At 42.8% G+C, this 66,888-nt stretch overlaps 2 protein-coding genes and 1 pseudogene across 2 annotated transcripts; 1 reads left to right on the forward strand and 2 right to left on the reverse strand.

Annotated features, from left to right (window-relative positions):
• The first annotated feature begins 21,964 nt into the window (after positions 1-21,964).
• On the forward strand, positions 21,965-23,180 carry LOC119272666. Its single transcript, XM_037554106.1, has 3 exons — positions 21,965-22,250; positions 22,749-22,958; positions 23,101-23,180. The coding sequence occupies exons 1-3, from the start codon at positions 21,965-21,967 to the stop codon at positions 23,178-23,180; spliced, it is 576 nt and encodes a 191-aa protein (XP_037410003.1).
• Positions 23,181-24,559: 1,379 nt separating this feature from the next.
• LOC119272810 lies at positions 24,560-27,829 on the reverse strand (annotated as a pseudogene).
• Positions 27,830-53,753: 25,924 nt separating this feature from the next.
• On the reverse strand, positions 53,754-55,461 carry LOC119270078. The gene is made up of 3 exons (XM_037552044.1): positions 55,028-55,461; positions 54,410-54,942; positions 53,754-54,325 (listed from the first exon to the last, which is right to left on the reverse strand). Exons 2-3 carry the CDS (start codon positions 54,761-54,763, stop codon positions 53,912-53,914), a joined length of 768 nt encoding a protein of 255 aa, XP_037407941.1. The 5' UTR covers positions 54,764-54,942; positions 55,028-55,461; the 3' UTR covers positions 53,754-53,911.
• Between the last annotated feature and the right edge of the window lie 11,427 nt (positions 55,462-66,888).

Consider the following 66,888-nt stretch of genomic DNA (forward strand, 5'->3'; position numbering starts at 1 on the left):
CCCCCTACCTCGTGGCCTCCACTTTTCTTTCTTGATGTAGGGTCCAAGTCTCCCGGGTCTTGTTCGTTGAGAAAATCACGTTCCCGAAGGTTTCATTCCGTTTGGACTCCGTTTGATATTCCTTTTCTTCGAAACCCTAAAATAGGCAAAAAAAACAGCAATTCTGGGCTGGGCCTTTGGTTAATAGGTTAGTCCCAAAAAATAATATAAAAGTGGATAATAAAGCCCAGCAATGTCCAAAATAGTAGATAATATAGCATGGAGCAATCAAAAATTATAGATACGTTGGAGACGTATCACTCACAAGTAGCAAATGGTTCCAATCAAGGATCCAAGTAATGCTTTTGCTATTGTGATAATCTTCAACTATGGTGAACCTTGTCATGATAAGAAGTTTACAAGAAGCCCATGGTTTGTTTCATCTGTAAGATGACAAACCTTCTCGTGGAAGCATGCCCCATGTGTTGGGAACGTAGTAATTTCAAAAAAATTCCTACGCACACACAGGATCATGGTGATGCATAGCAACGAGAGGGGAGAGTGTCATCCACGTACCCTCGTAGACCATTAAGCGGAAGCGTTATGACAACGCGGTTGATGTAGTCGTACGTCTTCACGATCGACCGATCCTCAGTACTGAACGTACGGCACCTCCGCGTTCAGCACACGTTCAGCTCGCTGACGTCCCGCGAACTCACGATCCAGTAGAGCTTGGGGAAGAGTTTCGTTAGCACGACGGTGTGGTGACGATGTTGATGAAGCTACCGTGGCAGGGCTTCGCCTAAGCACCCTACAGTATGACCGAGGTGGATTATGGTGGAGGGGGGCACCGCACACGGCTGGGAGAGATCTTTGTGATCAACTTGTGTGTCTAGAGGTGCCCCTCTGCCCTTGTATATAAAGGAGCAAGGGGGAGGCCGGCCGACCCTTGTTGGTGCGCCAGGAGGAGGAATCCTCCTCCTAGTAGGAGTAGGATTCCCCTCTTTCCTACTCCTACTAGGAGGGGGAAAGGAAGGGAGAGAAAGAGAAGGAAAGGGGGGCGCCGCCCCCTCTCCTAGTCCAATTCGGACCAGAGGGGAGGGGGCGCACTGCCTGCCCTAGGCCGGCCCCTCTCTCTTTCCCTTATGGCCCAACAAGGCCCATTAGCCTCCGGGGGGGTTCCGGTAACCCCTCCGGTACTCCGGTAAAATCCCGATTTTACCCGGAACTCTTTCGATGTCCAAATGTAGGCTTCCAATATGTCAATCTTCATGTCTCGACCATTTCAAGACTCCTCGTCATGTTGGTGATCATATCCAGGACTCTTTAGTTGTATTGCTTGCAAGGCTTATAGTGATGTGCATTACCGAGAGGGCCCAGAGATACCTCTCCGACAATCAGACTGACAAATCCTAATCTTGTTCTATGCCAACTCAACAAGTACCATTAGAGACACCAATAGAGAACCTTTATAATCACCCAGTTACGTTGTGACGTTTGGTAGCACACAAAGTGTTCCTCCGGTATTCGGGAGTTGCATAATCTCATAGTCATAAGAACATGTATAAGTCATGAAGAAAGCAATAGCAGTAAACAAAAACGATCAAGTGCTAAGCTAACAGAATGGGTCAAGTCAATCACATCATTCTCCTAATGATGTGATCCCATTGATCAAATAACAACTCATGTCTATGGTTTGGAAACTTAACCATCTTTGATCAATGAGCTAGTCAAGTAGAGGCATACTAGTGATACTATGTTTGTCTATGTATTCACACAAGTATTATGTTTCTGGTTAATACAATTCTAGCATGAATAATAAACATTTATCATGAAATAAGGAAATAAATAATAACTTTATTATTGCCTCTAGGGCATATTTCCTTCAGTCTCCCACTTGCACTAGAGTCAATAATCTAGATTACATAGTAATGATTTTAACACCCATGGAGCCTTGGTGCTGATCATGTTTTGCTCGTGGAAGAGGCTTAGTCAACGGGTCTGCAACATTCAGATCCGTATGTATCTTGCAAATCTCTATGTCTCCCACCTGGACTTGATCCCGGATGGAGTTGAAGTGTCTCTTGATGTGCTTGGTTCTCTTGTGAAATCTGGATTCCTTTGCCAAGCCAATTGCATGAGTATTGTCACAAAAGATTTCCATTGGACCCGATGCACTAGGTATGACACCTAGATCGGATATGAACTCCTTCATCCATACTCATTCATTCGCTGCTTCCGAAGTAGCAATGTACTCCGCTTCACATGTAGATCCCACCACGATGCTCTGTTTAGAACTGCTCCAACTGACAGCTCCACCGTTCAATATAAACACGTATCCGGTTTGCGATTTAGAATCATCCGGATCAGTGTCAAAGCTTGCATCAACGTAACCATTTACGATGAGCTCTTTGTCACCTCCATAAACGAGAAACATATCCTTGGTCCTTTTCAGGTACTTCAGGATGTTCTTGACCGCTATCCAGTGATCCACTCCTGGATTACTTTGGTACCTCCCTGGTAGACTAATAGCAAGGCACACATCAGGTCTGGTACACAACATTGCATACATGATAGAGCCTATGGCTGAAGCATAGGGAACACTTTTCATTTTCTCTCTATCTTCTACAGTGGTCGGGCATTGAGTCTTACTGAACTTCACACCTTGTAACACAGGCAAGAACCCTTTCTTAGCTTGATCCATTTTGAACTTCTTCAAAACTTTATCAAGGTATGTGCTTTGTGAAAGTCCAATTAAGCGTCTTGATCTATCTCTATAGATATTGATGCCCAATATGTAAGCAGCTTCACCAAGGTCTTTCATTGAAAAACTCCTATTCAAGTATCCTTTTATGCTATCCAGAAAGTCTATATCATTTCCAATCAACAATATTGCATCCACATATAATATTAGAAATGCTACAGAGCTCCCACTCACTTTCTTGTAAATACAGTCTTCTCCAAAAGTCTATATAAAACCATATGCTTTGATCACACTATCAAAACGTTTATTCCAACTCCGAGAGGCTTGCACCAGTCCATAAATGGATCGCTGGAGGTTGCACACTTTGTTAGCACCTTTTGGATCGATAAAACCTTCAAGTTGTATCATATACAATTCTTCTTCCAGAAATCCATTTAGGAATGCAGTCTTTACATCCATTTGCCAAATTTCATAATCATAAAATGCGGCAATAGCTAACATGATTCGGACGGACTTAAGCATCGCTACTGGTGAGAAGGTCTCATCATAGTCAACTCCTTGAACTTGTCGAAAACCTTTCACAACAAGTCGAGCTTTGTAGACAGTAACATTACCATCAGCGTCTATCTTCTTCTTGAAGATCCATTTATTTTCGATGGCCTGCTGATCATCGCGAAAGTCAACCAAAGTCCACACTTTGTTCTCATACATGGATCCCATCTAAGATTTCATGGCCTCAAGCCATTTTGCGGAATCTGTTGGAAATATGCCCTAGAGGCAATAATAAAAGCATTATTATTATATTTCTTTGTTCATGATAATTGTCTTCATTCATGCTATAATTGTGTTATCTGGAAATTGCAATACATGTGTGAATAATAGACACCAACATGTCCCTAGTAAGCCTCTAGTTGACTAGCTCGTTGATCAACAGATAGTCATGGTTTCCTGACTATGGACATTGGATGTCATAGATAACGAGATCACATCATTAGGAGAATGATGTGATGGACAAGACCCAATCCTAAACATAGCACAAGATCGTGTAGTTCGTTTGCTAGAGTTTTTCCAATGTCAAGTATCCTTTCCTTAGACCATGAGATCGTGTAACTCCCAGATACCGTAGGAGTGCTTTGGGTGTACCAAACGTCACAACGTAACTGGGTGACTATAAAGGTAGACTACGGGTATCTCCGAAAGTGTCTGTTGGGTTGACACGGATCAAGACTGGGATTTGTCACTCCGTATGACGGAGAGGTATCACTGGGCCCACTCGGTAATGCATCATCATTATGAGCTCAAAGTGACCAAGTGTCTGGTCACGGGATCATGCATTATGGTACGAGTAAAGTGACTTGCCGGTAACGAGATTGAACGAGGTATTGGGATACCGACGATCGAAGCTCGGGCAAGTAACATATCGATTGACAAAGGGAATTGTATACGGGGTTGCTTGAATCCTCGACATCGTGGTTCATCCGATGAAATCATCATGGAGTATGTGGGAGCCAACATGGGTATCCAGATCCCGCTGTTGGTTATTGACCGGAGAGTCGTCTCGGTCATGTCTACATGTCTCCAGAAGCCGTAGGGTCTACACACTTAAGGTTCGGTGACGCTAGGGTTGTAGGGATATGTATATGCAGTAACCCGAATGTTGTTCGGAGTCCCGGATGAGATCCCGGACGTCACGAGGAGTTCCGGAATGGTCCGGAGGTAAAGAATTATATATAGGAAGTGCTGTTTCGGCCATCGGGACAAGTTTTGGGGTCACTGGTATTGTGCCGGGACCATCGGAAGGGTCCCGGGGGTCCACCGGGTGGGTCCACCTGCCCCGGGGGGCCACATGGGCTGTAGGGGGTGCTCCTTGGCCTACATGGGCCAAGGGCACCAGCCCCAAGGGGCCCATGCACCTAGGGTTTCCAAAGGGGAAGAGTCCCACAAGTGGAAGGCACCCCTAGGTGCCTTGGGGGGGAGGGAAACCTCCCTTGGCCGCCGCCCCCCTAGGAGATTGGATCTCCTAGGGCCAGCGCCCCCTGGCACCCCTATATATAGTGGGGGAAGGAGGGCTTTTTCATCCACGCCTTTGGTTGCCTCCTTCTCCCTCTCCAACACCTCCTCCTCCTCCATAGCGCTTGGCGAAGCCCTGACGGAGTACTGCAGCTCCATCACCACCACGCCGTCGTGCTACTGCTGGAGCCATCTTCCTCAACCTCTCCTTCCCTCTTGCTGGATCAAGAAGAAGGAGACGTTACGCTGACCGTACGTGTGTTGAACACGGAGGTGCCGTCCGTTCGGTGCTAGGATCTCCTGTGATTTGGATCACGTCGTGTTCGACTACCTCATCCCCGTTCTTTGAACGCTTCCGCTCGCGATCTACAAAGGTATGTAGATGCATCCGATCACTCGTTGCTAGATGAACTCATAGATGGATCTTGGTGAAACCGTAGGAAATTTTTTTGTTTTCTGCAACGTTCCCCAACAGTGGCATCATGAGCTAGGTCTATGCGTAGTTCTTCTTGCGCGAGTAGAACACAATTTGTTGTGGGCGTAGATGTTGTCAACTATCTTGCCGCTACTAGTCTTATCTTGCTTCAACGGTATTGTGGGATGAAGCGGCCCGGACCAACCTTACACGTATGCTTACGTGAGACCGGTTCCACCGACTAACATGCACAAGTTGCATAAGGTGGCTGGCGGGTGTCTGTCTCTCCTACTTTAGTTGGAGCGGATTCGATGAAAAGGGTCCTTATGAAGGGTAAATAGAAGTTGACAAATCACGTTGTGGCTTTCACGTAGGTAAGAAAACGTTCTTGCTAGAACCCTACTTCAGCCACGTAAAACTTGCAACAACAATTAGAGGACGTCTAACTTGTTTTTGCAGCAAGTGCTTTGTGATATGATATGGCCAAAGTTGTGATGAATGATGAATGATCTATATGTGATGTATGAGATGTTCATGCTATTGTAATAGGAATTCTTGCATGTCGATGAGTATGACAACCGGCAGGAGCCATAGGAGTTGTCTATATTTTTTGTATGACCTGCGTGTCATTGAGAAACGCCATGTAAATTACTTTACTTTATTGCTAAACGCGTTAGCCATAGTAGTAGAAGTAATAGTTGGCGAGCAACTTCATGGAGACACAATGATGGAGATCATGGTGTCATGCCGGTGACAAGATGATCATGGAGCCCCAAGATGGAGACCAAAGGAGCTATGTGATATTGGCCATATCATGTCACTATTATTATTTGATTGCATGTGATGTTTATCATGTTTTTCATCTTGTTTACTTAGAATGACGGTAGTAAATAAGATGATCCCTCATAATAATTTCAAGAAAGTGTTCCCCCTAACTGTGCACCGTTGCGACAGTTCGTTCGTTTCTAAGCACCACGTGATGATCGGGTGTGATAGATTCCAACGTTCACATACAACGGGTGTAAGACAGATTTACACATGCAAACACTTAGGTTGACTTGACGAGCCTAGCATGTACAGACATGGCCTCGGAACACAGAAGACCGAAAGGTCGAGCATGAGTCGTATAGAAGATACGATCAACATGAAGATGTTCACCGAGGTTGACTAGTCTGTCTCACGTGATGATCGGACACGGCCTAGTTGACTCGGATCGTGCCATACTTAGATGACTAGAAGAGGGATGTCTATCTAAGTGGGAGTTCATTGAATAATTTGATTAGATGAACTTAATTATCATGAACTTAGTCTAAAATCTTTACAATATGTCCTGTAGATCAAATGGCCAATGTAGTCCTCAACTTCAACGCGTTCCTAGAGAAAACCAAGCTGAAAGACGATGGCAGCAACTATACGGACTGGGTCCGGAACCTGAGGATCATCCTCATAGCTGCCAAGAAAGATTATGTCCTACAAGCACCGCTAGGTGATCCACCCGTCCCACAGAACCAAGACGTTATGAACGCTTGGCAGACACGTGCTGATGACTACTCCCTCGTTCAGTGCGTCATGCTTTACAGCTTAGAGCCGGGGCTCCAAAAGCGTTAGACATGGAGCATATGAGATGTTCGAAGAGCTGAAAATGGTTTTTCAAGCTCATGCCCGGATCGAGAGATATGAAGTCTCCGACAAATTCTTTAGCTGTAAGATGGAGGAAAATAGTTCTGTCAGTGAGCACATACTCACTATGTCTGGGTTACATAACCGCTTGACTCAGCTGGGAGTTAATCTCCCGGATGATGCGGTCATTGACAGAATCCCCCAGTCGCTTCCACCAAGCTACAAGAGCTTTGTGATGAACTTCAATATGCAGGGGATGGAAAAGACCATTCCTGAGGTATTTGCAATGCTGAAATCAGCAGAGGTAGAAGTTAAGAAGGAACATCAAGTGTTGATGGTCAATAAAACCACTAAGTTCAAAAAGGGCAAGGGTAAAAAGAACTTCAAGAAGGACGGCAAGGGAGTTGCTGCGCCCGGTAAGCAAGCTGCCGGGAAGAAGCCAAAGAATGGACCCAAGCCCGAGACTGAGTGCTTTTATTGCAAGGGAAGTGGTCACTGGAAGCGGAACTGCCCCAAATACTTAGCGGACAAGAAGGCCGGCAAAACGAAAGGTATATGTGATATACATGTAATTGATGTGTACCTTACCAGTACTCGTAGTAGCTCTTGGGTATTTGATACCGGTGCAGTTGCTCACATTTGTAACTCAAAGCAGGAGCTGCGGAATAAGCGGAGACTGGCAAAGGACGAGGTGACGATGCGCGTCGGGAATGGTTCCAAGGTCAATGTGATCGCCGTCGGCACGCTACCTCTACATTTACCTTCGGGATTAGTTTTAAACCTTAATAATTGTTATTTAGTGCCAGATTTGAGCATGAATATTGTATCGGGATCTCGTTTAATTCGAGATGGCTACTCATTTAAATCCGAGAATAATGGTTGTTCTATTTATATGAGAGATATGTTTTATGGTCATACTCCGATGGTGAATGGTTTATTCTTTCTCGAGCGTAATGCTACACATGTTCATAGTGTGAAAACCAAAAGATGTAAGGTTGATAACGATAGTCCCACATACTTGTGGCACTGCCGCCTTGGTCACATAGGTGTCAAACGCATGAAGAAGCTCCATGCAGATGGACTTTTAGAGTCTCTTGATTATGAATCATTTGACACGTGCGAACCATGCCTCATGGGTAAAATGACCAAGACTCCGTTCTCAGGAACAATGGAGCGAGCAACCAACTTATTGGAAATCATACATACTTATGTGTGCGGTCCAATGAGTGTTGAGGTTCACGGTGGCTATCGTTATGTTCTCACCCTCACTGATGACTTGAGTAGATATGGGTATATCTACTTAATGAAACACAAGTCTGAAACCTTTGAAAAGTTCAAAGAATTTCAGAGTGAGGTTGAGAATCAACGTGATAGGAAAATCAAGTTTCTACGATCAGATCGTGGAGGAGAATACTTGAGTCACGAATTTGGCACACACTTAAGGAAATGTGGAATAGTTTCACAACTCACGCCGCCTGGAACACCTCAGCGTAATGGTGTGTCCAAATAGGGCTCCGTCGAAATCCGTTGAGACGACATTGTATGAATTATGGTTTGGGAAGAAACCTAAGCTGTCGTTTCTAAAAGTTTGGGGATGCGATGCTTATGTCAAGAAACTTCAACCTGAAAAGCTCGAACCCAAGTCGAAAAAATGCGTCTTCATAGGATACCCTAAAGAAACTATTGGGTATACTTTCTACCTCAGATCCGAAGGCAAGATCTTTGTTGCCAAGAATGGATCCTTTCTAGGGAAAGAGTTTCTCTCGAAAGAAGTAAGTGGGAGGAAAGTAGAACTTGATGAAGTATTACCTCTTGAACCGGAAAATGGCGCAACTCAAGAAAATGTTCCTAAGGTGCCTGCACCGACTAGAGAGGAAGTTAATGATGATGATCAAGATACTTCTGATCAAGCTCCTACTGAAATTCGAAGGTCCACAAGGACACGTTCCGCACCAGAGTGGTACGGCAACCCTGTCTTGGAAATCATGTTGTTAGACAACGGTGAACCTTCGAACTATGAAGAAGCGATGGCGGGCCCGGATTCCAACAAATGGCTGGAAGCCATGAAATCCGAGATAGGATCCATGTATGAAAACGAAGTATGGACTTTGACTGACTTGCCCGATGATCGGCGAGCCATAGAAAATAAATGGATCTTTAAGAAGAAGACAGACGCGGATGGTAATGTGACCATCCATAAAGCTCGGCTTGTCGCTAAGGGTTATCGACAAGTTCAAGGGGTTGACTACGATGAGACTTTCTCACCGGTAGCGAAGCTGAAGTCCGTCCGAATTATGTTAGCGATTGCCGCATACTATGATTATGAGATATGGCAAATGGACGTCAAAACGGCATTCCTTAATGGTTTCCTTAAGGAAGAATTGTATATGATGCAGCCAGAAGGTTTTGTCGATCCTAAGAATGCTAACAAGGTGTGCAAGCTCCAACGCTCGATTTATGGGCTGGTGCAAGCATCTCGGAGTTGGAACATTCGCTTTGATGAGATGATCAAATCGTTTGGGTTTACGCAGACTTATGGAGAAGCCTGCGTTTACAAGAAAGTGAGTGGGAGCTCTGTAGCATTTCTCATATTATATGTAGATGACATACTTTTGATGGGAAATGATATAGAACTCTTGGACAACATCAAGGCCTACTTGAATAAGAGTTTTTCAATGAAGGACCTTGGTGAAGCTGCTTATATATTAGGCATCAAGATCTATAGAGATAGATTGAGACGCCTCATAGGTCTTTCGCAAAGCACATACCTTGATAAGATATTGAAGAAGTTCAATATGGATCAGTCTAAGAAGGGGTTCTTGCTTGTGTTGCAATGTGTGAAATTGAGCTCAGCTCAATGTCCGACCACGACAGAAGATATAGAAGAGATGAGTGTCATCCCCTATGCCTCAGCCATAGGTTCTATTATGTATGCCATGTTGTGTACCAGACCTGATGTAAACCTTGCCGTAAGTTTGGTAGGAAGGTACCAAAGTAATCCCGACAAGGAACACTGGACAGCGGTCAAGAATATCCTGAAGTACCTGAAAAGGACTAAGGAAATGTTTCTCGTTTATGGAGGTGACGAAGAGCTCGTCGTAAAGGGTTACGTCGATGCTAGCTTCGACACAGATCTGGATGACTCTAAGTCACAAACCGGATACGTGTATATTTTGAATGGTGGGGCAGTAAGCTGGTGCAGTTGCAAGCAAAGCATCGTGGCGGGATCTACATGTGAAGCGGAGTACATGGCAGCCTCGGAGGCAGCGCATGAAGCAATTTGGGTGAAGGAGTTCATCACCGACCTAGGAGTCATACCCAATGCGTCGGGGCCAATCAAACTCTTTTGTGACAACACTAGAGCTATTGCACTTGCCAAGGAGCCCAGGTTTCACAAGAAGACAAGTCACATCAAGCGTCGCTTCAACTCCATTCGTGAAAATGTTCAAGATGGAGACATAGAAATTTGTAAAGTACATACGGACCTGAATGTAGCAGATCCGTTGACTAAACCTCTCCCTAGGGCAAAACATGATCAACACCAGAATTCGATGGGTGTTCGATTCATCACAATGTAACTAGATTATTGACTCTAGTGCAAGTGGGAGACTGTTGGAAATATGCCCTAGAGGCAATAATAAAAGCATTATTATATTTCTTTGTTCATGATAATTGTCTTTATTCATGCTATAATTGTGTTATCTGGAAATCGTAATACATGTGTGAATAATAGACACCAACATGTCCCTAGTAAGCCTCTAGTTGACTAGCTCGTTGATCAACAGATAAGCATGGTTTCCTGACTATGGACATTGGATGTCATAGATAACGAGATCACATCGTTAGGAGAATGATGTGATGGACAAGACCCAATCCTAAATATAGCACAAGATCGTGTAGTTCGTTTGCTAGAGTTTTTCCAATGCCAAGTATCCTTTCCTTAGACCATGAGATCGTGTAACTCCCGGATACCGTAGGAGTGCTTTGGGTGTACCAAACGTCACAACATAACTGGGTGACTATAAAGGTAGACTACGGGTATCTCCGAAAGTGTCTGTTGGGTTGACACGGATCAAGACTGGGATTTGTCACTCCGTATGACGGAGAGGTATCACTGGGCCCACTCGGTAATGCATCATCATTATGAGCTCAAAGTGACCAAGTGTCTGGTCACGGGATCATGCATTACGGTATGAGCAAAGTGACTGGCCGGTAACGAGATTGAACGAGGTATTGGGATACCGACGATCGAATCTCGGGCAAGTAACATATCGATTGACAAAGGGAATTGTATACGGGGTTGCTTGAATCCTCGACATCGTGGTTCATCCGATGAGATCATCGTGGAGTATGTGGGAGCCAACATGGGTATCCAAATCCCGCTGTTGCTTATTGACCGGAGAGTCGTCTCGGTCATGTCTACATGTCTCCCGAACCCGTAGGGTCTACACACTTAAGGTTCGGTGACACTAGGGTTGTAGGGATATGTATATGCAGTAACCCGAATGTTGTTCGGAGTCCCAGATGAGATCCCGGACGTCACGAGGAGTTCCGGAATGGTCCGGAGGTAAAGAATTATATATAGGAAGTGTTGTTTCGGCCATCGGGACAAGTTTCGGGGTCACCGGTATTGTGCCGGGACCACCGAAAGGGTCCCGGGGGTCCACCGGGTGGGTCCACCTGCCCCGGGGGGCCACATGGGCTGTAGGGGGTGCGCCTTGGCCTACATGGGCCAAGGGCACCAGCCCCAAGGGGCCCATGCGCCTAGGGTTTCCAAAGGGGAAGAGTCCCACAAGTGGAGGGCACCCCTAGGTGCCTTGGGGGGGAGGGAAACCTCCCTTGGCCGCCGCCCCCCTAGGAGATTGGATCTCCTAGGGCCGGCGCCCCCCTGGCACCCCTATATATAGTGGGGGAAGGAGGGCTTTTTCATCCACGCCTTTGGTTGCCTCCTTCTCCCTCTCCAATACCTCCTCCTCCTCCATAGCGCTTGGCGAAGCCCTGACGGAGTACTGCAGCTCCATCACCACCACGCCGTCGTGCTGCTGCTGGAGCCATCTTCCTCAACCTCTCCTTCCCTCTTGCTGGATCAAGAAGAAGGATACGTTACGCTGACCGTACGTGTGTTGAACGCGGAGGTGCCGTCCGTTCGGTGCTAGGATCTCCGGTGATTTGGATCACGTCGTGTTCGACTACCTCATCCCCGTTCTTTGAACGCTTCCACTCGCGATCTACAAAGGTATGTAGATGCATCCGATCACTCGTTGCTAGATGAACTCATAGATGGATCTTGGTGAAACCGTAGGAAAATTTTTGTTTTCTGCAATGTTCCCCAACTGAATCTGGGATCATCATCGCTTCCTCATAGTTCGTAGGTTCGTCATGGTCAAGTCATGACCTCCAGAACAGGATCACCGTACCACTCTAGTGCGGATCTTGCTCTGGTTGATCTACGAGGTTAGGTAGTAACTTGATATGAAGTTTGATGATCATCATCATTGGTTTCCTCACTAATTGGTGTAGGTGTCACAGGAACCGACTTCTGTGATGAACTACTTTCCAATAAGGGAGCATGTACAGTTACCTCATCAAGTTCTACTTTCCTCCCACTCACTTCTTTCGAGAGAAACTCCTTCTCTAGAAAGGATCTAATCTTAGCAACGAATGTCTTGCCTTCGGATCTGTGATAGAAGGTGTAACCAACAATTTCCTTTGGGTATCCTATGAAGACACATTTCTCCGATTTGGCTTCGAGCTTATTAGGTTGAAGCTTTTTCACATAAGCATCGCAGCCCCAAACTTTAAGAAACAACAACTTTGGTTTCTTGCGAAACCATAGTTCATAAGGTGTCGTCTCAATGGATTTTGATGGTGCCCTATTTAATGTGAATGCAGCCGTCTCTAAAGCATAACCCCAAAACGATAGCGGTAAATCAATAAGAGACATCATAGATCGCACCATATCTAGTAAAGTACGATTACGACATTCGGGCACACCATTACACTGTGGTGTTCCGGGTGGCGTGAGTTGCGAAACTATTCCGCATTGTTTCAAATGTAGACCAAACTCGTAACTCAAATATTCTCCTCCACGATCAGATCATATTTTTCTTGTTACGATGATTTTCCACTTCACTCTGAAATTCTTTGAACTTTTCAAATGTTTCAGACTTATGTTTCATTAAGTAGATATACCCATATCTGCTCAAATCATCCGTGAAGGTGAGAAAATAATGGTACCTGCCGCGAGACTCAATATTCATCGGACCACATACATCAGTATGTATGATTTCCAAAAAAATCTGTTTCTCGCTCCATAGTTTCGGAGAACGGCGTTTTAGTCATCTTGCCCATAAGGCATGGTTCGCAAGTACCAAGTGATTCATAATCAAGCGATTCCAAAAGTACATCAGTATGGAGTTTCTTCATGCGCTTTATACCAATATGACCCAAACGGCAGTGCCACAAATAAGTTGCACTATCATTATCAACTCTGCATCTTTTGGCTTCAACATTATGAATATGTGTATCACTACTATCGAGATTCAACAAAAATAGACCACTCTTCAAGGGTGCATGACCATAAAAGATATTACTCATATAAATAGAACAACCATTATTCTCAGATTTAAATGAATAACCGTTTCGCATCAAACAAGATCCAGATATAATGTTCATGCTTAACGCTGGCACCAAATAACAATTATTTAGATCTAAAACTAATCCCGAATGTAGATGTAGAGGTAGCGTGCCGACGGCGATCACATCGACTTTGGAACCATTTCCCATGCGCATCGTCACCTCATCCTTAGCCAGTCTTCGCTTAATCCGTAGTCCCTGTTTCGAGTTGCAAATATTAGAAACAGAAACAGTATCAAATATCCACCTGCGAGCTCTGGTAAGGTACACATCAATAACATGTATATCACATATACCTTTGTTCACCTTGCCATCCTTCTTATCCGCCAAATACTTGGGGCAGTTCCGCTTCCAGTGACCAGTCTGTTTGTAGTAGAAGCACTCAGTCTCAGGCTTAGGTTCAGACTTAGATTTCTTCTCCTGAGAAGCAACTTGTTTGCTGTTCTTCTTGAAGTTCCCCTTCTTCTTCCTTTTATCCTTTTTCTTGAAACTGGTGGTCTTGTTGACCATCAACACTTGATGCTCCTTCTTGATTTCTTCTCCGCTGCCTTCAGCATTGCGAAGAGCTCGAGAATTGTCTTATTCATCCCTTGCATATTATAGTTTATCACGAAGCTTTTGTAGCTTGGTGGCAGTGATTGAAGAACTCTGTCAATGACACTATCAACAGGAAGATTAAATCCCAGTTGAGTCAAGTGATTATGATACCCAGACATTTTGAGTATATGTTCACTGACAGAACTATTCTCCTCCACCTTGCAGCTATAGAACTTATTGGAGACTTCATATCTCTCAATCCGGGCATTTGCTTGAAATATTAACTTCAACTCCTAGAACATCTCATATGCTCGATGACGTTAAAAACGTCGTTGAAGTCCCGGTTCTAAGCCGTAAAGCATGGCACACTGAACTATCGAGTAATCATCAGCTTTACTCTGCCAGACGTTCTTAACGTCATTAGCAACATCTGCAGCGGGCCTAGCACCCAGCGGTGCTTCTAGGACGTAATTCTTCTGTGCAGCAATGAGGATAATCCTCAAGTTACGGACCCAGTCCATGTAATTGCTACCATCATCTTTCAACTTTGCTTTCTCAAGGAACGCATTAAAATTCAACGGAACAACAGCACGGGCCATCTATCTACAATCAACATAGACAAGCAAAATACTATCAGGTACTAAGTTCATGATAAATTTAAGTTCAATCAATCATATTACTTAAGAACTCCCACTTAGATAGACATCCCTCTAATCATCTAAGTGATCACGTGATCCAAATCAACTAAACCATGTCCGATCATCACGTGAGATGGAGTAGTTTTCAATGGTGAACTTCACTATGTTGATCATATCTACTATATGATTCACGCTCGACCTTTCGGTCTCAGTGTTCTGAGGCCATATCTGCATATGCTAGGCTCGTCAAGTTTAACCTGAGTATTCTGCGTGTGCAAAAACTGGCTTGCACCCATTGTAGATGAACGTAGAGCTTATCACACCCGATCATCACGTGGTGTCTCAGCACGACGAACTTTGGCAACGGTGCATACTCAGGAAGAACACTTTTACCTTGAAATTTAGTGAGAGATCATCTTCTAATGCTACCGTCAAACAAAGCAGAATAAGATGCATAAAGGATAAACATCACATGCAATCAATATAAGTGATATGATATGGCCATCATCATCTTGTGCTTGTGATCTCCATCTCCGAAGCACCGCCATGATCACCATCGTCACTGGCGCAACACCTTGATCTCCATAGTAGCATCGTTGTCGTCTCGCCAACTATTGCTTTTACGACTATCGCTACCGCTTAGTGATAAAGTAAAGCAATTACAGGGCGATTGCATTGCATACAATAAAGCGACAACCATATGGCTCCTGCCAGTTGCCAATAACTCCGTTACAAAACATGATCATCTCATACAATAAATATAGCATCATGTATTGACCATATCACATCACAACATGCCCTGCAAAAACAAGTTAGACGTCCTCTACTTTGTTGTTGCAAGTTTTACGTGGCTGCTACGGGCTGAGCAAGAACTGTTCTTACCTACGCATCAAAACCACAACGATAGTTCGTCAAGTTAGTGATGTTTTAACCTTCTCAAGGACCAGGCGTAGCCACACTCGGTTCAACTAAAGTTGGAGAAACTGACACCCGCCAGCCACCTATGTGCAAAGCACATCGGTAGAACCAGTCTCGCGTAAGTGTATGCGTAATGTCGGTCCAAGCCGCTTCATCCAACAATACCGCCGAACCAAAGTATGACATGCTGGTAAGCAGTATGACTTGTATCGTCCACAACTCACTTGTGTTCTACTCGTACATATAACATCTATGCATAAAACCTGGCTCGGATGCCACTGTTGGGAACGTAGTAATTTCAAAAAATTCCTACGCACACGCAGGATCATGGTGATGCATAGCAACAAGAGGGGAGAGTGTCGACCACGTACCCTCGTAGATCGTTAAGAGGAAGCGTTATGACAACACGGTTGATGTAGTCGTATGTCCTCATGATCGACCGATCCTCAGTACCGAACGTACGGCACCTCCGCGTTCAGCACACATTCAGCTCGGTGACGTCCCGCGAACTCATGATCCAGTAGAGCTCGGGGAAGAGTTTCGTCAGCACGACGGCGTGGTGACGATGTTGATGAAGCTACCGTGGCAGGGCTTCGCCTAAGCACCGCTACAGTATGACCGAGGTGGATTATGGTGGAGGGGGGCACCACACACGACTAGGAGAGATCTTTGTGATCAACCTGTGTGTCTAGAGGTGCCCCCTGCCCCTGTATATAAAGGAGCAAGGGGGAGTCCGTCTGGCCCTTGTTGGTGCGCCAGGAGGAGGAATCCTCCTCCTAGTAGGAGTAGGATTCCCCTCTTTCCTACTCCTACTAGGAGGGGGAAAGGAAGGGAGACAAAGAGAAGGAAAGGGGGCGCCCCCCTCTCCTAGTACAATTCGGACCAGAGGGGAGGGGCGCGCTGCCTGCCCTAGGCCAGCCCCTCTCTCTTTCCCTTATGGCCCAACAAGGCCCATTAGCCTCCGGGGGTTCCGGTAACCCCTCTGGTACTCCGACAAAATCCCGATTTTAGCCGGAACTCTTCCGATGTCCAAATGTAGGCTTCCAATATATCAATCTTCATGTCTCGACCATTTCGAGACTCCTCGTCATGTTCGTGATCATATCCGGGACTCCGAACTACCTTCGATACATCAAAACATATAAACTCATAAAACCGATCGTCACAGAACTTTAAGCGTGCGGACCCTACGGGTTCGAGAACTATGTAGACATGACCGAGACATGTCTCCGGTCAATAACCAATAGCGGAACCTAGATGCTCATATTGGTTCCTACATATTCTACGAAGATCTTTATCGTTCAAACCGCATAACACTATACGTTGTTCTCTTTGTCATCGGTATGTTACTTGCTCGAGATTCGATCGTCGGTATCCCAATACCTAGTTCAATCTCGTTACAGGCAAGTCTCTTTACTCGTTTCGTAATGCACTATCCCGCAACTAACTCATTAGTTGTATTGCTTGCAAGTCTTATAGTGATGTGCATTACCGAGAGGGCCCAGAGATACCTCTCCGACAATCGGAGTGACAAATCCTAATCTTGATCTATGCCAACTCAGCAAGTACCATCGGAGACACCTGTAGAGCACCTTTATAATCACCCAGTTACGTTGTGACGTTTGGTAGCACACAAAGTGTTCCTCCGGTATTCGGGAGTTGCATAATCTCATAGTCAAAAGAATATGTATAAGTCATGAAGAAAGCAATAGAAGTAAACAAAAACGATCAAGTGCTAAGCTAACGGAATGTGTCAAGTCAATCACATCATTCTCCTAATGATGTGATCCCATTGATCAAATAACAACTCATGTCTATTGTTTGGAAACTTAACCATCTTTGATCAATGAGCTAGTCAAGTAGAGGCATACTAGTGACACTATGTTTGTCTATGTATTCACACATGTATTATGTTTCCGTTTAATACAATTCTAGCATGAATAATAAACATTTATCATGAAATAAGGAAATAAATAATAACTTTATTATTGCCTCTAGGGCATATTTCCTTCACCATGAGGAACTTGCCTCATCTTATGGCTAAAAATGTGGGTAGTGTTGCACATGGGCTGGGTTTTTATCATGTGGAAGTACCTATAAACATAGAGTTCTCAATAATTGTGCTATAGTTTGTGTGGAATCCAGGGAAATGTCAAAATCGGAGCTAGGCCAAGAGTTCTTTGTGATTTATAAAACTAACGAGATCATTGATGTTGTGTCCGTCCATTTGTCCAATAAAATGGTAAGAATTGGAATAAATATAAGGTGACATGGAACATGAAACTTCAATACAAACTAAGTTGTGTTGAATTGAAGTACAACTTGGAACTGAATTTTCATGACAAGAATATATACAACTCTGACAAAAAAGGTAAATATATGTGTTCTAACATGCTAGGAGTTTTAGTTGCACCACAAACCATTCTGGGCAAGAGGGCAACTGTAATACAATAAATACACAAATACCTTATCATAAGTTCCATACTCCCATATCCTGCATTATATCTATTCTTATAGGAGGTATGTTCTCATTGCTATCCTTCTCCTCTTTGAACCATACTTCTCGTGACAGTTCATTAGCGACGACCTTGAAATGTTTAGGAAACCATAAATTAATAATTTTCCAATCATATGTGGATGCACTAAAATCAACGAAAATGGTGCGGGTTATGATGGGCAAAGACAACCCAACTACGACAACAATCAAGAGAGGAGAATTCATCAGAGAAACCAAGATTACACCGATGTTGTCGGTGCAACCAGGGTTTTTCTAGCTCCACTCATCGGTGGCCCTTTGATGACTATATTTTCTCCCCATGGGCCATGCTTACTCGAAGCTGCAGGGGCTGCCTACGTTTACATGGCCCAGTGTTAACCAGAATAGTCTGATTTTTTCACTGAAGCTGCCCCTTATGATAGCCAACTCATTTTCGAGTAAACAAACAATTAATTAGGTAGCAGTCGACGGCCCAAAACTACTCGAACATGTGATATAACAGCCAAGAACGTTAAGGGCGTGTGAGGGGTGGATAATGGCTTAGTTTTTTACTGTCCTAAATTGACCTTGCCTGATTAAAGAGATTGATAAGTGGACAGTCATTGTTAAATTTCCAACACATATCCTAGTGGAGGAACTTCCAGGCTATCCTAGGTTTGATTTAGTCAATGAGAGGGGTCATTACTAATGTAATTGAGTGGAATGAGAGATTGGAGGCTTTTCACATGCTACATGAGATTTGGGTTCAGATCAAAAACTCGCACACCCAATGGTGCAGGTGGAATATCTTACATCAGATAACATCCTGCTTTGGACTAGCAGGGGATGTTCCAAACTTTCTACGAAATTGTGTGAGTTAAAGTGTTTTGCGGAGATGCTTCCAAGATACCACATGAATGAATGTTTTGGCATGGATGAGTAAAAAAAGTAACATATGTAATACTTCTACCAATCAATCGGGAAGGAATAGTGGTGGAGATAGAAAAGTGGCTATGGATGCCTTAAAGGAGGTTGAATTCGTAAAATAAGATGATGAAAGGATGGACATGAATGGGGTTGTACACTATTGGTTTGAACAACTATAAGTCATAGGGGTTGTATATTCCGCAAGGAAGTTTGTATAGCAAAATGGTACAAGTCTGGACTAGTGTTGCAAGAGGAAGGCATAAAGGCAAAGTTGACACCCTATGTAACCCCTTTCAAATTAACTATTGATGAGGAGTGCATGCAAACAAAAGAGGGAGTCAGTCAGGTAGAAGATGAACAACAGATGATGTTTGGAATGAAAATCAAGAAAAGTAAGTGTTAATGAAAAACAAGTGCGAGAAAATGTGGACAATGAGACTTTGATGGACATGATGTCTTCATATTTCCCTGCTGATGTGCCACATCTTATGTGCATGTTTCCTGATCAAAGTCCACGGATGCATTTCCTAGCTAAAGTGTGAGCCTTTGTGTTTGAATCACGTTTCTCATGGATGATGACCATCTTGTGGCAACAAGACCCAATTGAGGGACATACACTACAGATGTCGACTGTGAGCCTATGTGTTATAAGTAGAGTTTGGATGATGATCTTCTTTGTGTGAAGTGATCACTTTGATTCGTTCCTATCTTGCAAGGGTTCATAGTTAGAGGCGTTTTATATTTGGTGATTCATACAAACCTGACATTATTCGACCCAGCAGTGCTATATCGAGTCCCATTGTCTCATGCGGATCCTACCGTGCGTGTAACATGGTCGATACGGAGCAAACACGCACCCGATGTCACTGGTTTAGGTTGGCCCTGTGCGAGGCACGACAGGGCACATTTTTATCCCGTTTCACCTTTTCATTTCTTTCCGCATAGTTGGATCAGGCGCACATGGGTTGGGCGTCAAGGTCTTTTTTCGTTCTTCCTAGTTTTGTTCAATTTTCTTTTCGATTTTTTCTTTCCTTTTTCCATATTCCCTTTGTATCTTTATCTTTTCGCTCTTTCCATTTAATTTTTATAGTGGATATTGTTTCCTTTATGTGTTGTATTTTTATTTTCACCATCCATTTCCAATTTCATGATTTAAAAAAATCCATGCACATTCAGGGACATTTTCTTAATTTTTTTGAATACCTTAAATTTATGAACATTTGAGAAGTGTGGATATTTGTAAAATTCATGAAAATATTCAAACTTTTATGAACCATTTTATATAATCATGAATGTTTAAAACTAATGATTTTATATAAAATTAATATTGTAAATATTTATAAATATTTCCAAAATTCATGAATATTCGTAATTTGCTAAAAAGTTTTAAAATTCTTAGAATTCATTGATTTTTCTATGAAATAATAATATTCTCTGGAAACAATTAAAATTGGTTCAAAGCCGGGCATGGTCCCGCCTAGATGCTTCCTTTTGTTGAGATAAACTCCGAAGCTTTTTATTCAACCGTCACAAGGTTTATAGGAACGAAATCAAATCCACCGGGCCGACCTAGCCAAACATGACGACCAACCCCTAGGGATAATGCATGCTTCGCGAGTTTGTGAGCATCGACGTTCGAGATCCTAAGTTCATGAATAATATTACAATTAGTAAGAGTGTTCTTCCAATGTATGATGGCACCATAGACCGCGGGATTCTTTTGATGAATGTCCCCGACGATCACCTTGCAGTCCGACGCCACGTGTATTCTTCTCTCATAAAGATCATCAGCCAGCGCCAAGGCCGCTTTGATAGCCAAACATTCTAGTGCCAAAATCTTTGGAAACACGAGTGTTGAGCATTTTGTTACCAGGCCTAAACCAGGTGATGGGCCAACCGAAAGGAGCCCAGTAACGATTGCTACAACGCCGAGGTGCGCGTTTGCTCACACGCGGAAAAGGGCGTCTCCCGCTGCGTACGCACTTTGAGCTGGCCCAACTAGTTCCTCTTTGGTTTTGGGAAAGTTCTAGAACCTTCTTAGAATGGTTTATTATTTATTATTTTCTTTTCGGTTTTTCTGATTTTTTTCTCATTCGTTTAATTTATATTTTTCATTTTCATTCCTTCTTCTTTTTTCATGTTCATTTTTATTTTCATTTATTATTTATTATTCATTATTATTTTTATTTTGTGAACATCTTTTCAAATCTGTCAATATTTCTAGAAAACATGAATTGGTTTTTAAATTATAAACATTTTTCGATTTTGCAGAGTTTTTTTCAAATTCTTGAACATTGTTTTAAAAATGTATGATCATTTTTCTTAAATCGCGTACATTATCAAAGCCGTGAACATTTTTTTAACTTTTTATGAAAGTAGCCCACATTTTTATGGAATAGACAACATTTTTTGAAATTTGGTATCATGTTTTGAAATTCATCAACATTTTTTGAATACATATACATTTTTCTAAATCAGGAACATGTTTTGAACCAGTGAATTTTTTTGTAATTCATGAACATTTTATAATTTTTGTAAAAATTTGCTAAACATTTATGAACATTTTTTGAAGTAGCAAACATTTTTAGAATACATGAGAATTTTTTATAAAATCATGAACATTTTTTGATTTCCCGAACATTGTTTGTGCAAAATTGTGAACATTTTTCTGAAAATGCAAACAGTTTTTTTTTCTAATCATGAGCAAGTTTTTAATCCACAAAGCATGTTGTAATATCTTTAAAATTTATCAAAATTTATTGATAGATTTGGAATTTTTTTGAAATGGCGAATTATTTTAAAGAAGAAAAAACACAGAAAAGCATAAACAACAAAAAAAGATATAAAAACATTTGGTGTGGCGCCGCCGCGCCTGGGCCCAAAAGGACTGCCTTGCCGTTGATGTCCAAGGTTTGGCCCACGCAAACAACGAGAGTACGTACATGTCCCGATTGCCCCCTCCGACTCAGACCAACGCGCCAGCACCCAGCAGCAGCGGCGGCGGCGAGAAAGCAACCAGAGCGTTCGCCATTGTTCCGCTCCCTCTCTCTCTCCGATAGTGCGAGGCAGAAGCGCCGCTGATGGATTCGCCGTCACTCCTGACCATGCACCTGCGCGGGTCTGCTTCGCCGCCCGACGTCGCCACGTCGGTGGCAATCGAGGTGGAGGGAGGCGACGGGGTGGACCTCGCCCAGGTGGGCCTCGCGCTGGGGCTGGACCCGGCCACCGTCGGCCTCAATGGCTACTTCCTCAGCTGCGGCTCCGGCCACGTCTCTTTGGCGGTCACCTGGGGCGAGCTCCTCGCCTTCTTCGCCGCGGGCGGGCAGCCCACGGGTGCCGACCCTGCCGCGCCCGTCGCCGTCGACGGCGGGCCCGTGCCTTCGCCTCCAGGTGCGCCTCCCTTTCTTGGAAGATTGCATGTATTATTTGCGGCGATCGAAGCTACATTGTGCGCGCGAGATGTCATTAGCACCTGTTCTCTGATTCTCTGACTTTCTTGCTCCTTTAAACTAGTAGCATAAATAATTGTTCAGGGTCCAGTTGTTCAGTACTTCAGTTTCATATGTTAGTACAAATTATATAGTAGTACTAAGTACTATCCTATTTGAGCAAGTTGGATACTGATTATCACTGAATGCATTGGGATATTAAAGTGTCGCGGTAGCTATCAACTCAACTGTACTGTTCTTGTTCATAGATTTGCATCATTTTCATGTGGTTGTTGAGAAGCAATTATCTCACATCAAGTGTTATTTCCTGATCATGTGATTCAGTACGTCATCTGTTTATGCTACAAGAATGCGTTTATGTCCACTGCACTTGAAGAAGTTAAACAAAATATATTTCCACGAAATTTTGATCTGAATCTGCAAATAATATCTCTGTTAGAGCCCAGAGTTGTTCTGTCCTCAAAGCGAAAGCCTGGGTTGGAGACCGAAAATTGTTCCAAGAAGAGTAAGCTCCAACACAACAGCTCCGCTCAGTCAAAAGGAGGCGAAGAGCTACTTACCGATGAGATCACCCTTGGTTTGAAGAGAAGACTCACATTGGACGAGGCTAGTCCATATAAGAAGATTAAACAAGTAGACTACAGCTCAGGCTCTGGTGAGTGACAACTGACAACTGACCAAATCTCTCAAGAGTCTTCACCAGTTACTGTATTTATTATATTCACCAATAATCTAGCAAATATTCTGAAATCTGAAAGGTTCTTGTTTGGTTTATTGCATTGGTTGGTTGATCAATGGAGTAGAAGCACAGCAGTCAGTTAAATACTCTTGCAGCTTCGCCATCAGTCACGACAAAGCGGCCATCGAATGATGAGATGGTCATCTCACTGTCGCGCAAGGGAGTCTGGTGATGCCAGTCTATTCTTGCAGATTGATATTTTAGTGTTACTCAAAAGAACTCGCGGACGTATATGGTGATGAGCAACATGTCAAAGAGGCGCAGTGACGTAGTGACTGAGATTTGATTATCACCTTGTCGCAAGTCATTGTTACTCGAAACAACTCCAGAGTTATGATGATAAACTGGCATCGCTAAGAGGCCTAGTGAGATTTGGTGATTCCCCATTACCATCATGTAGTTAGTTTGGTCCGGAGTCATAGTTTCTGGTTTGTATACACAGCGCTAGTCACAATAGTTTCAGGTTTGGATACAGTGCTAGTTAGAATAGTTGTACAATGGAGTATTTCTTTTGTACATCGCAGTATTTGATATAATGCCAGAGAACTTGCCGATGTCTTTCTGTGAACATAATAATGGCTGGCCTAACATGTGTACATTTTGCCTGCAACACAATAGCGCTACTAGCACCGTCAAATCTGTAATCAGTGCATTTGTTGCAAGACACTAACATTTTTTTTTCGAGGAATAGCAACTGCTGTTTGGTTTGATTGTACTGTATGCACAATTATTCAGTATTTCACAATGCATATGCATGCTGGAGATTCAAAAAAGAGAGAGAAGAAGCATTCAGTATTTCGCCACACAGAGATAGGTTACTTGATATGATTAATACCCATGTAAATCCCTGAAGAATTGTACTTTTTTGGGGGATAATAATTATAAATTTTGGGGTACATGATTCTATACACAAACGAGAGCAAAAGAGATCTGCATACCACCAACGAAAGTTAGGTCTAAGGTCTTCTATATATTATTAGAGTATATTCCATTTTTTACCTCATCTTCTGAAATGTTGATTTGGATTACCTCGTTCAAGTTATTTTCATCCATTCTACCAGTATTTTCATCCATTTTACCCCATTAACCCAACTTGTGCCGCATTTTATCTTTTATTTGTCTACATTCTGTCATGCTGGTGCGGCATCGCATGTTTTTATTTCGCAACCGGTTTCTCCACGCACTTGTCAGCACTCCAGGTTTGGCTAGAATGAATTTATGACATCGTAAAAATTGATTTCAATTGATGACAGTTTAAAGGAATGAACTGAATATATTGTAAATGTATTTAGACTTCTTTAAGGGAAAATGTATGTAGACTTGAACATATATGATGAGCACACTGGGACATGGATAATGATACATTCGGTGGGGTGTGTTTATTTTGTCGATCTAGCTGGGCTTAGGCTGTAGCCGCACATAGATGAGTTACCTTATTACATGGACATCATGGATATGTACTTAAGTGTACATGGCAGCATCGTATCCATCTTGGTTGATTACAACATAGCCTAAAGGGGTACCGGATTGAGGAAGAGTGCGGTGACGAGGTCCTTTAGGTCGCTACCAAAGGTGTAGGCATCCCTGCCTTTGAGATAAATGATCTCGTTTGTCCTGCTGCCGGCAATAGTGCACGGTCTATCTCCATGGTCACCTGGTTCAATATTCTCCACCTATTCTCTAGGAGTGCGGCGACAGCCGCCATAGCTTCATCACCTGTTGAGTCGTTCTCTATCATGTAGCACTCCACGGCGCTAGGCATATCCTTCTTGTGCTTTCCCAACTGCATACATATGTAGGTGAAAGGGGTACATCTGATGAGTATACACATATGCTCATTCACCATACAATGAATGTACAACATATCACATTTTAATATGCAAACTTGTGTTTATTTTGGTGCATATATACCTAGTAAGAAGACATATCGTTGAGGAAGCGAGTGACCTGTGAACCAGCGCGGACCATTCCAGGAACTCTGTCTACCCATTCAAATACCTCTTGGGTTGCCACATCGCCATAGCCCATTAGTATCACGAGAGTAAGCATCGGTAGACCCGAGGTCATGTTAGATATCTCTTCATGTTCCTTGAAGCTCGGCCGATATTTCTTGCTAGACAAAACAGCCTCACGTAGGTAATATTCTGATGACAGCTTGTACTGTGTCATAATTTGACACATGCGACATATGAATTAGTATCTCTGATAAATATTAGGAAGAGAGATAAAACAACTAATTGTCATACACATGCTCATACACTTTACAGGTGAATCTGTATCTCAATATAGGGCACCATACCGCTTTTTTAATGTAGGTCATGCGATACTTGTGGTTTGGTTCCAACGCATCCTCAAACTCTTTGAAATTGCCGAGAGTCTTGATGTACAACATGTGAAGATATTCCGGTAGAATAGAAACCTCATTTTCATCCCATCTACGAACAAATAGTACAATGATACCCATTAGAGATCATTATACAGAGATGGAGTGAGAGTGAGAGATAGATCTAGTAACTCATGAATCAGATAACTAGTAGTCTACCTTTGCATTGCTTCATTGAGCTTGTGACACTCCTCTAATGTGGCATGGACATCAAAAGTATCATCTAGAAGTGACACCATTCCAAACACTTTGGCGAATAGGATCCGTGCACGAGAGTACTCCTCCTCATGGAGCATTCCATAAGTCCAAAAGTAGATCTCCACCATATGGGCACGAGCATATGGTAGCTTCATGGTCTCATATAGTTCCCTCCACCATCTGCATGTGAACATAGTTATTTAACCTAACAATCTTATAAATATCGATGACGTTTCTACTTCTTCAGGCAGGTTACCCTATCTGGTATATTGTCTAGCTAGTTGGCAAGATGATGATGTGGCAAAAGGACTATTTCGTTGAATATATGAGATCTGGTTTAAAATTAAAATCATAGCAAGACTTATTGATTCTCACGCATATATATTCAATCGTCTCCAGATTCCTTTCCCTTTTCAATGCCAATAAGCTAACAAAAATAGTATCATGTGTCTCCAATGTTATTTTATTTAATTTTGCAAAAAATCATAAAAATGTATAGTATATCTTGCACAGTGAAAGAAAACCCACAACGGGTCACTCCAAAACCAATGTCAAAATCATCCATACTCTTGAGAATTAATGTCGGACTAAGCATCAATAACACTTTGCATAATTTCCAAAGACAATTTCAGCTTAAGAAACACGGTGGTAATGATCCTAAATGACAATACTTGAAGGTTAGGAGACAATATGGCACATTACAAATGGCCAGTGTCCTAAAAAGCCATCTAGCTAGCATACGGAAAGACATACACCACAATATCTACAACATAATAAACTCATATGTACGTGTTGGTTTTACTATAGTGAAGAACTAGAATAAACATCAATGAGAAAAGATCAATTTATGAGAAGAAGACTTGCAATGAGAGGTCCTTGAGCTCCTTGAGGTGAAGGATCCTAACGAGGTTAAAGTTCAGCCTAGAAAGCTCTAGCAACATGCCATCGTACACCCCCTCTTGCTCATACTCATCAATGTAGTGCATGGTTTCAATCCTTCTTGTGAACCGTGGGAGGGGGATGTCTAGGGCACGGGAGATCTGCTCTGCAATTGGTGACTTGACGTTGCCTTTGATAGCCTCCAGGTGCCCCCTTGCAAAGGCGATGGCATCGTCAAGAGCGACCTCACCTGGTGTTGCCATGTGAGCTGCATTGTACAAGCTCAAAAGGCCCCTCGGGTCATTGCCGAGGCTTTCACTGAAACTACCTTGGTCCTCTCTGAATTTATCAAATACATCTGCATGCACATTGATTCAAACATATCTTATCAACAGACGTGACATGCATGTTTTGAGCTGCTAAAATAACACGGCTTGATTCAAAAGGGTTACTGATTAGCGACACTATGCACTTACTACTTACCCTCAGATGCCCAAAGTCCATGTTGCCGAAATAGGCGAAACTTAAGTGTGGTGATGTGTAGGCTATTGGAGCCGTCAATCTCCGCCTGCTCTACATGCACAAGGTTTAGTGCCTCTTCAATCTCTTCACGGAAGTGATTGTCTATGCCTAGTCGCTCAAGTGTGTCCACATATGTTAGTGCATCGGCTATGGTCATGGCGTCCTTGCCCCCTTGAACGCCTGACGTACTTGCCCTTTGAGTTGCTCCGCCCGCTCTCTCATCCAATCCTCCGGCCTCTGCTGGAAACAACTCAATATTAATCTTTGGATGTCAATCGTGCGGGTAGGATAAAATCATTAACTTGGTCTATCCCACGAAAAAGAACTTCCTTACTGAAGTTTCATGTAGCATATTTTACTCATAAGCTGTGTGTTGTCATTTGCGCAGTATTTGGTTTCCTATGACCGTATTGAATTAATATCATGTACATAAAAAAGTTGACGAAATTCAGTGTAGAGCATGGATGGTCCACGAAGCATGGCCTAATTGATCAACATGTAGCAGCTTCAAAATCCTTGATTCTAGAGTACTTGAAAGTTCTACCCGATAATCAAAATCAAATCATTGAAAGATAATGCATATAGTTAACGCGCGCGCATGTTAGTGTAAGCATGCATGCATGCATACCTGTGACATAGGAGGGACGTAGGTGACAAAGAAGTCACCCCACACCGAGGGCGCAAACTTCTCGCTAGTGTCGGCGCCCCCGGAGGCCACCTGCACAGTGCTGCTGCCATCGGCTTTGGTCACCATCTCGTGGCCGTTCACGACAGAAGCAGCCTGGATCAAGGGCGCCATTCAAAGGGTGTTGCAGTAACAATAATGTATTTGCTTTCTCAGCTGGTTGCAAATACTTGTACTCCCTTCATTTCAAAATATAGTGCGCACGCGCTTTCCGAGGTCTAACTTTGACTATAAATTTAACCAACGAGACCAACTGTGGCGGGAGAAAAAAATATATAATTAAAAACTTCTTTCGAATACAAATTCACTAATATAATTTTTGTTCCCGCCGCAATCGGTCTTGGTAGTTAAATTTACGGTCAAAATTGAAGCACGGAGATAGAGAAAGCACTACATTGTGGAATGGAAGGAGTAATAACTAGTGCTGTAGTGAGGTACCACAAGCAGTGCTTGCTGCAGGTGATTTATCTGAGGCTGCAGGGATCTCTATTTATAGACCTATAGTTGTATCAACTGTTTGCATTGTAGTACTTCACATGAGCCTATAATTAAGCAGGCCCCCGTGATTATCCACATGGTACCAAACCATTTGAAGGACGTGTCTCTTTTAATTAATACTTGGCGTTAGGTATGGCTCATGCAAAATGCGTGTAACATAACTAAGTACATTATTCTCTGTACTCGTGTAGGATGTGCATGTAGCCACGTACCCTATGCTAGTGGTTGGCGATCAAGAAGAAAAGAACCGATTTTTTATTAATAGTAATTATTAACCCAGTAATTCGGAAACTAGTGACGGGCACGTGGAAATTTTAAAAATAGTAAGACACTAACTACAATGGCATCCACAGCTGGATGCTATCAAGGACAGCGTCCACTCAAGTGCTTCGCCGAGCCACCAGATCCGACTAAATCGAGTCTTTCCTAATGACAGATAGAAGTTGCGCGAGGTTTAAAACCCTAGTATGGATGCATTCTTCGCTCCTGGACCTCGCCATACGGTAAGCAATCTCTGGCAGCCGGCAACGCCGATCATCACAGGAGTATGGATGTAGTCTTCGCTCCTAGACCTCGCCATACGGTAAGCAATCTCTGGCAGCCGGCAACGCCGATCATCACAGGAGCGACATGGTCTCATCAGCCGCTCGCCATTAGGATTCTCCAATTGATTTTGTGCTTGGTTCATTTTAGTTGTTGTACTGTTCTATCTAATCTCCTTTGTTTTAATCTTCTATGCAATTGATACAATGGTTTACAAGCAGACACTTTATATATGATTGGATTGTTATTCCTGAATTATGGTCCTTAATTTGGCTGGTTTGTGAGAAACCAAAATTTCAGTCGTGAGTCTATGGTTGATCAATGTGAAATTTTGATATTTACTTGCTGTATGTTCATGTTTGTAGGTGCATATAAGAACATGTTAATCATTCTGGTTTACGTGGATGGTGAAGTGCAACATGGATCCATGGGTGTGGAGTATACCATTCCTCCCAAATTAACATTTCCAGCGTCCGAGAATACTACTTTTGAAGATATCAAGAGTGAGACATGTCGAGGACTTGGACATGTTAATGTCAGTGCTCAAACAAACCTGAATATCCAAGCTCGCTTTGATATTGGAGCTCCTGGACCACATTATTTTCAGTTAATTCCAATATATGAGGAAAGGGGATGGAACATGATTTTTGAGAAGACCAAGTCCCGAACAACGTGGCAAGTGATAGTGTTATATGTTAACATCACACCAAATCAAAACATGTTGAGTGAAGTCAGTGGTGGAAGAAACATACGAATAATTGAAAGTCAATCACAAAGGTATGGAAGTGCAGTGCACTCGTCATTGCATCAAACATCTATCGGTGGTTTTCCAAATTCTAGTCCACGTGGTCCTGGCTTTGACATGGCACATGCTCCATCTTATACTCATAGTACTGTGAAAAATGATTTTCCAACAAGTACTGCCAACACTAGTAGAAACAGGGCCTTTTGTCCTGGTTCATAAGGGCCTTTAGTCCCGGTTCTGGAACCGGGACTAAAGGGTCGGTACTAAAGCCTCCCCCTTTAGTCCTGGTTCTTATACGAACCGGGACTAAAGGCCCTCCACGTGGCCGCTGCCCGGAGGTCCACCTTTAGTCCCGGTTGGTAACACCAACCGGTACTAAAGGAAATTTTATGATTTTTTTTTGAATTTTTTTTTATTTTCAAATTTCTGAATTATTTTAACCTCTAATCTCTAATCATCCCTCATCACTGCTCAATTTAACCTTTAATCTCTAATCACCCCTCATCATTCCAAATCATCTAACTTCCCGAACAGTCACCCATCCTCTCACTACTCCAGCCTGAGCACGCTTAACTTCCCGGTTCTATTCTCCCTTGTTTCCAAGTCTACACTTGTTGTTTTCCTGACAATAGTAAGATGTCAATCCTATTAACCCTCAGGAATTTAGCTTGAGCATGAAGTCACATATTTCACTGTTTGAGTTTGAAACTATTGTTCTAAAAAATAATTATTATTTAGTAACACTAATATTTCTTGAATAAATAGTTTGACCACAGTTTGACCCTAGTTTGACCACAGTTTGACCATAGTTTGACCAGATTTGACCAAAATTCAAAAAATCTGAAATAATTATTTAGTAACACTAATATTTCTTGAATAAGTAGTTTGACCATTGTTTGACCATAGTTTGACCATATTTGACCAAAATTCAAAAAAACTAAAATAATTATTTAGTAACACTAATATTATTGAATAATTATTTAGTAACACTAATACTTCTTGAATAAGTAGTTTGACCATATTTAACAAAAATTCAAAAAAAAACTGAAATTTGAGCATAATTTTTTTCCTTTTAGAATTTGAGGATTCTAAAAATTTGCAAACAGGCCGTTGAAAGGACATGCGGTGCCCCCATGTGTGGTTTTGGTAATTGATGACAATCTCTATGGACTAACGGTTGCCTTGAGTTATATTTGAAGGATTTGTTGAAGTCCATGTGTTGGTTTCAAGGAGTTTATGAGATGGCCAAAGTGCTTTTCAAGGAATTATCCAAAGATTGGTCATGTGTGAGTTGAGATGGCCAAAGTGCTTTTCAAGGAATTATCCAAAGATTGGTCATGTGTGAGTTGAGCTTATTGCAAGCATGTCTTGAAGAAGAAGATTGTGTGATCATTCATGTTTACCTTCAAGACATCATCCAAATGAAGAGAGTTGGAAAGATTCAATGTTGATCAAGACTAAGTCAAGAGTGAATCAAGTTGATCAACTCACAAAGCGTAGAAGAAGTACCGAGAGGGATCAAGTGATCCCATGGTATGGTAAGCATTGTCCATTACGCTTTGTGTACTAACCCATGGTCTACGTGAGAGTTCTTTGTGGGGTTAGGTTGAAGGAAATATGCCCTAGAGGCAATAATAAAGTTATTATTTATTTCCTTATATATCATGATAAAAGTTTATTATTCATGCTAGAATTGTATTAACCGGAAACATAATACATGTGTGAATACATAGACAAACAGAGTGTCACTAGTATGCCTCTACTAGACTAGCTTGTTAATCAAAGATGGTTATGTTTCCTAACCATGGACAAAGAGTTGTCATTTGATTAACAGGATCACATCATTAGATGAATGATCTGATTGACATGACCCATTCCATTAGCTTAGCACCCGATCGTTTAGTATGTTGCTATTGCTTTCTTCATAACTTATACATGTTCCTATGACTATGAGATTATGCAACTCCCGTTTGCCGGAGGAACACTTTGTGTGCTACCAAACGTCACAACGTAACTGGGTGATTATAAAGGAGCTCTACAGGTGTCTCCAAAGGTACATGTTGGGTTGGTGTATTTCGAGATTAGGATTTGTCACTCCGATTGTCGGAGAGGTATCTCTGGGCCCTCTCGGTAATGCACATCACTTAAGCCTTGCAAGCATTGCAACTAATGAGTTAGTTGCGGGATGATGTATTACAGAACGAGTAAAGAGACTTTTCGGTAATAAGATTGAACTAGGTATGGGATACCGACGATCGAATCTCGGGCAAGTAACATACCGATGACAAAAGGAACAACGTATGTTGTTATGCGGTCTGACCGATAAAAGATCTTCGTAGAATATGTAGGAGCCAATATGAGCATCCAGGTTCCGCTATTGGTTATTGACCGGAGACGTGTCTCGGTCATGTCTACATTGTTCTCGAACCCGTAGGGTCCGCACGCTTAAGGTTACGATGACAGTTATATTATGAGTTTATGCATTTTGATGTACTGAAGGTTGTTCAGAGTCCCGGATGTGATCACGGACATGACGAGGAGTCTCGAAATGGTCGAGACATAAAGATTGATATATTAGAAGCCTATGTTTGGATATCGGAAGTGTTCCGGGTGAAATCGGGATTTTACCGGAGTACCGGGAGGTTACCGGAACCCCCCGGGAGGTATATGGGCCTTAGTGGGCCTTAGTGGAAGAGAGGAGAGGTGGCCAAAGATGGGCCGCGCGCCCCTCCCCCCCTTGGTCCGAATTGGACAAGGAGAGGGGGCCGGCCACCCTTCCTCCTCTCTCTCCTCTTTCCCCCCCTCCACGAATCCTATTCCAACTAGGAAAGGGGGGGAGTCCTACTCCCAGAGGGAGTAGGACTCCTCCTGGCGCGCCACTCCTGGCCGGCCGGCCCCCTCCCTTGAACCTTTATATACGGAGGCAGGGGCACCCCCTAGAGACACAAGTTGATCCACGTGATCATATTCTTAGCAGTGTGCGGTGCCCCCTTCCACCATTGTCCTCGATAATATTGTAGCGGTGCTTAGGCGAAGCCCTGCAACGGTAGTACATCAAGATCGTCACCACGCCATCGTGCTGACGGAACTCTTCCCTGACACTTTGCTGGATCGGAGTCTGGGGATCGTCATCGAGCTGAACGTGTGCTAGAACTCGGAGGTGCCGTAGTTTCGGTGCTTGATCGGTCGGGCCGTGAAGACATACAACTACATCAACCAAGTTAACGCTTCCGTTGTTGATCTACAAGGGTACGTAGATCATACTCTCCCCTCCCGTTGCTATGCATCACCATGATCTTGCGTGTGCGTAGGAATTTTTTTGAAATTACTACGTTCCCCAACAGTGGCATCCGAGCCTAGGTTTTATATGTTGATGTTATATGCACGAGTAGAACACAAGTGAGTTGTGGGCGATATAAGTCATACTGCTTACCAGCATGTCATACTTTGGTTCGGCGGTATTGTTGGACGAAGCGGCCCGGACCGACATTACGCGTACGCTTACGCGAGACCGGTTCTCCTGACGTGCTTTGCACATAGGTGGCTTGCGGGTGACGGCTTCTCCAACTTTAGTTGAACCGAGTGTGGCTACGCCCGGTCCTTGCGAAGGTTAAAACAGCACCAACTTGACAAACTATCATTGTGGTTTTGATGCGTAGGTAAGATTGGTTCTTGCTTAAGCCTGTAGCAGCCACGTAAAACTTGCAACAACAAAGTAGAGGACGTCTAACTTGTTTTTGCAGGGTATGTTGTGATGTGATATGGTCAAGACATGATGCTAAATTTTATTGTATGAGATGATCATGTTTTGTAACCGAGTTATCGGCAACTAGCAGGAGCCATATGGTTGTCGCTTTATTGTATGCAATGCAATCGCGCTGTAATGCTTTACTTTATCACTAAGCGGTAGCGATAGTCGTGGAAGCATAAGATTGGCGAGATGAAAACGATACTACGATGGAGATCAAGGTGTTGCGCCGGTGACGATGGTAATCACGACGGTGCTTCAGAGATGGAGATCACAAGCACAAGATGATGATGGCCATATCATATCACTTATATTGATTGCATGTGATGTTTATCTTTTATGCATCTTATCTTGCTTTGATTGACGGTAGCATTATAAGATGATCTCTCACTAAATTTCAAGATAAAAAGTGTTCTCCCTGAGTATGCACCGTTGCCAAAGTTCGTCGTGCCCAGACACCACGTGATGATCGGGTGTGATAAGCTCTACGTCCATCTACAATGGGTGCAAGCCATTTTTGCACATGCAGAATACTCAGGTTAAACTTGACGAGCCTAGCATATGCAGATATTGCCTCGGAACACTGAGATCGAAAGATCGAGCGTGAATCATATAGTAGAGATGATCAACATAGCGATGTTCACCATTGAAAACTACTCCATTTCACGTGATGATCGGTCATGGTTTAGTTGATTTGGATCACGTGATCACTTAGATGATTAGAGGGATGTCTATCTAAGTGAGAGTTCTTTAAGTAATATGATTAATTGAACCTAAATTTATCATGAACTTAGTACCTGATAGTATCTTGCTTGTTTATGTATGATTGTAGATAAATGGCCCGTGCTATTGTTCCGTTGAATTTTAATGTGTTCCTTGAGAAAGCAAAGTTGAAAGATGATGGTAGCAATTACACGGACTAGGTCCGTAACTTGAGGATTATCCTCATTGCTGCACAGAAGAATTACGTCCTGGAAGCACCGCTGGGTGCCAGGCCTGCTACTGGAGCAACACCAGATGTTGTGAACGTCTGGCAGAGCAAAGCTGATGACTACTTGATAGTTCAGTGTGCCATGCTTTACGGCTTAGAATCGAGACTTCAACGACGTTTTGAACATCATGGAGCATATGAGATGTTCCAAGAGTTGAAGTTAATATTTCAAGCAAATGCCCGGATTGAGAGATATGAAGTCTCCAGTAAATTCTATAGCTGCAAGATGGAGGAGAACAGTTCTATCAGTGAGCATATACTCAAAATGTCTGGGTATAATAATCACTTGATTCAGATGGGAGTTAATCTTTCAGATGACTCATTGACAGAATTCTCCAATCACTGCCACCAAGCTACAAGAGCTTTGTGATGAACTATAATATGCAAGGGATGAATAAGACTATCCCCGAGCTCTTCACAATGCTGAAAGTTGCGGAGGTAGAAATCAAGAAGGAGCATCAAGTGTTGATGGTCAACAAGACCACTAGTTTCAAGAAAAAGGGCAAAGGGAAGAAGAAGGGGAACTTCAAGAAGAAAAGCAAGAAAGTTGCTGATCAGGAGAAGAAACCCAAATCTGGACCTAAGCTTGAAACTGAGTGTTTCTACTGCAAGCAGACTGGTCACTGGAAGCGGAACTACCCCAAGTATTTGGCGGATAAGAAGGATGGCAAGGTGAACAAAGGTATATGTGATATACATGTTATTGATGTGTACCTTACTAGAGCTCGCAGTAGCATCTGGGTATTTGATACTGGTTCTGTTGCTAATATTTGCAACTCGAAACAGGGACTACGGATTAAGCGAACACTGGCAAAGGACGAGGTGACGATGCGTGTGGGAAATGGTTCTAAAGTCGATGTGATCGCGGTCGGCACACTACCTCTACATCTACCTTCGGGATTAATATTAGACCTAAATAATTGTTATTTGGTGCCAGCGTTGAGCATGAACATTATATCTGGATCTTGTTTAATGCGAGACAGTTATTCATTTAAATCAGAGAATAATGGTTGTTCTGTTTATATGAGTAATATCTTTTATGGTCATGCACCTTTGAAGAGTGGTCTATTTTTGATGAATCTCGATAGTAGTAACACACATATTCATAATGTTGAAGCCAAAAGATGCAGAGTTGATAATGATAGTGCAACTTATTTTTGGCACTGCCGTTTAGGTCATATCGGTGTAAAGCGCATGAAGAAACTCCATACCGATGGACTTTTGGAACCTCTTGATTATGAATCACTTGGTACTTGCGAACCATGCCTTATGGGCAAGATGACTAAAACACTGTTCTCCGGTATAATGGAGAGAGCAACAGATTTGTTAAAATCATACATAGCGATGTATGTGGTCCGATGAATGTTGAGGCTCGTGGCGGATATCGTTATTTTCTCACCTTCGCGGATGATTTAAGCAGATATGGGTATATCTACTTAATGAAGCATAAGTCTGGAACATTTGAAAAGTTCAAAGAATTTCAGAGTGAAGTTGAAAATCATCGTAAAAAGAAAATAAAGTTTCTGCGATCTGATCGTGGAGGAGAATATTTGAGTTATGAGTTTGGTCTACATCTGAAACAATGCGGAATAGTTTCGCAACTCACGCCACCTGGAACACCTCAGTGTAATGGTGTGTCCGAACGTCGTAATCATACTTTACTTGATATGGTGCGATCTATGATGTCTCTTACAAATTTACCGCTATCATTTTGGGGTTATGCTTTAGAGACAGCCGCATTCACGTTAAATAGGGCACCATCAAAATCCGTTGAGACGACACCTTATGAACTATGGTTTGGCAAGAAACCAAAGTTGTCATTTCTTAAAGTTTGGGGCTGTGATGCTTATGTGAAAAAGCTTCAACCTGATAAGCTCGAACCCAAATCGGAGAAATGTGTCTTCATAGGATACCCAAAGGAGACTGTTGGGTACACCTTCTATCACAGATCCGAAGGCAAGACATTCGTTGCTAAGAATGGATCCTTTCTAGAGAAGGAGTTTCTCTCAAAAGAAGTGAGTGGGAGGAAAGTAGAACTTGACGAGGTAACTGTACCTGCTCCCTTATTGGAAAGTAGTGCATCATAGAAAACTGTTTCTGTGACACCTACACCAATTAGTGAGGAAGCTAATGATAATGATCATGAATCTTCAGAACAAGATACTACTGAACCTCGTAGATCAACCAGAGTGAGATCCGCACCAGAGTGGTACGGTAATCCTGTTCTGTAAGTCATGCTACTAGATCATGATGAACCTACGAACTATGAAGAAGCGATGGTGAGCCCAGATTCCGTAAAATGGCTTGAAGCCATGAAATCTGAGATGTGATCCATGTATGAGAACAAAGTATGGACTTTGGTTGACTTGCCCGATGATCGTCAAGCAATTGAGAATAAATGGATCTTCAAGAAGAAGACTGACGCTGATGGTAATATTCTGTCTACAAAGCTCGACTTGTCGCAAAAGGTTTTCGACAAGGTCAAGGGGTTGACTACGATGAGACCTTCTCACCCGTAGCGATGCTTAAGTCTGTCCGAATCATGTTAGCAATTGCCGCATTTTATGATTATGAAATTTGGCAGATGGATGTCAAAACTGCATTCCTGAATGGATTTCTGGAAGAACAGTTGTATATGATGCAACCGGAAGGTTTTGTCGATCCAAAGGGAGCTAACAAAGTGTGCAAGCTCCAGCGATCCATTTAGGGACTGGTGCAAGCCTCTTGGAGTTGGAATAAACGCTTTGATAGTGTGATCAAAGCATTTGGTTTTATATAGACTTTTGGAGAAGCCTGTATTTACAAGGAAGTGAGTGGGAGCTCTGTAGCATTTCTGATATTATATGTGGATGACATATTACTGATTGGAAATGATATAGAATTTCTGGATAGCATAAAGGGATATTTGAATAAGAGTTTTTCAATGAAAGACCTCGGTGAAGCTGCTTACATATTAGGCATAAAGATCTATAGAAATAGATCAAGACGCTTAATTGGACTTTCACAAAGCACATACCTTGACAAGATTTTGAAGAAGTTCAAAATGGATCAAGCAAAGAAAGGGTTCTTGCCTGTGTTGCAAGGTGTGAAGTTGAGTCAGACTCAATGCCTGACCACTGCAGAAGATAGAGAGAAAATGAAAGATGTTCCCTATGCGTCAGCCATAGGCTCTATCATGTATGCAATGCTGTGTACCAGAGCTGATGTGTGCCTTGCTATAAGTCTAGCAGGGAGGTACCAAAGTAATCCAGGAGTGGATCACTGGACAGCGGTCAAGAACATCCTGAAGTACCTGAAAAGGACTAAGGATATGTTTCTCGTATATGGAGGTGACAAAGAGCTCATCGTAAATGGTTACGTTGATGCAAGCTTTGACACTGATCCGGACGATTCTAAATCGCAAACCGGATACGTGTTTACATTAAACGGTGGAGCTGTCAGTTGGTGCAGTTCTAAACAGAGCTCATGGCGGGATCTACGTGTGAAGCGGAATACATAGCTGCTTCGAAAGCAGCGAATGAAGGAGTCTGGATGAAGGAGTTCATATCCGATCTAGGTGTCATACCTAGTGCATCAGGTCCAATGAAAATATTTTGTGACAATACTGGTGCAATTGCCTTGGCAAAGGAATCCAGATTTCACAAGAGAACCAAGCACATCAAGAGACGCTTCAATTCCATCCGGGATCTAGTCCAGGTGGGAGACATAGAGATTTGCAAGATACATACGGATCTGAATGTAGCAGACCCGTTGACTAAGCCTCTTCCACGAGCAAAACATGATCAACACCAAGGCTCCATGGGTGTTAGAATCATTACAGTGTAATCTAGATTATTGACTCTAGTGCAAGTGGGAGACTGAAGGAAATATGCCCTAGAGGCAATAATAAAGTTATTATTTATTTCCTTATATATCATGATAAAAGTTTATTATTCATGCTAGAATTGTATTAACCGGAAACATAATACATGTGTGAATACATAGACAAATAGAGTGTCACTAGTATGCCTCTACTAGACTAGCTTGTTAATCAAAGATGGTTATGTTTCCTAACCATGGACAAAGAGTTGTCATTTGATTAACAGGATCACATCATTAGATGAATGATCTGATTGACATGACCCATTCCATTAGCTTAGCACCCGATCGTTTAGTATGTTGCTATTGCTTTCTTCATAACTTATACATGTTCCTATGACTATGAGATTATGCAACTCCCGTTTGCCGGAGGAACACTTTGTGTGCTACCAAACGTCACAACGTAACTGGGTGATTATAAAGGAGCTCTACAGGTGTCTCCAAAGGCACATGTTGGGTTGGCGTATTTCGAGATTAGGATTTGTCACTCCGATTGTCGGAGAGGTATCTCTGGGCCCTCTCGGTAATGCACATCACTTAAGCCTTGCAAGCATTGCAACTAATGAGTTAGTTGCGGGATGATGTGTTACAGAACGAGTAAAGAGACTTGTCGGTAATAAGATTGAACTAGGTATGGGATACCGATGATCGAATCTCGGGCAAGTAACATACCGATGACAAAAGGAACAACGCATGTTGTTATGCGGTCTGACCGATAAAAGATCTTCGTAGAATATGTAGGAGCCAATATGAGCATCCAGGTTCCACTATTGGTTATTGACCGAAGACGTGTCTCAGTCATGTCTACATTGTTCTCGAACCCGTAGGGTCCGCACGCTTAAGGTTACGATGACAGTTATATTATGAGTTTATGCATTTTGATGTACCGAAGGTTGTTCGGAGTCCCGGATGTGATCACGGACATGACGAGGAGTCTCTAAATGGTCGAGACATAAAGATTGATATATTTGAAGCCTATGTTTGGATATCGGAAGTGTTCCGGGTGAAATCGGGATTTTACCGGAGTACCGAGAGGTTACCGGACCCCCCCGGGAGGTATATGGGCCTTAGTGGGCCTTAGTGGAAGAGAGGAGAGGTGGCCAAATATGGGCCACGCGCCCCTCCCCCCCTTGGTCCGAATTGGACAAGGAGAGGGGGCCGGCCCCCCTTCCTCCTCTCTCTCCTCTTTCCCCCCTCCATGAATCCTATTCCAACTAGGAAAGGGGGGGAGTCCTACTCCCAAGTAGGACTCCTCCTGGCGCGCCTCTCCTGGCCGGCCAGCCCCCCTCCCTTGAACCTTGCGACGGTAGTACATCAAGATCGTCACCACGCCGTCGTGCTGACGGAACTCTTCCCCGACACTTTGCTGGATCGGAGTCCGGGGATCATCATCGAGCTGAACGTGTGCTAGAACTCGGAGGTGCCGTAGTTTCGGTGCTTGATCAGTCGGGCCGTGAAGACGTACGACTACATCAACCAAGTTAACGCTTCCGTTGTCGATCTACAAGGGTACGTAGATCATACTCTCCCCTCTCGTTGCTATGCATCACCATGATCTTGTGTGTGCGTAGGAATTTTTTTGAAATTACTACGTTCCCCAACATAGGTATGTTTCCATGGTCTTGAGTCAAGAGGAAGATCTCATACAACCCATGGAGGATGACATCAAGTGGTGATCATCATCACGTTTGCAGTGTGCAAGTTCAAGTGGAGCAACTCGAAGAGAGGCTCACCCATAATGGAGTATGGGGGAGCAATCAAGCTTGAAGCTTGTTGTCCATTGTGGTGTCAATGGAATTGTGAAGATGTGCCAAAGAGTGGCTCACCCATAGTGGAGTATGGGGAAGCAATCAACTAGTCTTCATCGAGCCAACACAATCAAGAAATGTGGTCCAACTTGAGGAAGTCAAGATCGTCATCATCTAGCTCAAGTGGACTATGTGCAAGGCAAAGGTTTGCCCTTGATAGGTTTTCTATTTTACCGGTCTCATAGTGGTAGTTGGGAGACCGGGTTGTAGGATCAATTGCCGTACTATCAAGGGGGGCTCTCTAGGAAGTAGCTTGATCGTATCATTAGTCAAGAGCTTAAACCATTGCATCCTTGCATCACCTTTCTTGGTTCTTGTTTGGTTCCATTTGTGAGTCTTAGAGCTTATGGTCATCTTGATGACAAGCTTGAGTTCATCGAAAATGGAGTTCGCATGCATCTTCTATGATGTTTTCGGTGTTGGAGGTTTTACCGGTCTTTACCAAGGAAGGGTTCTCACCATTTTATTATGTTCCTTTTCTCACTTTCTTCTTATTGATATTTCTCTCAAGATTGTGTTAGCCCTTGTCGTTAGCTTTCCAACAAACTTGGTTTCGTTGAATTCGAAGCTCGTATGTGAAAGTTGTGGCTGTTTTGATATTGCCTGTTTTACACAGAGAGGTTGTACCGCCCCATGGAGAGGTTGTACCGCTTGACCGGTACAACCGGTGTTTGGAGCGGTTGTACCGCTCCAGAATTGGTCCGGAGGTTGTACCGGTCATGTATCGCTCTACCACCGGACTGGTCTCTGTTGTGGTGCGGTTGTTGGGCGGTTGTGGGCCGGTTGTACCGCTTGTTGCCTGTTACCGGTTGTACCGGTGCTCATAGAGGTTGTACCGCTCCTATGTTGTTCTGTACATAACGGGCAGATTCATGGGGACCTATTTAAGGGGGTCTTCTTCCCTAATGGTTCCCCATCTCTTGAGCTTGTTTTTGCCCCCATTGTTGACCTTCTTTGAGCTTGCTAACTCTCACTCCCTCCATGGATTCTTGCTAGTTTTTGAGGGAAAAGAGAGAGGAGATCTAGATCCACATTTCCACCAATGACTTTCTCCTCTATGTGAGGGGAACCCCTTGGATCTAGATCTTGGAGTTCTTGGTGTTCTCCTTCTTGTTCTTCCTCTCATTTTCCTCCCTAGCATTAGTTGCTCTGGTGGGATTTGAGAGAGAAGGACTTGGGCACTCCGTGTGCCCTTGCCATTGCATTTGGTGCATCGGTTTGAGTTCTCCACGGTGATACGTGGAAGTGAAGTTTGAGAAGCTTATTACTCTTGGGTGTTTGGGCACCCTAGAGCTTGTTCCTCTTGGGTGCCTTGGCGCCCTAGACGGTTGGTGTTGTTCGGAGCTCAATCATTGTGGTGTAAAGCTCCAGGCAAGCGTCGGGGTCTCCAATTAGGTTGTGGAGATCGCCCCGAGCAATTTGATGGGTACCGGTGACCGCCCCCAAGGGTTGCCAAAGTGTACAGGTTCGGTGACCGCCCCTAAGGGTTGCCATTTGTACGGGTTCGGTGACCGCCCTTAAGGGTCCCTTAGTGGAATCACGGCATCTTGCATTGTGCGAGGGCGTGAGGAGATTACGGTGGCCCTAGTGGCTTCTTGGGGAGCATTGTGCCTCCACGCCGCTCCAAACGGAGATTAGCATCCGCAAGGGTGTGAACTTCGGGATACATCATCGTCTCCGCGTGCCTCGGTTATCTCTTACCCGAGCTCTTTACTTATGCACTTTACTTTGTGATAGCCATATTGTTTCTTGTCATATATCTTGCTATCACATAGTTGCTTGTCTTGATTAGCATAAGTTGTTGGTGCACATAGGTGAGCCTAATTGTTTTAGGTTTTGTGCTTGACAAATTAACCGCTAGGTTTATTCCGCATTTGTTCAAGCCTAAATCGTAATTATTTTAAAACGCCTATTCACCCCCCCCTCTAGGCGACATCCACGATCTTTCATTTGGTATCAGAGCCTCGTCTCTCTTTATTGGGCTTAACCGCCTAGAGAGTAAGGATGTCGACTAGGGGTCTAGGATTCTCAGACACTCTTAGTTTCGATGGCACAAATTTTGATGTTTGGGTAATTCGCATGCTTAATCTCTTTGGGGTCATGGACCCAAATTTAGAGCGAATTGTAGATATGGGTTTTTCTCCTCCAAAGGATCCCCAAAGATTATCTTTAGAGGATGAGAAAAACTCTTATCTCAATGCTCAAGCTTCTAATGTGCTTTTCGATGCTTTGAGCAATGTAGTTATATTTCAACTCATGCCGTTCCGGGATGCTCATGAGTTGTGGACGAAGCTTCAAGAAAAATATGGTGTGTACAAGCTTTGTGAGGATGATTGTTCTCCCTCCACCTTCGGTCGTATAGTCTTCTCAACTTCTTCTACTTCACCTACATGTGGTTTGCCACAAGGTAATGATATGGTGAGTAGTGTTGGTCATTGCAATGATGATAGTATGCTTATTGTGGATGATCCTTCATCACTATCTTATTGCAATGCTCCTTCTTTGGACTTTAACACTTCGAGCACTCTAAATGTTTCACATGCTTGTGTTAAAAGTTCTTGCATATCTTGTAGAAATTGCTTGCTCAAATCTCATGATGATATGCTTGCTATGTCTTGTTGCCATGATAAAAATGTATCTATTTCCTCGAGTTGTTGTGCTAACAATGTAGAGGAAACCCAACACTCCATGGAACAAGATGTGGTCTTGAACAGTGCTTCAAGGGATCCTACATCATCATCGGTTGCTTTTTGCCTTATGGCCAAGGCTTCAAAGGTATCTCCCACTTTGAATCCCAATATATCTTGTGATAATATTGATGATGGCAAGAGTGATGATGATGTCGATTATGATGAAGAGAATGATGATGTTGCCTCCTTAAAAGTTAAGGGGGGAATAATTTTTAAAGCTCTTCTTAAGAATAAAATTGCTCATTCCAACTTCATGGAAATCATGTCTATTGCTATTGAGGGCAAGAAATATATTGATGAGTTGGAATCTCGTCTTGAGGAGCATGAGGTCACCATTGATAAAATGGAAGGTCATGAGCGTGATTACGCTAATGAGATTGCGGACCTCTCTCAAGCTCTTGAACTTGAACAAACCACCAAGGAATCTCTTGAGGAGACTTTTGCTCTAGAGTTATCTAGAGTGAAGGAATCTCATGATAGAGCTCTTGAGGTGGCCAATTCTTTTGAAACTAAAAATGCTAAGCTTGAAGTTGCTCATGCTGGACTCCTTGAGGATTTTGAGCACCTCGAAAATGGCTCAAGGGTCATCAAGGGTGAGCTCATCAAACGCACCGAGTCTCATGCTCAACTTGAAGCTTCATATTCAAAAGAGCTTGCCAAGTTGTCTTCTCCTCTTGTTTCTAATGATGATGCTTGTGCCACTAACTCTATCTCTTGTGAAGCATCCATATTGAAGGAGAATGTTGAGCTAAGGGCTCAACTTGAGTTGCTATCTAGCAATTATGGGATGTTGGAAGAAAATCATGTAAAGCTCACAAGCTCTCATGATGATCTTCTAGTATCCCATAATGTGCTAAAGTTAGCTCATGAGGCCATGCTTGCTAAGGTAACATCTAGTGAGCCTCATGTGGATACTAGCACCACTTTTATTCAAAATGCTATATTGCCTTGTGCTAGTCCTCGCGATTCATCCATGCATAACATTGGTACATCTTGTGATGAATTGCTTTCCTTGGCTTGTTGCTCTAAATATGAATCTTATACTTCCTCTAGTTCTTGTGTTGAGACTAACCATGTAGAGGAAATCAAAGAGCTCAAGGCCCAAGTCACTTCTTTGATGAAAGACTTGGAAAAGAGTCATGAAGGGAAATTCACACTCAACAATATCTTGAGTGTGCAAAAATCCCCCAATGACAAAGGTGGACTTGGATTCAACTCCAACAAGAAGAAGAAGTCCAAGGTGAACAAAAAGAAGGGCCAAGAACAAGTCAAGAATTCGGCCAAGATTGTTTGCTTCAAGTGCAAAGTAGAAGGGCATCATGTTAGATCTTGCCCATTGAATAAGAAGCCCATTAGTGACAAGCAACAAGGGAAGCGGCCACAAGTTCACTCTCATTCTCAACCTCAAGTTGAAGAAAGGCCTCTTCCCAAGAAAACTCAAGCAAATGCTTCTCAAGTTGAGAAATCAAGTGAGAAGAAAGTAAAGAGTAGACGTTGCTACCTATGTCGTGAAAAAGGTCACGTCGCTTCTTCATGCACAAATGGTACCTTATCCAACCCTATTCTAATTGATGATATCTATTCTCTTGGGAAGTATAAAGTTGGCAATGTGTTTGCCAAATTTGTTGGTGCTCAAAGTGGTGTCAAGAAAAGAACCATTTGGGTAGCCAAGCCTATTGTGACTAACCTCTTAGGACCCAACTTGGTTGGGGACCAACAAGCTCAAACTTGATCAATAGGTGATATTGGAGGTCATTGGAGACTTGGCTACATTATGAAGAATTAAGGGGACTTCATCATTCTCATTGTCTCAAGCCAAGTCATTCGGATTATCAAGTTTCTATCTTATATCCAATGTTCCTCCTTGCGGTAACTCGTGCTTAAAGTGTCTACATTGATAGTTACTTGCCCCTTTGCATGTTTGGTTTCGTACCTTGCATGTGTTTGTATAGGTTGTGCTTCCAACTTGATTATCTTGAGCAATCAAGTATGTGTGTGTTGGTTTGCACATCATGTACATGTGTGTCATGCGTTGAGCCTTTTGCATCTAGTTTTTTTTCTTAGTTGGCTCTTGTGAGAGATTAATGGAATATCCCATTATGGGGGAGTGATGTGCTTTGTGCACTTCACAATCCTATAAAGGTGGGTACATGGGAAATACCACTTAGTATTGATATTGCAAGCTTATCTAGTCACTATGTGGTATGTCTTTTCATGAGAAATTCAAATTCTAAATAGTCCATTAATTATCTCTTGTTGGATCCTTTAATTGCCTCTTGTCTATCTTTAATTGGTATCACATTATGGGGGAGTAATATGCTATGTGTATATTACTAGCCTAGAAAATGTGTACATTTGAGATATTGTCATCTAGAGTTGATATTGTAAATTATCTTGTTCCTAGGTGGCATGTTAGCTCTACAAGTTGCAATTTGCTTTTTGTTTGGTGTGAAGATGATGTCGGATATCCTTGCTATCTACCACCGGGAATTATTTCCAAATACTTCTTGTCTTTTGACAATTGGTACTCACTTGTGTGGTAGATATTATTGATCATCTTTACATTAGGCTTTGCTTTTATTTTCCCTTTCTCTTGCCAAGGATTGTATCAACTCCCTTTGCCTTCCATACCACTGGTGGATCTTGTTTATTTCTTGATCTTATCTAGTGTTTGTATAGATATAGTGAAAGTGGTGATCCCATCTTGTGCTTTTTGTATTCAAATGCAAATTCTCCATATTGCACAATGCTTGGGGGAGCTATCCTATTTTTCTATAAAACACTCTTCTTGTGATCCTTATCAAGTGTGTGTCGGTGGAAGGCAAGTCGTTTCTTTTGGGTACTTTGTGCCATCATGAAACTTTGTAGAGAGCTTGGTTTGTTTGGAACCATCCTCTCTTTTGGGGGTTTGATATCCTTTATTTAGTGGGTATCAATGGATATCTCATTCCTTGATGTATCTTTTATTGATATCCTCCAAGTGATGATTTATTCATTTGGTATCTTTTCTTCACTTGGTATTTCTTTTTCTTTTGGTATCGGTTCTTGAAAGTCTTGAGCATGCGTATTAACTTCGTGTAGTATCTTTGGCATGCTTTCTTTCTTTGACCAAATATATAGGGGAAGCTCCACCAAGTCTCAAATTGGATGAGATGTGCATGAAATTTATTTTCGTATCTATGTGCACATTTTTATGTGGAGTTTGTCCTATGTATTGTCGGTTCTCTAACTCTTTGGTCCCAAGGAGTTTGGGTACCATTTTGTTTGTGTTGTTGTTCTAGGAACACTTGGAGATACATTGGAAGCTCGGCTCACTCACAAGGAAGGTGTTGTCATCATGTGCTTATTGGAGTCGAGCTAGGATGATCAATGAACTATTATCTACCTTCAATTGGTATCTACTACATCCTTCCAATGTTAACTCGGTAACAAGTATCTTCATATTCTTCATGCACACATTTCTTGTATCAACCTTGTGTAGGTTGTATCATGGCATGTTATTCATTCATTCTTGTGATACTTGTTTTCTTTCTCAAAGCATCCCAACAATGATCTCTTGTTGCTAGTTGTGATGTCTTTGTTGTTCGTGTGTGGACTTCATTTATATACAATAAGACCATATCTAGCCATGAGCTATGCTTCCAAGAAAATATCTTATTGGTATATGTATGACCTCCCTTTGGATATCTTGTTCCTCGTGTTGTAACTATTTCGGGTGTACATCCTTCTTTGTAGATATATATCATCATGATTTCGTCTACCTAGAATCTTATACACTTGAGAGAAGTTGCATATCTAGTTGATATCCTTTCTTTCACGGCCACCTTGTCTTTCTTATGTTATTTCTTTGGTGGCTCCGTGAAAGCTTTTGCCTTGAGTGCGTGTCTTCTATCGTTGCATCTTGATGCACTCTTGTGTGTGGTGAAGATTATTTTCCTCATGCTTATCTTTACGAGGCTTTTGCCATCCTAATTGGTATCCCTCGTCTTGATGAGGCTTTCATCTTCTATCTTCACCACGGGTTGTCACAAGCATAGGTTCTTAATATGCTTATTACTAAGCTTCTGAACCCATTTGCTAGTTGTGTGTGGGAATGATAGGCCTTGCACCGTGTGCCTCGTTCTTTCAAGACTTTATTGATGCCTAATGCTCATCCGTACATAAGTCTTCTCAAGTGCATTGCCTTGACTCACACACATCTTTTTGGTTGAGCCCATTCTTAAGTTGCCTCTTTTATTACTTGTTGCTCAACCATGTGTGTGTTGTAAGTACTAGGCTTTGTTTCCTATATGCTCACTTGCACTTATTGTAAGTTTCTATTGATTTTGGGGGAGCTGTGATCCTATTTTGTGCACTTTGTATCCAAATACAAAAATTCTTATGTGTGCACAAATCATGGGGAGCTTCTCTAGTTTCTTTAGAACACTCCTTCGCTCATATCATAATATCCTTTATTCATGTAGCTCGTAGGATCTTTGGTCTAGTTGGTTCAATTGATACCCATTGATTGCTTGCTTCAATTGGTACCTTTTGATTGCTTGTTTCTTTCTTTGTTATGTCCTTGTGGCATATCATTCCTTTAGCAATCTTGGTGCCTCAATATAGTTGGTCTTCCTCCAAGTATTACCGTTGGATATGTGTATTGCATTCCACTCTCTTGTTGAGAAATACACAACTTATGGAGGAACACAATTTATATTGGCCTTCTAAGCTTTTCGCCCATTTTGGCAATCGATGCCAATGGGGGAGAAGTTTCAGAGAGTTTTGTGGATAAGTTTAGAGAGTTTTTTCTTCTTGCTTTGGTTTTGTACCTAAGCATTTGCATCTCATACACATGCATTATTGGTTGTTGCATTGCATGGTGATAAATAATTCCTTATATAAACTCTCTTGAAAATGATTGTCATCAGTTACCAAAATGGGGGAGATTGAAAGGACATGCGGTGCCCCCATGTGTGGTTTTGGTAATTGATGACAATCTCTATGGACTAACGGTTGCCTTGAGTTATATTTGAAGGATTTGTTGAAGTCCATGTGTTGGTTTCAAGGAGTTTATGAGATGGCCAAAGTGCTTTTCAAGGAATTATCCAAAGATTGGTCATGTGTGAGTTGAGATGGCCAAAGTGCTTTTCAAGGAATTATCCAAAGATTGGTCATGTGTGAGTTGAGCTTATTGCAAGCATGTCTTGAAGAAGAAGATTGTGTGATCATTCATGTTTACCTTCAAGACATCATCCAAATGAAGAGAGTTGGAAAGATTCAATGTTGATCAAGACTAAGTCAAGAGTGAATCAAGTTGATCAACTCACAAAGCGTAGAAGAAGTACCGAGAGGGATCAAGTGATCCAATGGTATGGTAAGCATTGTCCATTACGCTTTGTGTACTAACCCATGGTCTACATGAGAGTTCTTTGTGGGGTTAGGTATGTTTCCATGGTCTTGCGTCAAGAGGAAGATCTCATACAACCCATGGAGGATGACATCAAGTGGTGATCGTCATCACGTTTGCAGTGTGCAAGTTCAAGTGGACCAACTCGAAGAGAGGCTCACCCATAATGGAGTATGGGGGAGAAATCAAGCTTGAAGCTTGCTGTCCATTGTGGTGTCAATGGAATTGTGAAGATGTGCCAAAGAGTGGCTCACCCATAGTGGAGTATGGGGAAGCAATCAACTAGTCTTCATCGAGCCAACACAATCAAGAAATGTGGTCTAACTTGAGGAAGTCAAGATCGTCATCATCTAGCTCAAGTGGACTATGTGCAAGGCAAAGGTTTGCCCTTGATAGGTTTTCTATTTTACCGGTCTCATAGTGGTAGTTGGGAGACCGGGTTGTAGGATCGATTGCCGTACAATCAAGGGGGGCTCTCTAGGAAGTAGCTTGATCGTATCATTAGTCAAGAGCTTAAACCATTGCATCCTTGCATCATCTTTCTTGGTTCTTATTTGGTTCCATTTGTGAGTCTTAGAGCTTATGGCCATCTTGATGACAAGCTTGAGTTCATCGAAAACGGAGTTCGCATGCATCTTCTATGATGTTTTTGGTGTTGGAGGTTTTACCGGTCTTTACCGAGGAAGGGTTCTCACCATTTTATTATGGTCCTTTTCTCACTTGCTTCTTATTGATATTTCTCTCAAGATTATGTTAGCCCTTGTCGTTAGCTTTCCAACAAACTTGGTTTCGTTGAATTCGGAGCTCGTATGCGAAAGTTGTGGCTGTTTTGATATTGCCTGTTTTACACAGAGAGGTTGTACCGCCCCATGGAGAGGTTGTACCGCTTGACCGGTACAACCGGTGTTTGGAGCGGTTGTACCGCTCCAGAATTGGTCCGGAGGTTGTACCGGTCATGTACCGCTCTACCACCGGACTGGTCTATGTTGTGGTGCGGTTGTTGGGCGGTTGTGGGCCGGTTGTACCGCTTATTGCCTGTTACCGGTTGTACCGGTGCTCATAGAGGTTGTACCGCTCCTATGTTGTTCTATGCATAACGGGCAGATTCGTGGGGACCTATTTAAGGGGGTCTTCTTCCCCAATGGTTCCCCATCTCTTGAGCTTGTTTTTGCCCCCATTGTTGACCTTTTTTGAGCTTGCTAACTCTCACTCCCTCCATAGATTCTTGCTAGTTTTTGAGGGAAAAGAGAGAGGAGATCTAGATTCACATTTCCACCAATCACTTTCTCCTCTATATGAGGGGACCCCTTGGATCTAGATCTTGGAGTTCTTGGTGTTCTCCTTCTTGTTCTTCCTCTCATTTTCCTCCCTAGCATTAGTTGCTCTGGTGGGATTTGAGAGAGAAGGACTTGGGCACTCCGTGTGCCCTTGCCATTGCATTTGGTGCATCGGTTTGAGTTCTCCACGGTGATACGTGGAAGTGAAGTTTGAGAAGCTTATTACTCTTGGGTGTTTGGGCACCCTAGAGCTTGTTCCTCTTGGGTGCCTTGGCGCCCTAGACGGTTGGTGTTGTTCGGAGCTCAATCATTGTGGTGTAAAGCTCCGGGCAAGCGTCGGGGTCTCCAATTAGGTTGTGGAGATCGCCCCGAGCAATTTGACGGGTACCGGTGACCGCCCCCAAGGATTGCCAAAGTGTACGGGTTCGGTGACCGCCCCAAGGGTTGCCATTTGTACGGGTTCGGTGACCGCCCTCAAGGGTCCCTTAGTTGAATCACGGCATCTTGCATTGTGCGAGGGCGTGAGGAGATTACGGTGGCCCTAGTGGCTTCTTGGGGAGCATTGTGCCTGCACACTGCTCCAAACGGAGATTAGCATCCGCAAGGGTGTGAACTTCGGGATATATCGTCGTCTTCGCGTGCCTCGGTTATCTCTTACCCGAGCTCTTTACTTATGCACTTTACTTTGTGATAGCCATATTGTTTCTTATCATATATCTTGCTATCATATAGTTGCTTGTCTTGATTAGCATAAGTTGTTGGTGCACATAGGTGAGCCTAATTGTTTTAGGTTTTGTGCTTGACAAATTAAGCGCTAGGTTTATTCCGCATTTGTTCAAGCCTAAATCGTAATTATTTTAAAACGCCTATTCACACCCCTCTAGGCGACATCTACGATCTTTCAGCCGTAGGCCGTCAAAATCGGGAGCGGATTTTCGTTCTGAACATTTTGATATATTATACATTTTTTCCGACATCGTATGCAAAAGTTATAGCCGTTTTATATTTTCCCTACATTTTTTGCAAAACATGTCCAAATTTAAGTTTTTAAATTTTCCTAACTAGTAGATGTAGTAATATAACTACCTCTCGAAGGATTTTATTTTTTGAAGTTTTTATCATTTTGTTTTGATTTTTTCGAAACAAAGAAGGCGATCCAGGGGGGGTAGAGTTTTAAAATGGGACCTTTAGTCCCGGTTCGAGACACAAACCGGGACTAAAGGGCATTGCATCCTTTAGTTAGTCCCAGTTTGTGTCTCAAACCGGGACTAAAGGTGTAATCTTTAGTCCCGGTTTGAGACACAAACCGGGACTAAAGGGCATCGCACCCTTTAGTCTTGGTTCGTGCCTCAAACCGGGATTAAAGGTCTAATCTTTAGTCCCGGTTTGAGACATAAACCGGGACTAAAGGGCATCGCACCATTTAGTCTCGGTTCGTGCCTCAAACCGGGACTAAAGGGCTCAGGTGAACCGGGACTAATGCCTTAGCCGCACGAACCGGGACCAATGCTCACATTAGTCCCGGTTCGTGACTGAACCGGGACTAATGGGCTGACCCGGCCTGGACCTTTGCCCCCTTTTCTACTAGTGCAATAACCCATATGATCAGGAGGATACAGAGCCAGAGGAGGATTCTATGGGACATGATGATGACGATGAGCATGATTCTGATGCCGCACCTACCCAGAGTTCAGACGAAGATCCAGAACCAAGAGTTATGCATCATGTTAATTCATTTCCATTCATGCCTACATGTGGACAGAATGGTGTGAGAGCCTTTGGTGACATATCTATACTAACAGAGACGATAGCAAATGAAAGTTTTTTTGGATGCAAGAAACACTTTCAAAGACCATTGTCAGAGCAGCAAATTTTTGATTCAAAAGAGCACCTGAAAATTGCGATTGGTGAATTTCACATAAACATGAACTTGGAAGTGAAGTATAGCACAAGCAGTCAATCTAAACTTGTAGCAGAGTGTATCGATGACAGTTGCATGTGGAGGTTGTATGCAATACCAACAAAAATTGGTTCATGCTAGCAAATAAGGAAATGTCCTTATTCTCACACTTGTCGTGCACCGGCTAATAGAACTGACCATTCTCAGTTATCGGCCTCTATAATTGCAGATGTTATCCGTGAAGCACTCAAGGATGACCTAGAGTTGAGTATAAAAAATGTGCGGGCATTGGTCAAACAACGTTACAGAAATGCGAGACCATCATACAATAAGTTGTGGCGTGGAAGGGAGAAGGCCATAGCACAACTTTTTGGTAACTGGGAAGGATCATACAATCTTCTCATCCCTTTCCTCGAGGCTATTAAAGTAAAAAAAATCCAGGTACAAAGTATGTTCTTCTATCAAAACCCATGACATTAGAAGGGCATAGAGAATTTTGATGTGTTGCTTGGGCATTTGGACCTTGCATTGTAGCAGTTCCCCACCTTCGACCTGTAATAAGTGTGGATGCATCATTTCTATCAGGAAGGTACAAGGGCCGATTGATAATGGCATGTGGATATGATGCTAATAATAGGTTAATACCTCTTGCATTTGCCATTGTTGAGAAAGAGGACGCTACGAACTGGGGCTAGTTCATGAGATGGTTGCGGAGGGAGGTAATTGGTGTTGGAAAGTTCATGTGTGTGATTTTAGATCGCCACAAAGCAATTAAATGGGTGTTTAAGCAGCCACACCTTGGGTGGAGCGAAAGTGCTGGCGAGTGTGTGCATCGTTTTTGCTCTCAACATGTCGCAGAGAACCTATACAAAGCTTTTCGTGATGTTAACATTTTGAAAGTTTTCAAGTGGGCAGTAAAGAAAAGAAACCTCGTAGATTTGAGGAGGACATGTCATCTATTGAACATACTTGTCCTGATGCAATAACATATCTTAGAAAGGTCGGTAAGTATTTGCAGGAAGACAAAAATGAGCAAGAGAAGCCTGAGAAAGTATTTCAATGCAAGGATGGGGGTTACTGGTGGGGGATCATGACAAGCAATGGGTTCGAGTCCTTAAATAATGTGTTCAGGCTTTCTCGAAGGCTACCGATGGCAGCAATTGTGGAGGAGATATTTTCAAAGTGCTTAGAGTGGTTTGTAGAAAGAAGGCGAAGTGCTCTTAACTTGGTTGACGGAGGCAACCAATGGTCCAAACGGGTGGACAAGCTATTGGTTAAAAGGGCCGACAAGGCACGACATATGCATGTTATTTCATATGGTGATGAAGTTGGAATATTTGAGGTCAAGGTTGACAATGAGAGGGTTGCATTACACAATGGAGATCATGTTCTTTTTATTCATAAAGACTTCAAGTACAAGGTCGCTCTCCAACCAAATACTGCTCCATCTTGTGACTGCCTAAAGCCAAACCTGACCGGTGTGCCATGTGCTCATTTGCTTGCTGTTTGCAAGTACAGGAATCTAAATGAAAATCAAATAGTTCATTCATATTATTCTTCTGAAGTACTTGCAAACACTTGGGCTGGACAAGTTCATCCTTACGGGAACCAAGAGTGGCCAACATATAATGACCCGATTATTGTTCCTGATGAGAACTTAATAAATCGTGGGCGGCGTCAACATAAAAGGATTCCGATGTATATGGATGAGATGCAAGGAAGGAGAATGGGACGCCAAGCCCGACGTTCGACTGCAGACAATAACCAAACATGTATATAAAGTAGTTTTGTAGTGGTGGTTTAGATGCAAACTTATTTTCACTTGATTTTAATATTCTGTATGTACTATTTCACTGTACGTACATCATGTAGCCAAGGACAGACCATTTCATCGAGTCGAGGACAGACCGGAGAGAGGTCGAGTCAAGAGAAGAGCACATCATCCAAAGGAAAGAGGCCGAGTCAAGGGAAGAGCACAACATCCAATGGAAAGAGGACATGTCAGGGGACGAGCATATCATCCAGAGAGAAGAGGTCGAGTAATAAGAAAAGCACATCATGCAACCAATGATGGACGTGCTTACTGATTTGCATTTATGTTCACACATTTTCCTTAAGATGTAAACAAAATTATACTCCGGATACGAGTTTGAAACTATTTTCTGGATGTGAGACATGAACCAAAAAAAATAACTTTGAGCAAAGGAATTCATATTCTGCAGCGAATTGAAGAACCTGACCTCCCCGCAGACATGACATTCGATTTATTTTCCTTTCACTGTAGCAATCTGGAATATTCTCATGAATGCGTGGCACAACAAAGCCAAAAAAGTTTTGCAGTTTCCTGTGACATGTCACAAGCTGCCACTATTCGATATGCCCTCTACTTTACAACCAAAATATGTTCACTTAACAGGAACTGTAGCAACAACCTAAAACTGAAGCAGTACAAAGAATTCTAACTTGAAAGCCATTCTTTAGTAACCATGGCAGGATACTTTCAGTACAACATCAGTCATACTTTCCAGCTTTCAGTTTAAGTTGGTAGATAACAAGTTGCACTAGACAACTAGAATGAAGTAGAAAATGTCTTAAATCAAACTCAGACAAATTTAGCATTTGGTGACAACATGATGCCATATTCATACAAGGTAGGTTGCCACATGAACTTATCAAATAAGGAGTGAGAAACTTAGTTTTTAAACTATTACAATCCATATTGGGGATGGCCATTCTAATCAACTGCTTGCTACGGACTCCTAGATTGATGCCTACTAGTTCTAACCAGCTCATTAGAGTTGGTCTGTTGGGTCACTTGACCTACATCTTGTGTTGTAGGTTCTCCATCGCTCATTGCTTCACCAGCCTTCAAGTATGTTGTAAAACCTTTGCTAGAGTATATCCATTCATTAAACACATTAGAATTGCTCTCTTTTGGGGGGCTTGGTGGCTGAGCAATATAGGAAGCATCATCGTCAGATGGAATATCTTCAATCTTCAGTGGTAACCTAGCCTCAGTGAGCATGCTTTGCAGCCTAGGCTCCAAGTTCAGATCTAACAAATTTCCTACACAGGACCTCAATACAGATTTCCCTATCTTCTTGCATCTACTAGTAGTAGCACATTTTATCCCCCATGCGGCATTCTTTAACTCACGTAACCCCTACAAGTGACAAAACAAATATTGCATTACACATTTATTACTATATAATGCAAATAATACAATTAAAGTGTTGCACACACTTACAATTCGAGCCAGTGGCGGACCACTAGGCATGTAGCCAGTCCATTCGATACTATCTCGAGGATATGGAATAGGTTTATCTAGGCCGCCCAAGCACTGAGAATCGAAGAATACTGTGTACATACCATTTTGTTGGAACCAATGTCTGTAATCAGGGAAACTAGCTACATCGAAGGGAATTTCTTCTGACAACACACTTGCTTGAACGCGATTGTATTCTTGAACGTAATTGACATGGAATTCCTCCCAATTATGCAATTTTCCTGCAGAATGCTTAATTTTTCGCTGTCTCCGAAGCTCTGCCTCGCCACGTGGAATAGAAGGTGGAATGGCCTGTCTTAATCCAAATTGTCGCATCACCCTATCTGGATAGTGAAACTCCACAATTCAACAATGCATGAGTGGTACTCTAGCATACCACCAACCAGAATCATCATGAACTTGGATAGGCATCTGTTCCAGAAGATCATCATATGGTTGCCAATCAATTGCACCTTCTCGAATCAAATCAATCTGATTCCGATAGTATTCATTACCTATATATATTTCATTGCAAGGTAAGAAAAATATTTGTGGTAGCACAAATGACGTGTAATAAATTTAGTTATTAGAATACAATACCAGCATTATGAGGGACATCAAATGCGTGTGCAGCACACCACTTTGCTCAAAAAACAGGGTTATAATCCAAATGTACTTCTTCATCTTCCTCTTCTTCAGGTTCCTCTCCTTCTTTAGGCTTCTCAAAAATAACGTTAGGACGACCAAGTGGCAAACGGGACCAAGACCATAATTGTAGTAGCAATAAAGGCCCTGAAATTTCTAGTCTCTCCTTCTCAGCACACATGCTCAATTGTCTATACAACAGAGCAAGAGTAGCTGCTCCCCAATTATACTCTGTTGGCTGTCCTAAAATTTGCTAAATTGGAGATACATAGCTGGCACTCCATCTCCAGATGTATCCGTGAGGACTATGGAGCCAAGGATTTCTAGAACAAGTGCTCGAGCATGCCAAATAATATCCCTATCCATTGGATTATCCGGCAACACATGGAAGCGTTCTCATAGTTTTCCCAAATTTAGAGAGTATTGTGAATCCCTCACAACAATATTATCATCACTTTTTCTCCTTTTCTTTTGTTTCATGTGTTGTTCATCCATGGGAATCCCAAGCAACCTCTCAACTAATTCCGACCATGGCGCATCAGCTATGCCAACAAGTGGTTTACCATGGATAGGCAGCCCCCACAAACAACTGACGTCTTGCAGTGTAATAGTCATTTCTCCTACAGGTAAGTGAAAACTATTTGTCTTGGGCCGCCAACGTTCCACCAACGCTGATATCAAGTATTTGTCGACATTGATTTTCCTCATCATTGCAATCTGATAAAAACCAAGGTTCTCTAAAGCTGGCCTACATAGAGGATCAAATGGGATGCCAACACGATGACACCGTACGTTCAAGGAAACATTAGGCTGCATTAATACAAACAGAAATCAGTTTAAGCCAAACACCAAGTATAACAGACCACATGCAAATTCAACAAAGACTCACATTTTCCCAAGATTTGGATATTTTATGTTGGCTGTGAGGCATCCATAATAAATCACTAAAATGCCCATTTGTATTCATTTCAGTACCCTGTCACAAGATAAAAGGAACAAGTAAGCCTTCGGAGTGCACTACATCAATCATTTGCATTTATTCTTCAAAGTATTAGATAAACCTCAGTAAATCATATTATCTCTCAGTAAGAGCTATGCTTATGAAACCAATGACAAATCACTAAAGCAGCCGCATGAGCAATATCAATCATTTACTGTCAACTACATACAAGTACCAGGTTGCACACTTCCAGTCATGAAAATTCAGGAATATAATTTTTTTTGGCACAATATCAATACCAATCTATTAATCAGAAGAAGAGACAAATACCATGCAATACATAGAAGATATCTGCTAGCATCTACTGTAGTGTGCTATTCAATTGGAGATCAGGAAGAACATACAGTTTGAGGGAAAAATAACAGTACCTACCGTCCTGTGCTCCGGCGGGTGACGATTGAGGCTGCGAGGAATGCAGGGACGAGGAACGGAACAGACGTGGTGACCGCGGTCGAGAGAAGATAGAAGGGCCGTCAACTCCGCCAATCTCGCCATGGTGGCGCAACCTACTTCGACAGTGAGGAGGTGGACGAGGGGATTACAGGGAGGCGGCCTTGAGGAGTTTGGCGAGAGATGAGGTGGAGGGCGGAGGCGGCCGTGGATAGGTGGTCGCGGGGATCAAAGGTGGAGGGCGGCGGCGGCGGCCGTGGATATGTGCTCGCGGGGACGAGAGGTGGAGGGCGGCGGCGGCAGCCGTGGAGAGGTGGCCGAGGTGATAATGGGCCAAAGTTGCTGGATTGCGGATGGGCCGTGATCGATGCTAGCGCCCCGATCTGGACGTCGCTTATACTAGCGTCCGCGTGTGGACGCTGTAATGCCTAGCGTTCTTCCTATTTCTCAAATTAGGAATTATCCTTTCCTTGTTTCATAATTCCATGATTATTAATTACTATTAATAAAAAATTCGGAGAAAAGAAGCAGCCCATGGAGATATGCTATAGAAAGGCCCACACAGATGGCTCGCTTACTATGCATCTTTCCAACCAACCATGCAAAAAAAACTATGCATCTTTCCTTATTGCTGCCGATAGATCCCGTACGTACGTGTCCGATGTCCCCCCTAGGCTGTTTTATCCGTTTGTGGAAGCTTTTAGTCGGTAGATTTGATATTAGTTTCTCTCTCAAGCACGCCACGGTGACCAAAGCGAGGCAGGGTAGATTGCTACTCTCTCCGTTCTGTACTAAATCAGCGACTATTAATATGGATTGGAAAGAGTAGTAAAATATAGAATAAATTCCATACGTGTTTGATGATAAGTTGGTGGTTATTAGACATGTACTTGAAGGTGTTTCCTAATGAAGGTCATAGTAATTTTCTGTATTATTAAGAGCAACTCTAGCAGACCCCGCATCTCGTCGGTCCGTAAAACGTGTTTGCAGTTCACGCAAAACCGCTTTTGCGGGTCGGCGCGGGCTGGCACAGATGCAGACTCCCCCAAACAGATTCGTAAAAAAGTATATTCGTGGAATATGCCTTTTTACGGGATCTGCTCGGGCACCACCGCGACGACCCGCAAACAGATAAACTACAAATCTCGCATTTGATATAGGATTTCACAAACAAGTTCAAATTCAAATGACATAAACAGTTTCACGCGCAAATAGAAGCCAAGTTCATTACGGCTAACGCAAAAAGGGCCCTGCAAAAGGTTTGCGCCCATGTCCGGCATCATCTTGATCGATCTTCACTCCGCGCCATCGAGTCCATCTTGAAGTTCATCGGCGCCACCGAATCCACCACCGGCACTTGTTCCAACTCCCGCACCAAAATCATCCACATTGACACCATATGGAGCGGAGAAAACATCACCGGAACTGTAGCACGGACCGGCCGACGCCACCATTCTTCTCTTCAAGATTTCTCTCCTTGCCATATCATGCCATGTTTTGGTGAGGTCGTCCATGTCATTGCGGTTCATTGACATGATCTTGTTCTTTTTGGCGAGCAACATGGACATGGATTTGTTTTCAGCGGTGCGTGCTCTTCTCTCCTCGATGGCACCTTTGCGCAGCCCCTCTTCTTTGAGCAACTGCCACTTTTCTTACTTCTCCTTCACCTTCTTCTCGGCCAACTCTTTCTTGATCTCCAGCGACTTCAACAACATCGACTCGTTGGATTGCACCATGGCATCAATCTTCTCCCTCAAGCTCGATGCTTCCTGATCTCTCTTCATCTTCTCCTTGGTCTTCTTGAAACCATTGAGCTTGTGCAAATTTCTTGGGCCATCATCATCCTCATCTTCATCCATGTTTGTAAGTGAGCCTCTCTTTGGTGGGGATTCTTTGTCGATCAACTTTCACTTCTCGCACTTTTGGAGCAACTCCCAACAATGCTCTATTTTGAAAATTTTGCCTTCCGAAGCTTCCATGTCCTTGTATCTATGTTGAGCAATCTTGTCCTACACAATGTGAACAAAGTGATCCAATCATTTCCCGAAATGCAATATGATGATGCACAATTTGAACAAAGGCAAAACAAACTCACATAGTCAGACTCCACGGTGCCACTTGGAGGTGCATTGCGGACTTGCTCCAAGCAAGCTGCCCAATGGCTACACATAGGCTTGATATTCTCCGAACACCCTTGAAGCGACCAAAATGTGCGTGGAGTCCTATTGCGATCCTTTGCCATAATGCGGAAGTATCACTACTAGGGAAAACCCTAGTAGTAGCGCGGGTTTAATGCCCACTAGTAGCGCGGGCTGCCGCGCTACTAATAAGGTGCTACAATTATTACTTAGCAGTAGCGCGTGCGACACGCGCTACTGCTAAGACACATAGTGGCAGTGCTTGTTCGCTCCCGCGCTGCTGCTAATCTAGCTAGTTGCAGCATGTTTACTATCCATCGGTACTAGTATTCTTTTTTTCATTTTTTTATTTTTAGTGTATTTATACCCCATTATACAAATATTGATACAATACCAATTATGAGGTTTATATCATTATGTCCATAACAGTGTGTCAAATAAAGGTGGATTAGGTTCGAGTGGAGGCAATATGCGGTGCATGTCAAAAGTATATTACTAATCTAAACTTGATCTAGTTTGGACTAGTAGTACTTTCGATGTGCACCACAGGTTGCCTCCACTTGAATCTTATCCGCCAGCACAAGCTATTTAATCATCATCATAGTCGTTATCACCAACAGTATTTATTTAATCACCATAGTCATAGTGTAGCACATCATCATCCGATCAAACTCATTCTAGCTAGCTAATCACCACCAACACTAGATGCGGTAGCTATCTAATCACCACCAACACTAGCTAATAATAATCATGATAGTCATTACAACCAACACTAGCTATTTAATCATCATAGTCATAGTGTAGCACATCATCATCTTCAAACTCATTTCTAGCTAGCTAATCACTCCTGCTGCTCTCCCTTAGGTAAAATAACATAAAACATGTGTAGCTCTCCTCCTTCATCAAGTTAGAGCATGCAGATGAACCTGTCTCCTAATCGTGGGCTGCGCTTTTGATTGCTGCCCTCTAGTACTTCCCTGCACTCCTCCATCACAAATTTGGTCCAGTCTTTCACTATTAAGCATTGCTCGCTATTAAAAATCCTGAATGCACTAAAGTGCATTGTAGGATATCTTGGCCGTAAGCTAACAATACTCATGATACCTTTAGTCTCGATCCCATGAGGCACAAAATTCATCAGGATTCCCAATTGAAGAACATCGTATAGTAACATACTTAGCAATGAAGTTTAGCTTAAAAAATAATGTATGTAAAAGATGCACTGAGAACAAATAGTAAAAATCTTACCATCTTTCCTAAATAGATGTGACCATAGTTCATTACGAACACTATTGGTTGCACGTTTTCAGTACTAACATTTCTAAGTGCAGGAAGAAAATTTGTCTTGACAGTATCAAGATCCTCAATCCATGAAACATAATGACTTAACTCCTCGCAGTTTTGTTCAGCCCCGGGACAGTAGTAGGTCCTGTCTACTGCGCTGGACATGTTTGCTTGAACGGAAATAAGCTGACAATACAATTTAGTTGTCAACTATTTTTAAATAAACAATATCAAAGACATAAATATGGTTGAGAAACTCACATAATGGTATAACTGGAGGCGTCTGCACATCGAGCCAGATGTTGATATTACCTTCAATATCATCTTCTGGACGAATATCAAAGGTGATAACCATATCATGCTCAAAAGCATAAGTCTTGCATAGTGCTCGCCAAGTTTTGCATCCAAAATAGGTGTAGTCGTCTCCGTTGTATAATTTTACGCGGAAAATACAACCATGCTCGGTCTTCAAGTAAACTTTCTTTACCTCCATAGTTCGACTGAAACCTATCTTATCCAAGACAAAAACTCTTGCATGGCAGGGGATACGCTAGTAGAATAGTAAAAAATTAAATTATAAGTTGAAGCAAATGAAGCAGATGTCATGCTTAATTACGAAAAAAGACTTGTCGTTGTGACTTACTGTATCCACTTCGAAGTTCACGTCCAGCTTGATGTTGAAGTGTTGGGGAACGTAGTAATTTCAAAATTTTCCTATGCACACGCAAGATCATGGTGATGCATAGCAACGAGAGGGGAGAGTGTTGTCCAGGTACCCTCATAGACCGAAAGTGGAAGCGTTAGCACAACGCGGTTGATGTAGCCATACGTCTTCACGATCCGACCGATCAAGTACCAAACGTACGGCACCTCCGAGTTCAGCACACGTTCAGCCCGATGACGTCCCTCGAACTCCGATCCAGCCGAGTGTTGAGGGAGAGTTTCGTCAGCACGACGGCGTGGTGACGTTGTTGATGTTCTACCGACGCAGGGCTTCGCCTAAGCACCGCTACAGTAATATCGAGGTGGACTATGGTGGAGGGGGGGCACCGCACATGGCTAAAAGATCAAACGATCAATTGTTGTGTCTCTGGGGTGCCCCCTGCCCCCATATGTAAAGGAGCAAGGGGGTGCGGCTGGCCAGGGAGTAGGCGCGCCAGGAGGAGTCCTACTCCCACCGGGAGTAGCACTCCCCCCTTTCCAAGTTGGATTAGGACTTGGGAGGGGGAAAGAGTGGAGGAGAGGAAGGAAGGGGGGCGCCGCCCCCCTCTCCTTGTCCTATTCGGACTGGGGGGGGGGGAGGGGCGCGCGGCCCAGCCCTAGCCGCCTCTCCTCTCTTCCACCTAGGCCCACTAAGGCCCATTAAGTCCCCGGGGGGTTCGGGTAACCTCCCGGTACTCCGGTAAAATCCCGATTTCACCCGGAACACTTCCGATATCCAAACATAGGCTTCCAATATATCAATCTTCATGTCTCGACCATTTCGAGACTCCTTGTCATGTCCACGATCACATCCGGGACTCCGAACAACCTTCGGTGCATCAAAACATATAAACTCATAATATAACTGTCATCGAAACGTTAAGCGTGCGGACCCTACGGGTTCGATAACTATGTAGACATGACCGAGACACGTCTCCGGTCAATAACCAACAGCGGAACCTGGATGCTCATATTGGCTCCCACATATTCTACGAAGACCTTTATCAGTCAAACCGCATAACAACATACGTTGTTCCCTTTGTCATCGGTATGTTACTTGCCCGAGATTCGATCATTGGTATCTCAATACCTAGTTCAATCTCGTTACCAGCAAGTCTCTTTACTCGTTCTGTAATACATCATCCCGCAACTAACTCATTAGTAGCAATGCTTGCAAGGCTTAAGTGATGTGCATTACCGACAGGTCCCAAAGATACCTCTCTGACATTCGGAGTGACAAATCCTAATCTAGAAATACGCCAACCCAACAAGTACCTTTGGAGACACCTGTAGAGCACCTTTATAATCACCCAGTTATGTTGACGTTTGGTAGCACACAAAGTGTTCCTCCGGTAAACGGGAGTTGCATAATCTCATAGTCGTAGGAACATGTATAAGTCATGAAGAAAGCAATACCAGAATACTAAACGATCGTGTGCTAAGCTAACGAATGGGTCATCTCAATCACATCATTCTCCTAATGATGTGACCCTGTTAATCAAATGACAACTCATGTCTATGGTTAGGAAACATAACTATCTTTGATCAACGAGCTAGTCAAGTAGAGGCATACTAGTGACAATCTGTTTGTCTATGTATTCACACATGTATTATGTTTCCGGTTAATACAATTGTAGCATGAATAATAAACATTTATCATGATATAAGGAAATAAATAATAACTTTATTATTGCCTCTAGGGCATATTTCCTTCAGTCTCCCACTTGCACTAGAGTCAATAATCTAGATAACACAGTAATGATTCTAACACCCATTGAGCCTTGGTGCTGATCATGTTTTGCTTGTGGAAGAGGCTTAGTCAACGGGTCTCCCACCTGGACTAAATCCCGGATAGAATTGAAGCGTCTCTTGATGTGCTTTGTTCTCTTGTGAAATCTGGATTCCTTCGCCAAGGCAATTGCTCCAGTATTGTCACAAAAGATTTTCTTTGGACCCGATGCACTAGGTATGACACCTAGATCGGATATGAACTCCTTCATCCAGACTCCTTCATTTGCTGCTTCCGAAGCAGCTATGTACTCCGCTTCACATGTAGATCCTGCCACAACTCTTTGTTTAGAACTGCACCAACTGACAGCTCCACCGTTCAATGTAAACACGTATCCAGTTTGTGATTTAGAATCATTCGGATCAGTGTCAAAGCTTGCATCAACGTAACTGTTTACGATGAGCTATTTGTCACCTCCATAAACAAGAAACATATCCTTAGTCCCCTTTAGGTATTTCAGGATGTTCTTGACCACTGTCCAGTGATCCACTCCTGGATTACTTTGATACCTCCCTGCAAGACTTATAGCAAGGCACACATCAGGTCTGGTACACAGCATTGCATACATGATAGATCCTATGGCTGAAGCATAGGGAACATCTTTCATTTTCTCTCTATCTTCTGCAGTGGTCGGGCATTAAGTCTTACTCAACTTCATACCTTGTAACACATGCAAGAACCCTTTCTTTGCTTGATCCATTTTGAACTTCTTCAAAACTTTGACAAGGTATGTGCTTTGTGAAAGTCCAGTTAAGCGTCTTGATCTATCTCTATAGATATTTGATGCCCAATATATAAGCAGCTTCACCGAGGTCTTTCATTCAAAAACTCTTATTCAAGTATCCCTTTATGCTATCTAGAAATTCTATATCATTTCCAATCAACAATATATCATCCACATATAATATTAGAAATGCTACAGAGCTCCCACTCACTTTCTTGTAAATATAGGCTTCTCCAAAAGTCTGTACAAAACCAAATGCTTTGATCACACTATCAAAGCATTTATTCCAACTCCGAGAGGCTTCCACCAGTCCATAAATGGATAACTGGAGTTTGCACACTTTGTTAGCTCCCTTTGGATTGACAAAACCTTCCGGTTGCATCATATACAACTCTTCTTCCAGAAATCCATTCAGGAATGCAGTTTTGACATCCATTTGCCAAATTTCATAATCATAAAATGTGGCAATTGCTAACATGATTCAGACAGATTTAAGCATCGCTACTGGTGAGAAAGTCTCATCATAGTCAATCCCTTGAACTTGTCGAAAACCTTTTGCAACAAGTCAAGCTTTGTAGACAGTAATATTACCGTCAGCGTCAGTCTTCTTCTTGAAGATCCATTTATTCTCAATTGCTTGTCAATCATCGAGCAAGTCAACCAAAGTCCATACTTTGTTCTCATACATGGATCCCATCTCAGATTTCATGGCCTCAAGCCATTTTGCGGAATCTGGGCTCACCATCGCTTCTTCATAGTTCGTAGGTTCATCATGATCTAGTAGCATGACTTCCAAAACAGGATTACCGTACCACTCTGGTGAGGATCTTACTCTGGTTGATCTACGAGGTTCAGTAGCAACTTGATCTGAAGTTCCATGATCATCATCATTAACTTCCTCACTAATTGGTGTAGGCATCACAGAAACCGGTTTCTGTGATGAACTACTTTCCAATAGAGGAGCAGGTATAGTTACCTCATCAAGCTCCACTTTCCTCCCACTCACTTCTTTCGAGAGAAACTCCTTCTCTAGAAAGGATCCATTCTTAGCAACGAATGTCTTGCCTTTGGATCTGTGATAGAAGGTGTACCCAATAGTCTCCTTTGGGTACCCTATGAAGACACATTTCTCCGATTTAGGTTCGAGCCTATCAGGTTGAAGCTTTTTCACATAAGCATCGCAGCCCCAAACTTTCAGAAACGACAACTTTGGTTTCTTGCCAAACCACATTTCATAAGGCGTCGTCTCAACGGATTTCAATGGTGCCCTATTCAACGTGAATGCGGCTGTCTCTAAAGTATAACCCCAAAATGATAGCGGTAAATCTGTAAGAGACATCATAGATCGCACCATATCTAGTAAAGTACGATTACGATGTTCGGACACACCATTACGCTATGGTGTTCCAGGTGGCGTGAGTTGCGAAACTATTCCGCATTGTTTCAAATGTAGACCAAACTCGTAGCTCAAATATTCTCCTCCACAATCAGATCTAGAAACTTTATTTTCTTGTTACGATGATTTTCAACTTCACTCTGAAATTCTTTGAACTTTCAAATGTTTCAGACTTATACTTCATTAAGTAGATATACCCATATTTGCTTAAATCATCTGTGAATGTGAGAAAATAACGATATCCGCCACGAGCCTCAACATTCATCGGACCACATACATCTGTATGTATGATTTCCAACAAATCTGTTGCTCTCTCCATAGTACCGGAGAACAGCGTTTTAGTCATCTTGCCCATGAGGCACGGTTCGCAAGTACCAAGTGATTCATAATCAAGTGATTCCAAAAGTCCATCAGTATGGAGTTTCTTCATGCGCTTTACACGATATGACCTAAACGGCAGTGCCACAAATAAGTTGCACTCTCATTATCAACTATGCATCTTTTGGTTTCAACATTATGAATATGTGTATCACTACTATCGAGATTCATCAAAAATAGACCACTCTTCAAGGGTGCATGACCATAAAAGATATTACTCATGTAAATAGAACAACCATTATTCTCTGATTTAAATGAATAACCGTCTCGCATCAAACAAGATCTAGATATAATGTTCATGCTCAACGCTGGCACCAAATAACAATTATTTAGGTCTAATACTAATCCCGAAGGTAGATGTAGAGGTAGCGTGCCGACTGCGATCACATCGACTTTGGAACCATTTCCCACGCGCATCGTCACCTCGTCCTTTGCCAGTGTTCGCTTAATCCGGAGTCCCTGTTTCGAGTTGCAAATATTAGCAACAGAACCAGTATCAAATACCCAGGTGCTACTGCGAGCTCTAGTAAGGTACACAACAATAACATGTATATCACATATACCTTTGTTCACCTTGCCATCCTTCTTATCCTCCAAATACTTGGGGCAGTTCCGCTTCCAGTGACCAGTCTACTTGCAGTAGAAGCACTCAGTTTCAAGCTTAGGACCAGACTTGGGTTCCTTCTCCTGAGCAGCAACTTGCTTGCTGTTCTTCTTGAAGTTCCCCTTCTTCTTCCCTTTACCCTTCTTGAAACTGGTGGTCGTACTAACTGCTACGTCTTGAGCTTGCGTTGGTTTTCCTCGAAGAGGAAGGGATGATGCACCAGAGTAGCGTAAGTATTTCCCTTAGTTTTTGAGAACCAAGGTATCAATCCAGTAGGATCCCACGCTCAAGTCCCTCGTATCTGCACAAAGCGATAGCTACTCGCAACCAACACGATTAGGGGTTGTCAATCCCTTCACAGTCACTTACGAGAGTGAGATCTGATAGATATAATATTTTTGGTATTTTTGGTATAAAGATGCAAAGTAGAAAGTAAAAAGCAAAGTAAAAAAGCAAAGCAAGATTAAAGTGATGGAGATTGATATGATGAGAATAGACCCGGGGGCCATAGGTTTCACTAGTGGCTTCTCTCAAGAGCATAAGTATTCTACGGTGGGTGAACAGACTACTGCTGAGCAATTGACATAATTGAGCATAGTTATGAGAATATCTAGGCATGATCATGTATATAGGCATCACGTCCGTGACAAGTAGATCGAAACGATTCTGCATCTACTACTATTACTCCACTCATCGACCGCTATCGAGCATGCATCTAGAGTATTAAGTTAAAAACAGAGTAACACCTTAAGCAAGATGACATGATGTAGAGAGATAAATTCATGCAATATGAAATAAACCCCATCTTGTTATCCTCGATGACAACGATACAATACGTGCCTTGCTGTCCATTCTGTCACTGGGTAAGGACACCGCAAGATCGAACCCAAAGCTAAGCACTTCTCCCATGGCAAGAACTACCAATCTAGTTGGCCAAACCAAACGGATAATTCGAAGAGACTTGCAAAGATAACCAATCATACATAAAAGAATTCAGAGAAGATTCAAATATTATTCATAGATAGACTTGATCATAAACCCACAATTCATCGGTCTCAACAAACACACCGCAAAAAGAAGATTACATCGAATAGATCTCCACAAGAGAGGGGGAGAACTTTGCATTGAGATTCAAAGAGAGAGAAGAAGCCATCTAGCTACTAACTATGGACCCGAAGGTCTGAGGTAAACTACTCACACTTCATCGGAGAGGCTAGGATGATTTAGAAGCCCTCCGTGATGACGGCCCTCTTCCGGCGGAGCTCCGGAACAGGCCCCAAGATGGGATCTCGTGGATACAGAAAGTTGCGGTGGTGGAATTAGGTTTTTTGCTCCTGTTCTAATTGTTTGGGGGTACGTGTGTATATATAGGAGGAAGAAGTACGCCGGAGGAGCAACGAGGGGCCCACGA

This window comes from Triticum dicoccoides, chromosome 3A (assembly GCF_002162155.2).
Source record: "Triticum dicoccoides isolate Atlit2015 ecotype Zavitan chromosome 3A, WEW_v2.0, whole genome shotgun sequence".
NCBI classification, from domain to species: domain Eukaryota; kingdom Viridiplantae; phylum Streptophyta; class Magnoliopsida; order Poales; family Poaceae; genus Triticum; species Triticum dicoccoides.

Coding starts and splice junctions, on each gene's coding strand:
- LOC119272666 (XM_037554106.1), top strand. CDS start 21,965: ATGCACCTGCGCGGGTCTGCTTCGCCGCCCGACGTCGCCACGTCGGTG. Junction 22,251..22,748: donor GCCCGTGCCTTCGCCTCCAG/GTGCGCCTCCCT, acceptor TATCTCTGTTAG/AGCCCAGAGTTGTTCTGTCC. Junction 22,959..23,100: donor ACAAGTAGACTACAGCTCAG/GCTCTGGTGAGT, acceptor TTGGTTGGTTGA/TCAATGGAGTAGAAGCACAG.
- LOC119270078 (XM_037552044.1), bottom strand. CDS start 54,763: ATGCGACAATTTGGATTAAGACAGGCCATTCCACCTTCTATTCCACGT. Junction 54,326..54,409: donor GTCCGCCACTGGCTCGAATT/GTAAGTGTGTGC, acceptor TGTCACTTGTAG/GGGTTACGTGAGTTAAAGAA.